The sequence below is a fragment of the Protopterus annectens genome, chromosome 8.part0 (genome assembly GCF_019279795.1).
Source record: "Protopterus annectens isolate FY-2018-M chromosome 8.part0, PAN1.0, whole genome shotgun sequence".
Classification (NCBI taxonomy): Eukaryota; Metazoa; Chordata; order Ceratodontiformes; family Protopteridae; genus Protopterus; species Protopterus annectens.
The window spans coordinates 1,934,116,889-1,934,188,977 of NC_056741.1; positions in this window are offsets into that span (position 1 = coordinate 1,934,116,889).

Consider the following 72,089-nt stretch of genomic DNA (forward strand, 5'->3'; position numbering starts at 1 on the left):
TTGTTCTGATCTTCAAAGAGAAGTTCATTCTCTTCTCAAGGGAGGAGTGATGTGGTGACTCTGGAGTACCGGGATTATTAGTGTGGCTAGTTTTGGTCTGATCACAGCTCTGTAACCCTAAAGGGATTTTCTCATAAAGTATTGATGATGGAAAAGCACAGGGCTCCAAAATAGCTAGCCACGGCTCAGAACCTATTAATACAGAAGGTAAATTTGCAAGGTAGGAGGATGTTGGTAATTGCTACAGTTTAAGAAGGAGGACTAATATTAGCATGTTTTGAGACTTAAGGTCAAAGTGGGAAAAAATGTTTTTCCTGAAAATATTGTTTTCTTCAGAAAAGTAACTACAGTAAACCTGTAAGTGTATTTTCCATTAGCAACTGATTTCATCTGATAGTTTAAAATTTGTTATAGTTCCATATCAGTAGGCCTGTTGCTATATGTAGCTGGCATTTTAAATTTACAGTATGGTAGCAAACATTAAACTGAAACTGAAGGACTGTATTTCTGTGTAGCTCTTCATGGTTAACTTGTTAAGAGAACTCACCTATCTTGAACTTTTTCTGCTATGAAAAGATTATATAATTTACTTTATTATTTAAATTTCTAAATATATATATATATATATATATATATATATATATATATGTGTGTGTGTGTGTGTGTGTGTGTGTGTGTGTGTGCATTGATCGAAAATATGATACATTTAGCCACTGTATTATAGCATGATTTTTTTTTATAGTACAATCCTTCAAATATTTGAAGTTATGGGCATACATACCCTAATCTAACGCTTCATTGCTGCCATCTACTGGCCAGTCACAAGATAACTCTGTGTAATTAATATGCAGGCTATTAGTTTAGTTTTCTTATATTTACAGAAAAAATATTGCACTTTTAATGATACAGTGTCAGTTTTGCTCATATTCTCCAAATGAAAAATCTGATCACAAATATAATCAAATGCAGACAGATTTTTAAAGCAAACAAGAAAAATGGCAATATGGATCTCTTGTGCATCCACCTTGCCAACACAAAATTTCATATCTATAAAAGGGCCATTATTTCATTAACAGATATATTTGAATAATTTTAAATGTGCAAAACTTGGCAGAAACCATTTTATTTTTTTCTGTCTTGAATGGTTCTGTGAACACAAAGATTGTATGGCAAATCAAATCTAGACCAGTGACTGTTCAGGTATAATAAGGTTCAGGACACAGTTCCTAACACAAAACATAAATCTTGTCCTAAAACAGAAACTGACAAGACAAAAAACTGCAAGTATAAATATTGAAGAATTGTCATCTTTATGTAACTGAAACTCAGAACTATGTTTTACACCACACACATTTATATATATATATATATATATATATATATATATATATATATATATATATATATACACACACACACACACACACACACACACACATATGTGTGTGTGTGTGTGTGTGTGTGTGTGTGTATGGGAGCATAACTTCTTCTCAGTCATTCTAGATATTGATCAACAAATAATAAAAACCAGGGATCTTTAGAAAAGGGTAGGAACAAATTACATAGGAGTTAATGTGTGGCAAAGATCCTCACTTAGACACTGCACAGAAGCAAAGTCCCCTGTCATACTATTTATTTTTTTATTTATTCTTTAATGCAGTTGAGTGTCTGGTTAATATGATTGGATATAACCCATTTACAGCAGAGACGTTAGGAATAAAGCTCTATCAATAAACAATTCATTAGACAACAACAACAGCAATAACAATGTAAAGTGCAACATACAGTCGAACACTACACATTACATGGAATTCAGGTCTGTCATAATTCTCTTAAATAGTCACATACATACATCCACTCATTTATTCATCTGCAACTCTCTTTTCCCCATTTTTACACATGGGGTGGGTGTCACATCAACAATGACCATCATCTACAGCCAATGTTCCTATTCCTGTGAATACCAAGGTATGTATAGCCCTCACTATATTTGAAACAGGGACCTTCCTAAGACAAACTGAGGACACACTGGGGATCTCACAGACTTATGCCTAGAGGATACTGCAACAGTTCCCAGAAATACTCTTGGCACATGAGGACTGGTGTAGCTACTTCCCAATGTCAAGTCAGAACCAAAACAGTACCATGTGCACCTTCCATGGAGTAACACACATTCTTAATGTGCTTGATGAAATTGACTGCACCCATTTTGCTATTAGGGTCTCATCTGGACCACAAGAGAAGCAGTACTGGAATAGGAAAGGCTACCATTCCATCAACAGGCAGGTAGTGTGCAATGCATTGTGGTCCATCACTAACATGTCAGACACACCCTGGCAGTACCCACAATTCTCATATTAGGCATACAGGCTCTCTGTACCATCTCTTCCTGCAAGGTAGGATTCCTCATGGTCAGCTAGTTGGTAGATGTAAACTATTATACTCTTGCTAACCATAGTCACTTCTGTAGCTATAAAGCAACCTAGGTTGCATTAAGTACTAACCTCCTCTTTTGTTATGTGTCCCCTCCCCATTTTGTTTTCCAAAACAACCTCCTGGTGGCTGTTGAGGAGCACTTCAACACCACCTTTTTTTTATAAAACAAGAAACATTTTTGCCTATGTCATAAGTGATAATTTAATAATCATGCATTTATGTAAATGAAAACAAACCATATTGACATAATTTTAGTTGCAAGCATTATATATAACTTGTAATGCATTCATTGTCAGACATTACATAGCTCATTCAAATCCTGCCTTCTTTTAAACCTCATTCCTCATCTGCATGTATCGTGCCCACAATTTCCATTTTTCCCATGTAATTTGCTCCTACCCTTTTCTAAAGATTCCATTCTCAGTTGTTTTATCTCTGTTACTATATTCACTATTTCTAGCACAGTTAGTTTAGACTTTCATTTCCATTTCCTAGTAATTACTTTTTGTCACTGTGAAGGCTGCCAGCCTGGCAAGATAGAATTTTTGTAGATAATTCTGTCATTTGTAAATATTAATGTAAGACACAGACTTATTGTCCTAAATGGAAAAAGCTGCTGTTAGATGTGGAACTGAAAAAAATGAAATAACAGTTCTCTCTGCTGACCATGTAAAACATGTTGAGACCCTTTGATCTAAAGTTGGCTCCAGCCGGTCTAGGGGAAGACATTATTTCTATTGTTTTAATCAAGAATTAAATTGCTAGATTTAAACATGCAAATATATTTTTTTGCTCTGCTTCCTGAACAGCTGCAAGATAACACAAGGAGATGTTAAGAATGTAAATGCAGTTTCTGTTAGCCTGGGTACCCAGGGAACTGTGAAGAATGATGTAATGGGAACCAGGAATGCGATTTTAAAAACAGAGAGAATCAGAGGGCATGAAGCATTTTTGTCTTGACCATCCAACTCACAGCACTGTCTTGCTCTATAAGCAAGTTTATCTTAGAGTTGTGTTTTCTCTTAGAAATAGCTAGAAACTAGAAAGATTAAACTAAGCATTTTTCTGTGATGTCAGAACTGTTCTACTAAATTATTTTAAGTAATTATCTGTGATCTCTGAACTCTTCACTAGCACTCTGTAGTAAGAAGTATTGTCTGGTGTTTTTATTATTTATTATTAAATATTTTAAAACCTCTCAACTGTGGCTGTTTTGTGTAGAGATAATTTAAGCTCTAGAGTACATTGGATATTTCTAGTGATTACTGTACCAAGTCACTCTAATAAGCCTTGACTGTTTAGTTATACTACCAATTGGATAATAATATTGCACAGTAATAATTGGACACCCTTTTAATGGCCTTTGAGTAGCTGATAAATATTAGCTGGGTGGTGGCAGTGATTTCTACCATATTGTGTGCGTAAAAGGGGCACAGCTGGATAACCTGTGCCAGCCTTCCCCAGGAGTGTCTGTGTGGTTGTATAAACTCTTATCTCAAAGTGTGCGTGTGTGTCAGCTACTTGGGCAGGGACACGAAGCACTGGTTGGACAGAGAGGGTGCTGGAGGTTTTAGCTTGCCCAGCTGGATGAGATCTGGACCCTATAGCTGTGCCAGTGGGGAGTCTTATTGGGGACGTAGAGAGCAAGGGGGCAACCAGCCCCGGACTGTGATCTGTGTGCTCTTAATTGAAATTGCACTTTACTGTGTGTATTTGTTATCCTTTCCTCCTATATGAGATGCCTCTCACTGGTGCTAGTGGTGAGGATTGAGGTTCCTTGATTGCTGGGCCAGGGCATGGCATCAATGTCACCCATCATAATTAGACTCAGCAACGCCTTATTAGGTCTAGGCAATTCTGATTCTGTATCATAGCTAAAAAAAATCTTTAGTCATACCAATTTGCTCATCCAGTATTTCTGATAGAGTAGTCTGCAGGGATGTTTTAAAGTCTGCCAACTCATTGCATTCCCAGAAAATATGTTCCAGTTATCTTTTTCTTCCCTATCATGCCTCCAGTACTTGCTATCTACCTGAGGAAAGTTTTTTGGAGTCTATTTGGGGTATAAAATACCTATGTAAACACTTCCAAGCAAAGATCCTCAATCTTCTAGACTTTGTTGCATATTTGGGAGACATACATATACCCCCCAATTGTCTCTTTGTGAATTGCTTTCTTTCCATAGTAGTTTCTTATAGTTACCATGCAATATTTTAGATGGTCTACTAAATATTCCTCTTTTAACAGCAGCTAGATTCTACTAAAGACTCTACCCATATTGTTCTTTTGCTTAAGAGCCCCCTATTTCTTTCTCTTTGCCTATACTCTGATATCAATCCTTGAAAGGGAAGGCAGTCTCTAGCCTGCAGTCCAAATAAATTCTTAGCCCTTTCCCATTATGTTTCCCTCTGTAATTATTTGCTCCCAATACCTTGGTTCTTTTGCCAGTTTCTCCAATAAATTCCAGCCCCCTTCCTCCCTATTGTATGTACCCCTGATTGCAGTTATCCCTTTTTTCCATTCCCATGTTGGCTTAGTTCCTAGAATACTTTTGCAACCCTGTGAATATAATATCCTACATGGTTATTGTTTCTCCTTAAAGATCTGCATCCAAAATCCCAGTCTGTCCTTGTTGCTTGCGATTCCCCCCATTTTGTCATCATCCCTTTCTGCTTTGAATTATTGGTTTCTGCTTGTGCTATGTATTGAAGCCTTAACTGTGTAGCTCTGAAATACCCCTTCAAATTGAGTAATCCCAGACCACCTTGTTCTATTGAAAGAATCAGCTTATCCCACTTGACTCTTGCTATCTTCCCCACCCAGATAAAGTCCTTCAGCTCTTTATTAGTTGCTATCCACAACTTTTCTCAGGTTGATAAATATATGCTTGACCTGTGTATAAAACTAAAGGGACTAAAACTGCTTGTATCTTGCTATCCATATCCATAAAACAGAGCTTCCAGTTTCTCACTTTTTGAATTATCTTTTGTTTGGCCTCTTCCCACATATCCTTAGCTGCCACATCAGAATCATTTTTAATCCATACCCCTAAGTACTTCATTTTATCATGTCCCTATAAATATGGATATTGTTGAAACCAATTCATTTGTGGGTACATAACTTACAGCTATTGCCTTTGTTTAGCTTCATTAATTTTGTATCCTGAAAATATATGAAACTGTCTCAAATGTTCCACAACACTGAAATGTCCTTTTCTGGTTTTATCAGGTGTAAACTAATATCATCTGCAAATAGAGCCAGCTTTTCTTGACTACCATACCAATTACATCCTTGAATTTCTGAGTTCCATATTTTCTTTGCTAATGGTTCTAAATATAATGCAAATAAAAAGGGGAAAGAGGATAGCACTGCCTGGTTCCTCTGCTCAAACAAATTGAGAAATTATCAGAGAGGAACTCACCCACTTGCATTTTCACCCCTGATCCCTCATATATCCTTCTAATTAACCTTATAATTTTATCAGGGAATGCAAATGCTTCCATTGCCCTGCTTATAAACTCCCAGTTTACTCTGTCAAATTATTTCTCTGCATAGGACCTACCAATAACAGTGGTATTTTCTTACATTCTGGTTTCCTCTGACTCATCAGTGTCCTGTTAATGTTGTCAAATGTTTGCCTCCCCTCTACAAAACCAAAATTATTCATATCTATAAATTTTGGCATTGCCTTTGCCAGTCTTTTAGCCATTATAGACAATCACTTTCTAATCATGGTTTAGTTGGAGCTGATGGGTCTTAACCCTCTTTAGGTATTACAGCTACCACTGCTTTCTTCCAAGATGTTGATGCTTCTACTCTTCTTAAAATACTGTTAAACAAAACCTTCTAGACGTTTATCAGTTTTTCCCTCCTAGCTTCCAGTCTTCCACAGGAATACCATCTGTTTCTGTGGACTTTCTTGTGGATTGGTTATACATCACCATTTTTATCTTATCTCCTGCTATCCTGTTACTAATTGAGCCTTATATACTTCTAACTTTAGCATATTTAATTCTTGCATAAATATTTCCATTTGTACATTTTCTTGATCTCCATATTTCTCTGCTTTATACAGACTTTTGAAAAACTTTAGAAATATTTCTAGTGCATCTACATGATCACTTGTTGTCTTTCTTGCCTTGCTAAGGCTCCCTAAGCTTAGCGACAACTCTTTCTACTTTCTGTTGCCTTAGTCATTGCCTTAGTTGTTGTGTTAAAAGTTTTTGAGCTCTGGAGGTATAAAAAAAATGGGTCTACTTTATTTAAATGAAAATGCGTTATGTCGAACACCACTCCATCAACACATATACACCGAATCCCAAAATAGTTGAACGCATGAAACCGTTAAACTAAAAATACCGAATTGTCATACTTGGACAACCCCACAGCCAGAGACATACTACCCACCCAAACAAAATAAATAAACCACAAATATACACCAACCAAAACCCTACTTCTAACCCTACACTAAACCCCACATACACCACTATCTATGCACTATCCTTAACCCCTCCCTAACCCTAAAGTCCGTAACTACCGCACACTTACCCTACGGAGCTATACCCAAGCAAAATAAATAAACCACACACATACACTAACCAAACCCCTACCTCAAACCCTACATTAAACATTAAATACATCACCCATATTACATTACCTATCTATGCACTTACCTTAACCCGCACCCTAATCCTAACCCTAATGTCCTTTACTATCGCACACATACCTTACGGATCTGTAGCTCAGACGAGCCAACCAAAACACTTCCACATTTAGAATTTCATGGTTTTGTGCATATGATTATTTTGCGGTTCGGTGTATATGTGTTGATGGAGTGGTGTTCGACGTAACGCATTTTCGTTTAAATAAAGTAGACCCAAAACAAAGTTAACAGCAATCTTTCTAAACTCATGCAAATTTTCTAAGTAATTCCTTATTTTCTATTTAGCATTCTGCAATTTCTCTTCTTCTTCTTCTTCTGTGAGATTTCCCCATTCTGCAATACTTCAACCTTTGTCAGTCCTAAATAATTCTTGTTACTTCTTAACCATATATTCCTTTCTTTTATTTCCACCTTATTTCTAAACTCCACTTTGATTTTATCCCACTCCCTAGTTATATTTTCAGAATAAATTTATATCTTCTCCAATAACTCCAGAATAATTTCTACTATCCATTCTTTAAATTCCTCTCTTTTCAACAGATAGGAGGGAAAGTGCCAGTGTCTCATTTTTATTTCATTACCCTGCATTTTTATTTTAGTTATTATTGGCACATGATATGAAATAGTTATTGGATACATGTCAAAACTTTCAATTAAATGCATATGTTCATGTGAAATATATGTTCTGTCTATTCTAAGCCAGTTTTTGTATCTTGGGGAATAATATGTAAATTCACTCAGAACTCCTACTACTGAATTCACATCTTCCGCACCAAATATTTTCATGAATGTCTTCAAAAAAATCTACCTTCCTTTGTTACACTTTCCTTTCTGGGCTCCCCAGATACATCTTCCCAGCTGCCAATCAAATTCCATATATCCCACTGATTTCCCTTGGTACATAGAAAGGTCTGCATTTTAGTGTCAATATTTCCACATCTTCAGAGCAGTATGATTGAATCAGCTTACAGTCTTTGCGCCATCTGTTATTAACATAGATGCATACACCACCACCTTCAGCTTTGCCACTCTATACTTTACATCTATCTTCTCTAAAGAGAGTTAGCCCATCTAGTTTAACAGCATTGTCACTAATGTTACTATGCAGCCATGTTTCAGAGAAAATGAACAAACAAGTGTCCCTCACCTTATTTTTTGTGAGCTCCATTCTCAGATAGTCCATCTTATTATCCAGTGGGCAAACATTTGCAAGTAACACTGAAGGTAATGCAGGCCTGTGGAGGGTTCTCTTCAGTTTAGCAGCAGTTCCACCTCTGCAGCCTCTCTAGTTCTTTCACATCTTTTTCTTTTGTTGCTGCTCCCAGGCATTCCAGAACCATCCCTGTGAAGTTTCAGAGCTCTGATGGCATTCCTGTTTAAAATGCAAAGATCCAGGATTTCTGCAAGTGAAGCAGGCCCTGAGTACTCCACAGACAACAGAGATTCAAGTCAGCAGTTTGTTCTAGTAATCCATTTAATTTCCAGTAACGTCCTTCTAGTATAAGTAATTGTGTCCACATAAAAATATCTGGAAAGTGATTTTTTTTGTGTGCAAAAGAAGCAAGAATAAGCATTTCTTCCTGATGAGCTAACAAAGCTGCAGCCTCTCTTTTTTTTTCTTGTACCATGCTATGATGCATGGTATAGCCTGTGCTTATGCTATGTGCTGTTTAGTTTTGTCTTATCTTTATTCATCTCCCAGATTGGGAAAACACTTGAATGCTTTCAGAAAACTTTATCTCCTAACCATTGAAAGAAATAAGTATTCTATTTCTATTGCTCATTATCAGATTGTCTCCATGAAGACAAGAGAACCAGAAACAGAGTTTCTTCTACAAGCACTCATTTATTTGCTATACAATTTTAATTTTTATTTATTTGCTTTCTGTTAAAACTTGTTACTAGATCAAGCCAAGGGCTTTAATCCAGTCATTCTAGGGTTGCCACCTTCCTTCACGGCTAAAACCGGAGCAAAGCCACGCCCCTCGCGTCACCAGTAACCCCGCCCACCCCAACCCCCTCTCCCGCCAACATACCTCCTATTTTGTGATGTCATGACAGCATCACTCAACGGGAACACCCTCTTTTTTCGTTCCCGCCGCCTGCTTTTGGCTGATTTACTATGCTTTTCTGTAAAAAAAGCATAGTAAATCAGCCGATTTACAAACTCCGATAGTCTGTTTCCTTTTTGAAACAGAATACCGGAGTTTGTACAGTGTTTTCTGGACTACCGGAGAATCAGTTTGATTTCCTGATAGTCCGGAAAAAAAACGGAGGGGTGGCAAGCCTAAGTCATTCCGCTATGCAAGAGTGAAAAAAGCACATCAATTATTCTTGTATCCTGATTTTTGTTTTGACCAGACTTTTCTTCTTTTTTTACATTGCAGTTCCTATATTTCTTAAAAATTAACAATGAGAAAGAAAAAGGAAAAAAATAGGGGCACCTACACTACAGCATCTAGACAACTCAGTAGCCAGTGACATTACACTCAAAATTACTCTGAGAACTTTACTTTATAGCATGCTAGTTATATCATGTATTATAAAAACACCACTAAGAACAAAAATGTGTTTTACTTTCAGTAATCTCTTTCCTTCTTCTCCCCAGAAATTCTCTTCCAAACATTAATGGCATGAAGTAATGCATATGCTTTAAAGTCCCCTACAAGTTTAACAAAGTCAAAAAAGTTCAATATTTCCAGGTTTTCTTGTTCTGTCATTTCACAAATATAATTAATGCTATGTAATCCAATATTTATTTGTCACCTGCTAGTTTTATTCCTGTTTATTTCCATCTCCTAAATCCAGTCTCTGCTTCATTTTCAGTACACTCCCAATTCTTCTAGCTGTTGTGCTTTTTTTCTGTCTCTCAAACATTTTCCATTGAAACATTGGAAAAGGTTTCACTAACACAGTCTCTCTGTGACTTTTATTATCAGAAGAACAAGAATAAGAATATCCTTCTGTTTATTTTCTCCTTAACATGCTCTGCATCAAAAAATAATGTTGTCCCTTCACAAAAAAATATTCTGAAAACAGCAGAGGTACAGCAGCTTGAATCTCACATGTGCTTCTCAACATTCCCTGATTAGTAGAATTAATGTATCCCTCTTCTGCTTGGTGTGCAGTGAATAATCATTTTCTCAAACACTCTTACTGTGTCCCTCTTTTAGTACTTTGTCCTTCTGCCACAGTTTTGTCAGGATCTATTCTTTCTGCTGGTAGGATTTCATCTTTACTATTAAAAGTATAGGTTGCTTTTTCATGGACAGGTTTGGAGCATACACACAATGTGCCCTTTCAGTTACCAACTCCTGTTATGGGATTCCAGTCCAGTTACTTGTTGGTGCTTTCATAAAATTAATACAGTCTGTTCCTTCCAGCTTCACTGGCATAGCAAAAAATCTCAGTTTTTTCCCTACATGCTTTGTCCTCTAATTCTGTTATTTTTTGAAACATGTCTTCTGCTTTCATATTCAGCCAGCCTTTTCTTCACCTCTGATGTTTGCAGTTTTCTTACCTCATCTGAATATCTTTTTAAAGCTTCCAACAGTTTTTCCAGCCTTTTGTTACTTGAGCTAAAATACCCATTCAGTGTTTCATTTATTTTAATCAGCTATGAGTACATTTCACTTATTTCTTTCCCTCTAGGTTGCTGGAAGTCATGTCTTGTACCAAAGCTGGAGCTTGCACTGCTTTTTGCTGAACAGCTGCAGAATTATTTCTAGTCAGTGTTCTTTTTTGCTGGCAGCTCAGCAGTGCACTTACTAGCCAGTTACCGAAATTTGACCAAAAATATCAGTTTACTGGCACTCTCTTCTGAGTTTCTGTTTTCACACAGGGAAAACTGAAATCAAACTGTTACTCAGTGTGCAGACATCTTGGAAGTCCCACTTCAACACCACCTTGTCCCAGACACAGGTAGTCATTCAGTCACTCCTGGCCTGCTCAAACCCTCTTCAGTATGACCCTGCTACTGGAGACAGGATGTTTACCCCCTGCTGCCTCCTACAAAACATGATCATGTGTTGGCCTGGTACACAACTGACACAGCCAATCACAGCAATGCATCTCCCTCCATTGTTTCTCCCACCATTGATGATAGTAACAGTGTTCAACTAATGGCAAACTGGCAACCCCTCTGGTAGGTTTGTGGATGGTGCACAGCTACACAGACAAAGAGGCAGCATCTAGTCCACAGCTGTGGGCCATGACATTCACTTTGCAAAAGTGCGATTTTACACATATAATATACTTAATGCATGTGGTGTTACCTGTGGGCTGTGACAAGTGGTGCATGGTCAACTTAGAGTATACCCCAGAATTTTTTCTTTAAATGATACACAAAAAATTTGTTTTCATAAGGTATTTGCAGTGTTAATAGGTCAGTGGCACACACGCTAGTTATACTGGCAGGCTTTGATTGAAGTGTAGAACAGCAAGATTTAAGAAACATGTGTAGGGCTATACAGTGATTGCTTGACTGTACTGTCAGTTACTAACTTTGATGACTTTACCTTTTCACAGAAAATGTTATTTGCATTGCCAAAATGAGATCTGTCTTGCCTTGTAAACATGAAATCTGTTTTTGATTTTTTGGGGGCTGTTATTGTCTGTTTAATGGTTTTCAAATACAGGAAAAACTGCAGCATTGGCCTTGTCTGTAAATTAACTTCTGGGTGAGTACTGCTTATGTCATTCATGCTCAATGTTTCCCTTAGATTTGGAAAATGTCATATGCAATACCCCCTAAGAATAGTGGGGGTGATGGTTTCCTTGATCGTGAGCATGTGTAGGCATGGGAGCTTGATGCTGAGTTGCTCTAATGACAGGCTATGATGGACACAGGGAAATGCTTGGTACTGACCTAACAGGTCTGCAAGACCTAGACCTTGACTGAGAGGTTCTGTCACATGCTGTGGACGTCTAGCAAGGACTGGCTGCCTTCTTCTTGGGGTGAGACACGCAAATCCTTGCAGCACTTTCTTCAGATACACATGGTGTCTGAATGACTCATCTGCAAGATATGCAGGCACAGCTTCATCCACATCCAGATGTGTCCCCAATGTGTGCATCTGGAAAGTCTTTATTGGTATACGCATGGACGCTGACATGGAAATATCATGTGTGCAATCATACTGCACTCCATGATCATTATGGCATTGCCTTTGGTCTGTACCATTCCCATGTGCTGGAAAATTTCATCACATATTCCCTGTAGTACTCTAACTATCTCTTCCTGGCTCTCAGTGGCAGCATCCTGGGCATAACTATGTCATGCCACATTTGGGTAGATAGGGCTTGTATGTCTCTGCAGCTAACTATGAAATATATCTTCACCTGACACCTTTGTGATGACAGTAGGTACTGCTACCTCTGAAAGGGTAGTGTCTTCACCAAAGGGTTCAGGCTGTGTACAAGAAGCAGCTGTTGAGCTGTATGGTGCACCCCACCTGCTGTAATGTCATTTCCTTGTTATGCTGAATGCATGAGAGCATCTGTCACTGCCTAATGAGTTATCTACATACTGTAGTATAGGAGACCCTGCCAGTACACTGTAACTATGTGCCACTGTTCTCAATCTGTGTCATGAGTATGAAAATATCATTGGTGACAGGCATTCTACTGTCAATATCAGCCTGCTGTGCTGAAGGACAGGAAGTGGTTGTTTCTGGTACTCACCCAATGAAAAAATATGTTAAGATGTGGTTAATATGACCTGTGACAGAATGATTTTCTTTTAAAGGTATGACGCCTTGATTTATTATGCAGCATCTGCAGAGTCTGTGCTACACCTAAAGTTGATGGAGTACCCGATGATTCAACATGTAAGAGTTATATGTAAGTAGGTTTCATACCAAGTACATCTAATCAGAATTTAGTAAAGCCAGCTGCAAACTAACCTTCCACAGTACTCTGGGAGTCTAAAAGTACTGACATCAGCACTTTGGATGATTCCCACAGTATCCTCATCTGCATTACTCATCACTCCTTACAGTGAGAAGGTGCTTCTCATCCCATGTTAAAGGTTGGAGTGTGGAAGCTCCACTATGGGCAGTTACATTCTACCTAGCCTTTGCCCTGGTGCACTCCAGCAGGTCATTAACACTTTTCCTATGTTGTGCCAAGGTGTGGTCCCTTCCCCTTCCAGCAGTTATGTCATCCACTACTTGATTCCACACCTAAACTATCTGTGCTGTTTTGGTCACCCTTTTCAAAAAGGCTTTTTTCAGATGTTCTCAGAGCATCTGTGAGGATGTGATTTCTCCTCAGGACTGAACTTATCTCTCCTACATAATGCTCCCTACTACAGCAACATTTTCTAACCTGCAAGTATGCAAGGCAACAATTCCACGTAGCTCAAATTTATGTAACTTTAAGTAATTCTGGGTTATATGTTTCACTGAATAATTGAAAAAAGTAGCACAAACAGTGAAGCATTAATTCAAAGTTCTGGATTTGTCTTTTCTTTGTACTAGTATCTCCATTATGCATTGCTTTGCTTCTCCTTCTTTAACTACTCAGCTTTACACCTGGGAAATCAGTCACACAGGAGTTCAAGTTTTGATACAAGCTGTATGATTAGTTCTTGTCAGCTCCATTATCTACAGATGTTTCCTACTTCCTGTGGTCATTTTTTCCAAGAGTGAAAAAATAAACTGAAACACATAAGGACTCCCTTCACATTGCCCCAAGTATTGACTGCATTTGATCAATGTTCACTCTCCCTGTTGTGTATTTTAGAAATCCTATTAATATTAAGGCCTTGTTAATGTTTAGCTAACAATATTCCTGGCATGCTCATTTTCTTGTTTCCTGCTATAGCCAGATAGTTGACTGCCTGGGTATTAGGTGTTTGGCTCTATTCCATCACTCTGCATACTTCATCTAGGAAGATAATATATTTCTTTCTGATCTCTTGCCTGTTTTCAGCCTATCTTCCATTTATTTCAACCCATTTTTCCCACCACACTAACCTACTTTCTCTGCTCCTCCCTGTAGTACATCCACCTTTCTATGCCTTCTCCCTTTTTTCTCAGTTAACACTTGATCTAATTCTCCTAATCTCCTTTTCTCTACTGTTTTTGTACACTGGTGTTACCACTTACCTGCTGCTTTGTTCTCTTTCTCCATCTGGTGGTTTCATTCTGAATCAGTCTTGCACAATGATGAGCATGTATTTCTTTACTTTCTAGCATAGTTAAAAAGGATTTATAATTATATTTATCAGTAACCTGAAACACTGACAGATTAAAAGGATGTGAATTAACATGTGCTTTCTAAAGTAGAAGAAATCTGTTAACTATAATGATTATCATTATTTACATAGTCTAATCTGCTACCATTTTTCACAAAAAGGCCAATTTTAAGTAGAACAGAGCAAGCAACATTTTGAGCCAAAATTAAGGACTTCTCTGAAAATAAGGGACAGATGAGGGATGCAGTCCCTGCAGTTATATACATACATGCATGTTTACATACAAATATTTCAAGCATGGCATTAATGCCCTTCTAGCCTGCCAATATACCGAAACACTTGTTCTCATAATAAGTGTACAGGCTGTTCTTAAAATATCTAAACTAATACTTATTTTAATGTAATTTGGTAATAACCCACCAGACTGCCAACAATTAAATATGATGTCCCCCACTTAAAATCCGAGTCAGTAATTAAGGACCCTCAATCCTCACCACTGACTCCAGTGTAGGAGCATCACAGAAAACACCAGAGCACAGAGCACACAAGAGGAGAATTTGACAGTTTCCATTAAATGCACAACAGGAACATGCTCTATTTCCTGGGACCGGACTATACACCTCTGTCCACCCCAAATAGAATCCCTTATTATGCACTTCAGAGCAATGTGTTCCAGTTTAAGACCTCTAACTCACTCACACTCCAAATAAATTTAAATCTCACACACTCAAACATTTATTGGAAGCCTGACATAAATTTCCAGGTGTGTCCCCTCCCCAATACAAATGGTAATGCTGCCACCAAAGTCAGATAGGTCTACATGCCCTTCAAAGGGTGATCAGTTATTAAAAATTAAATATCAAAATAAATGACAGCTATGACCAGAAGCAGCCAGGCATTCATGGTGACCTGGGGAGTATCAAACAGGTATAAGCACTCTTTAATCTCTAAGGAACAAACTGATTGTCCAGCCACAATGTAAAGTAATGAAAAAACATTTAATAATAAGTAAAATGGTTAAAAGAATGTAAATCAATAACTTTCAATAAACACCAGAATTCAATCACCAGAAATATAAAATTAAACAGCACGATAGAAGTCCATCATCTTAGAAAAACTCTATCTAAATAACAAAACTTTCCTAATCTGACTACATAATACTGCCCCTGATCTAACCTGAAACATAGCAGCAAGGCAAAGGCAGGCTTACAGTTTTTGGTGAGCCTTTTTCCTTGGGTATCCACTGCACAGCACTAACTGCACTTCAAATGACTTCAGCAGTCTCTTTTTATAGTCCAGGTTAACAGTCTCAACTGTCTTATTTTAAAAATGACAGTCAGCTGTTTGAAAAAGTTTTTTTCCTGTCAGTCAGCTGTTCAAATAGTCACATAGCAAACAGGAATATTCTAATGGCATCACCTACTGATCAGATGATTCTCCACAAACAGTTTGTACTTTAGAATCTCCCTCACAAACCTGCAGTTAGAAATGTACCAAAACACTGACAGATTCTTTAAACATGTTGTATAAACAGGGAAATACTCAATATTTTAAAAAGTATTTACATTTTCACAATTAGATATGATGACCGGCTAATAACCCACCAGTCTGCAAACAATTAAATGTGACATTCCCCACTTACAACCTGAGTCAGCAATTAAGGACCCTCAATCCTCACCACTGACTTCAGTGTAAGAGCATCGTGGAAAACACCAGAGCACAGAGCACACAAGAGTAAGAGCACAACAGGAAAATGTTCTGTTTCCTGGAACCGGACTATATACTTCCATCCACCCCAAATGTAATCCCTTAGTATGCACTCAGTTTAAGACCTCTGACTCACTGACACACAAAATAAATTTAAATATCACACACTCAAACACCTGTGGAAAGCCTGACAGATTTATAGCTGTATCCCCTCCCCAATACAAATTGTAATGCTGCCACGAGAGTCAGACAGGTCTACACACCCTTCAAAGGGTGATCAATTTTTAGAAATTAAATATCAAAATAAAGGATAGCTATGACCAGAATCAGCCAGGCATTCAAGGTGACTTGGGGGAGTATAAAACAGATATAAGTACTCTCTAACCTTTAAAGAACACACTGCTTGTCAAGCCATAATGTAAAGAAATGAAAAACATTTAATAATAGGTAAAATGATTAAAAGAATGTAAATCAATAACTTTCAATAAACACTAGAATTCAATCATGAGAAATATAAAATTAAACTATATAAAAGTCCATCATCTTAGAAAAACTCTATCTAAATAACTAATCTTTCTTAATCTAACTAGAGAATAATGTCCCTGATTGAATCTAAAACATAACAGCAAGGCAAAGATAGGCTTTTTGGTGAGTCATTTTTCTTGGGTATCCACAGCACAGCACTGTAATTGACTGCAACTCTAAACTAACTTCCGCTCTTAACTAACTGCCCTTCAACTGACTTCAGCAGTCTCTTTTTATAGTCCAGGTTAGCAATCTCAATGTCTTATTTTAAAAATAACAGTCAGCTGCTTGAAAAAGGTCTTTTTCCTGTAAAGCAGCTGTTCAGATAATCACATAGCAACCAGGAACATTCTAATGACATAATCTACTGATCAGCTGATTCTCCACAGGCAGTTTGTACTTTAGAATCTCCCTCATAAACATGTGCAATTAGAAATGTATCAAAACACTGACAGATTCTTTAAATATTTTGTATAAACAGGGAAATACTCAACATTTTAAAAACTTATTTACATTTTCACAATTAGACATGCTGGCATACAATACAAGTCAATCTGAGAATATTCACAAATCTCCTGCCAGACATGCTAACACAGATGACAGTGATTTCATTTTCTTCATAGTCTTTTCCATGCATCAGCTGCTCTCTCAAGAACTAATTGGTACACTTTTCATTCCTATAGAATCTTCTACATAGGTTGTCTAATGATTTTCTACTACTTTTTGATAACCCCAAACATTCCCACAGGTAGTTGTCCAAATGCCCTATATACCTGAATAAGATCTCCTTTTAGATATCTATGAGGCACTGCACAAGTTCAGATGTTTTAGTCTTCCATAATAATTTACATTTTCACATCCATGGATGCCCTTGGTATATTTCTGCTACACTCTTTCCAGTTTACTCATGCTTGTTTTCTTATAAGGTTTCCATATTTTTATTCTATCCTCAAGTTTGGGTCTACTGCAAATAACAAACAATGACTTCATCATTTCTGATTTCCTAGATTTTATAAATCTTTTTATACAAACTATAGTTCTATAACTATCATTAATCAATTGGTTGATATGATTAGAAAAAAACATAAAGCTGAATCTATCCATATATTCAGGTCCTTAAATGAATCTACATTGTCAATCACTGTGTGCTGTATTAAATATTCACCTTTCAATTTATGTCTCCTAAATCTCATATACTTAGTTTTTTGATGTATTTATTAGCATATTATTCTCCTGTGCCTAAATGGTCAATTTAGTTAAGCTGTCTGTAAAGCTGAATGCATAAGAGGTGTTAAATCAGGGAACAGAAGAGGTGTCTTCCTTGTCCTGAGACCAAGTCTCTGTTGCTGCACATATATTGTGTTGGAGTTGCAGGAGGACCTCAAGCTTAGACATCCTTTTTTATGATTTCTGGCACCAAGTACTGCCACCTTAAAATGTTCTGAGTTCTGAGTTGGAATTTGCTAAGTAGGAATATTGAGCAGGTGAACACTGCCTAAAATGGCACTGTGTTAGTAGCAAATGCTGAGACATGCAGACCATCTTTTGCAAAGTAGGTGGATCTGTCAGCCACCTTGGTGACTGCCTAGGGTGCCACTTGACAGGAGTACTTTTCTGTCTTGTTTATTTATTGTCTCCAATAAAAAAGAAATGCTGCTGCCACAGTGTCCGTCTTCAAAGTATGGCAGCAGTGCCTATACAGACAGTGCTATATGCCTCTTGGTTCTGGGGTTTCAGATCAGTTTTTGCCCCTGATTTACACAATGAATCCTGATTTGTTATGGATATCAAGAGTGGGAACCATTGTAGATACCTATTGGAATTATTTTTACCATTAATTGAATGAATATTGGAAGTCAATTAATGATTTTTTGGTTCTCTTTTTTAGATAATTTCATTTGTTTCCTAAAATATATTATTCAACACTCCCTCCTGTACCTCAAAGCAAGTTAAAAAGGTTTCCCTTGTTATTTAAAAATGTTATGACTGTGTGTGGTGCCATGGAATTGATTGAAGGAACCAGCCAAAAGCCCAGAATTTTTGAATGTTGGAGTAAATAATAATGGCTGTGGTGAAAACTGAAACAGCAGCAGGAAAAGACAGAAACATGCTACACTTGAGATGCATCTTATCCAGAACATTCAGGATGGTAGCGGATAAGTTTTTTGGGGAGGGGGGCTGGCAGGCAGCTAGATATTATGGACAGTAGACAGCTTGATCTAGCATGAATGTGCACGAAGTAAGTTGTAGTGTTGGAATACTTGATATTGCAGCTGACTACTGTGTTTTTGTGTAAAACAGAATGCAATTTGCTGTGGCCCTTTATTTGTTTGCTTGTTTGTTTGTTTATTGCAGTTAGACATCGAAAATGGGCACAATCAATAGTGTGGCAATAATTGTTGGGTATGAGGGTTGTATGCTGTGGATAAAAAGTGACTGATCCTAACATCATTTGCCACACTTAAGCTGTTGTGCAACGCAAGTTGAAATACATTAGTGTGACCTATCTCTGTCTTGAAGCAAATTGAAATATATTACTGTGGCTATTTTATCACAATTATACATTTGGGTGTATACAGTCAGAAATGTGACTATTACTGCTGGGTGCCATGGTGGTGTGGATGAATGTGGCTGACAGTACAATTTACCCATTTTAAGCAATCATTAATCTGACTCTGCAGAACTAGTGTGTACTTGGGTAAGTAAGTTAAAATTCTTTATTGTGACTGTTGTATAGCAATCTTCTTAAAATATAAATATATTGTTGTGACCATTTGTAACCATACTCAGACATATGAGGTATCCACAGTCAACAAACTAGCTATAACTGCTGGGTACATGAACAGTTTGGTCATAAAAGTAATTTACATCTACTGTTGTTTGATCACAGTAAATAGTCACTTAGATAGCTTGACAGAAAAGGTGTCACACTTTTTGATTTCCTGAAATCAGTCTAAAATGTGACTTACTTGTGCATATGTTTATGTTGAGAATGTTGCAGTGCATCTAAGATTAACTAGATGGCCATAATTTCTTTCATTTGTCCATTAAAGGCAAACTTCAGCAGTGTGCACAATAAGTGGCTATCTTTTGTGGTCTGGCCAAATGTATGTGAAAGCAACTCATCTTTGGCACAGTGATATAGCAAGCAATATTTCCATCATATAGTTTGATTCTCTGGTTAAGTTCTTGACTGTGGTTCCTTCTGTGTGATGGCTTCTGTCCCCACTATCTCTGGGTGGGTTTTATCATGGTGCTTTGTTTTCCTCTGATATCCAAAAGAACTGAATTGTGAATTGATTCTAATTTGCCTACAGGTAACTATGTAGGGTGGAACAATAGTTCACTGAGTAGCATTGTTGACTTATAGCAAGAAATTATTTGGTTCAGTTCTTCACTGAGGTAATGATTTGCAGAGTCTGCATGTCATACTTATGTTCATGTGCATTTTGTCTGGGTACCTTGGTTTCCTCCCACATCCCAAAGACATTAAGTAGATTGGCAACTGCAAAGCATCTGTAAGTTATCTATGCAGGGTGACACAGTGACACAGTGAGTAACATTGTTGCCCCACAACAATATTTTCTCTGATTCAGTTGTCTTCATTACATCCCTTTTGTGCAGAATCTGCATGTTTTCCCTGCGTTCATGTGCATGACTACTATAAATTTCTCCCACAGTCTAAAAACATGCAGTAGGTGGATTAGCAGCTCTAAATTGTCCATAGATGAGTGTGCAACATGCATGGGATACAGATGAAAGGTCTGGCAATCTACTTCCTTAATCTACTAACCAAGTAAACTCTGTAGATAGTATTGGCTGTTCATGCAGTTGCTTTAGAAATCAGAAGTGATCCAGGAACAGAAGATGGATGGATGGATAGAAGCATGAAGTGTAAGGTAAGTGAGTGAATGTGCATGTGAGACTGTGTGTGTGCACATGTGCATGAATCCTGTGATTAACCCAACTTGTCAGTGCCAGTATTAGTATGAGTGTGCATGTATGACAAAGTAATATCTCCACTTTTATCTGTTGACACATACAATAGTGAGTGACACATAAATAACATGTCTGGAAAGCAGTAAAAACAAAGACCCATTAAGGAGTAAAAATTTCCAAGAAATAAGACCCGAAATACATCACAGAACACTGAGATTCTCAGAGCTTTTGTGGGGCTGGTAGCCCTCACACCCCTGGCTATTTAAGGAAATTTTGACACAGGCTTGGTAGGGAGTTCCCATCCAGAACCTCTGACCTCGCCACCACTTAGTCTAAACGTAGCCATGCTCAGAAATACACAGAAGGTCACTATAGCTTGTGTGGGGGATGGAAACAGTGTGGTTATTATTTCTTTTACTTTTCTCACAATTAAACATTAGAAGTATGCACAGAAATTTGATATTGCTTGTATTGGGGCTGGGGAATAGTGTGGCTATTTCTTTAACTGTTCTCACAATAAAATCTTAACAGTTACACAAACAGTTGTTATATCTTGTGTGGAGGCTTGTGTGAGAGATAGGAATATTGTGGTCATTATTCCTTTATACATTTTCCTCACAATCAAACTTCAGATGAGGGCAGAGAAGGTCAACAGAGCTTGTATGTGGGATGTGAACAACATGGTAATTATTTCTTTAACTTTCTTCACAATCAAACCTCAGAAGTTTGCATAGAAGGTTGCTATAGCTTGTCCAGGGACACTGTATTGTCTAAGAGTAATAAGCTTAAATAGATTACTGTGATCTCAAACCATTAGACATGTATACTGGTGGATATCTTTTGTGGAGGTAGGAGTAAGTATGCATGCTGTCTACATACGTCTGACAGCAACAAGCTGAAATATATTAGTGACCATTGTTCTTTCACTTTTGTCCCGGTTTGACATCAGATGGTAAACAGAAGATGGCTGCACTTTCAGAGTAAGGATAAGGAGACATGTTTTGCATATATGTAATGACAAGAACAAGCTGAAATATATGTCTGAATACTTTTTACACTTTTATCCTAATCCTATACCAGAGAAGCACACGGCAGGGGGAAACAGGACTGACAAGCAAATTCAGCTCCCAGATATGATTTATTGTATATATCCTCACAAGAATTTGTTTTCTTAGTCTATTATTTGTCAGTTATTAACATTAAGCCTTGAATTTATTTCCTTGCTCATGTTTTTCATTGGATCCAAAGGTGGAGAAAAGCCCTAAACTGTATTCAACAGCATTTGGAAAGTCCTGGCTTCTGAAGGCCTAGTGGCGCCTGACTTGATTCAGCTATTTCCTTCAGAATTATAGTGAAGTCTTAGCCAGGTTAGGTGTGTTGAAAGGATGAAAAAAAGAATGGCACTGGAAGGCCAGAGGGGGGAATTGAGGATATGAGGGTGGTAAGAGCCAATGGGTGCAGGGGAAAATGGTATGCATTAAGACGGGGATATCATGGAGGGTGGAGGAAATGGTAGATATGAGGTGTGTGCTTTACAGTCTTTGTCTAGGGCTTCATTTTACCTAAGGTCAACCCTGGCCACAGAATATGTAAGAGTTGACTGTACTTCTCTATTATCCAAAGTAGAAAGTAGAAGCATGCTTAGGGGGAATGAATGCCATATGTTTTTAAATCATTTGAAGCAAGAATTAAGTCACATAGTACCAGTAATCTTTATTTGTCTTCAGGCAACACAGTGGCACACAGCTCAGCCAAAAAATTGCTGAGTCAGTGAGTCCAATATACATATTTATTTGTTGCAACATGCACATTTTCTTGGACCACCATGCATACATTGTGGTTTTATGAGTTGTTTACAATGAGACACCACTACATTTTTCTGTTAGCTTATTACAAGTATTGTTCTGCCTTGCAGTGCTTCCTATGCTCCTTAGAGTACATGCTCATATTGACTGTTTATTGCTGCAGCAGAATGGGTGATCTCATCAGATAGTGCCTTTCTCTCAACTCAATCAGTAAATAGATATGACACGACTAATACAAAGTGGCTGCTATTTACAAGGGGATGTAAATTAGTCTCTCAGTCTTGCATATTATTACGCTAGTTTTGTCCACAAATGCACAACATTGTTTCCTCCCTAGTATTCCATGCAACCTGTAATGACAGCCATAATGCTGCTTTAATTTTGACATATAGTACAAGGTTATCTGTTGGTTTTAAAACAGTGTTACCAGAAATCTATAAAATTGTAAGTGATGTGCCACACTTCATGTTCAATAATTGTCAAAACCTGAAACAGAAACTTTGCTACATGGAAATTAATCCTAAGCACAAATTTATGCAGAGAAGGAAAAAGGGAACTTTCCCTTGTTATAATTGTTCTTGTAAATTTATTCTGAAATCAACAGAATTTATACATCCAAATAGCAAGAGAATCCTACATTTTTCATGCTATGCAAATTGCAATACTGAAAATGTGGTGTATTTTGCCACTTGCACAGCGTGTTTAAATTTGTTTATGTAGGGAAGTGGAATAGAAAACCTAAAGATAGGGTACTTGAACATTTGCTGGATATAGCTAGAGGCTAAGTTACTAATTTGTTCTCTAAGCATGGTAAGGAAAAGGGCTCTGAGCAAAGTTTTAGATTTAGGGTCATTTAGATACTGATATAGAGAAAGAGGGTGGTTATCTAAAGAATCTTACTGAAGTTGCTGAAATGAATAGGATTTTACATCTCGATGCCAATAATCCACCTGGTTTGAATCTAGCCATTACCATTAAACCTGATTTAAGAAAAAAAAACAGATGAAGCTGTAACATTGTACATATATGTTGTGAAGTTTTTATGTAAATGTTTCATGTGCTTTTATCTTTATATTGTGCTCCATCTTTAAGTTTTTTTTAGTTAGTATTAATTGGCTCTATTTCCTCATTGGTGGTTTTTATCATGTGATTGGTTTAAATGATATTTTAAAGGATTCTTTGTTACTGAGATATGCTTTTACATTGAGAAATGAAGAATTCCCAAAAGCTTTGTATACGGTTGAATAAATTGTTTATTACTATAATGGCTGTGATGGCCTTCCTTTACCCTGGACCAGTAATCAAGGAGCCTCAATCCCCACAGCTGACACTGGTGGGAGATGGTCACTGAAAAGAGGAATGGATTTACACAGTATTTTAAGATTCAGCTCTCTGCATCAAGTACAATTTCCTCCAAGAGCACACAGGGAACACACTCCAGACCTGAGAGTGGACTATCTCGCTCTCCAGATCCCAAACATGACTCACTTTGAAGCACTGTGCCTCAGTTCCAAGTAGCTGGGTATTTGATTTTTACACATGTACACACTCCTAGGAAGGGGTGGTACAGATTTACTAACTGTACCCTTTCTGCCCAGACTATAAGGTAACTTTGCTGCCACCAGTCAACCACTCTCAGGCTCTTACAAGGGTATCCAATTATACTGAGTAAAATCAATACTGACATAAATAGTAGAGTGCAACCAAAACACCCAGGCTTTTCAGAGTGGCCAAGACATCAATAAAATAAGCACAAGTACTCTCAAAATGTTAAAAGCATTCTCTGAAAGACCAGCCACAATGAAAGGTATAAACATGTTTAATAATAAATAATAAAGTAGAAAACATGAGAATACTGACTATCTAAATACAATAAACACTAAAGTTTCAATCACAGGAGAAATATAAATAGCACAGTTGGACAGATTCAAACAGATGCAGAAAAACAATACTCAACTAATTTCACTGTATTTCCTGTCTAAAAAGTAACTGTTCCCTAGCTAACTTAATTAATACAGCAAGGCAAGATTAGATGCTGAGATGCTTACTTCTACAAGGCAAGCTGATGAGTTTCTAACAGAATGAATTGAATAACTGAACTAATTCAATTGAACAGACTATGATAATGGTCATAGATCTTTATATCAGTTTCCAAAGAAAACAAAACAATACAGGCTGCTGTGAGAGTTCCATCCTCTCAGTGCTGGTAAATCACATTTGATCACCTGACTCTGGTACAATACACACTCAGAGCCCCACCAAGATCTGTTGCAGTATTTGAAAATTATGGAACAATTTCAAAAACTTCTACTCTTCTTTGTTTAAATATATATATTTATCAGTTAATTTAACACTGCTGATATATTTTTAACATAAGCATCTGTACAAGTCAGTGTGATAGTCAAATGGCACAAAATTATTTACTAAAACTCCAGCCAACCATGATGTTACATGCCACACATGCACCATTCCCCCTCTCCCTGGCACAGATGGCAACACCTCACATCGTCACACTGGCGTTGAGCTCCTGTGTTCTTTTGTGAGTTGTACTAAGAATAGCCAAATTCTAGAAACTAGATCACGGCTTTAATAATTTAGTAGACCCTTCTACACTGGCTAAAGTTTACTCAACTTGTGGTAGTTTAAAACTGTTTGTCAGCACAAAGTTATACCCTCTTTAGGACCTAGGAGCCAAATAAATTTTCATTGGAGATAAGCATTTCTTGTCTATATGTCTAAATATCATAAAAAACTCACAGCAGCCCCATATTCTATGACCAGTTTGTATAAGTATATAAAAGAAATGGAAGGAAGAAGGTCTCAGGACTATATGGACTTCTAGTGGACCTGTACCAGTTTCTTCTGACCTAAGCAGTGGAATTTCTTAAAGTGTGGAATTTTCATAAGAAGGTTTCATAGATCAATGCACCTGGCTTGTGGAAGTCAGCCCCATAGGCCATGTTACCTAAATCTGTTAAAGACCTCATGGAAAGTAACCCTATAAGGCCATGTTACCTAAACCTGGTAAAGACTCCAAAGATCCTTTGGGATACAGACCTACCCTGATTTTAAATGTAAGTTAAAATATTTATATGACATAATAAGCAGCTAAATTCAAAGGTTTCATCAGTAAATTAGTTGATCTTAGTCAGGCAGGATTTACTCCCCTTAGGCATGAGATTGTATTAGGAGATAAGTAGGACTCTTTAAATGTGCAAGTAGCTGTACTATTCCTCAAACTGCTCTCAGTGTAGACACACAGAAACCTTCTGATAGGCTATCATGGAGTTATTTATTTGCTGTCTTGAAATGGTCTGGCTTTCAGTATAAATGGGTAAATTGCCTGGACATGCTATAGCAAGCTATATCAATAGGTGTCTATGCCCCTATGATCATGTTTCACAATATCTTACCTTGGCATATACTATATCAACCACAAATACTTGACACTCAATAAATAATTAAAAAAAGAAAGAAATAACATTTTATGAGGGGGAGAATTTACTTTGATGGATTGGAGTGAAAAAAAATTGTGAGGAACTTTGCGTGGGATGATTGCTCTGTAGTCAGGAATTTGAGAGAAAGCACAGTTGTGTAAATAAACTTACAATAACATGATAATGTATTCAGTAGTTTTAGCTCTATGGTTTGTATCCTGCCAAAGATATAACACCCAACAAGATTCCAAAGCTTCAGTGTACTTTCCATGAGCCAAAACTGTCTTGCAGCATGAGATGAACTGACTAAAAGAAAAGTTTGGATGCCAAGCCCTTCAGAGCTTTCCTGCCAATGGAGATATGGTAGCTAAGCCCAGAAAGGACAATGTTAGGAAGAACAAAACATAAATAACCACACCCTGGCATAATCAACACACTGAAAATCAAGTGAGATAGAGGGAACAGCTACTGCAGCAGTGATCATTCAAACATCTACTGTTATGGTAGGTTTACTTATACAACTGTAATATGTTCATCATACTAATCCCTGTTGCTTTAGCTATATATATATATATATATATATATATATATATATATATATATATATATATATATATATATATATATATATATATATATGTGTGTGTGTGTGTGTGTGTGTGTGTGTGTGTGTGTGTGTGTGTGGATTACATTAACTTATTATATTTGGGAGATAGAAAGAGAACAGTTCAAGAGCGCGTAGACAATGGTCCTTGCAAAGCCTGAACTAGACCAAGAGAAGGAGTCAAGCTTATAGTGCTTTGCAAAAGTATCTATAGACGACCAAGTTGCTGCTTCTAGAATACTTATAGAAAAGCCATAGAGGAAGCCAAGGTCCTGACAGAGTTGGCCTTGTCCCTGCCTGGAATTGTTTTATTGTGGTGAGTATAACAAAAGGGTTTAGCCTTAGACAATCATTTGGAAATAGTCTGTTTTGACACAGGTTGTCCCTTCTTTTTACTTTCACAAGAAATGAATATTTGATCCAAGGATCTGAAAGATTTAATTCTATCAAGATAGTACATGAATTGTCAGTGGACACCCTAGATACTGAGTATCTTTTCTCCTCAATTTTGGGTTCAGGAAAGAAAATGGGAAGATGGATACTTTGGCTTAAAGTAACTCACATGCCCCTTTAGTCATAAAAGAGGGATTAGTTCTCGAAACTCTGTTCCTGTGGTAAATGAGAAATAGCAGACTCACCATAAGAGCTTGCAACTCAGATATCCTTCTTGCAGAGGTCACAGCAATCAACAAAAGTGGTCTACATGTTAAGAACCTCACATCAGTCATGTTAGCTGGTTCGAATGGAGCAAGTGTTAATTTCTTTAACACAAAATTAGGATCACAAGGAGGGGCCAATAGTTTTCTTGGAGGCCTCTTATGCAAAACCCCTTTCAAAAATATGTTGATATGAAAATGCATTGAAAGAGGAGGATACATGGGCAGACATGCTGAAATGGCTGATAAATGAATCTTGATAGAGGAGTAAGAAAGGCCACATGATAGCAACTCACATAAATATTGTAAAAGCAAAGAACAACTAGCTCGGAATGGGTATTGGTTATGTTCCTGGCTCCAGCTAGAAAACTTTTTCTATTTGTAAATATATGATTTTCTAGTAGCAGGCTTTCTTGCCTCCATTAGTACCTGTTGCATGTCCTCAGTATACAGGTGCCTAAAGGGAACTGAGACCCTACCATCCAGGCAACTGAAGTTGATCGTTGTATCAAACACCCCTGTTCTTGTATGAGTAGATCCATTCTTTGGGAAAGCTTGTAGTAATTGCTTCTGACCATTTCCAAAGGAAGGGAGTGCCATGGTTACCTGAGCCAGAAGAGAATCTTCACAGTGATCTTGGAGGATTGCTTCCGAATCTTCAGAAGTGCCATAAATATTAATGCAAACGGTGGAAAATCATGCAGGAACATTCCTATCCAAAAAAGTCTTCTTGTATGGAATCTTGGAGCAGAATCTTGTCATCTGATTATTCAGAGAGAAAGCATAGAGGTCTATATGAGGAACCACCCCCACAGATGGATCAAATCTTGTAAGACCCCCTGATCTAGTTTTCATTATGAGGATCTGCCTTGTCCTGATCAGCTTGTCTGCCACACAGTTTTGCTCTGACAGAATGTCGGATGCCTGTAGAGTGAGATTGCACTGTGAATCTATATCTCATGCTAACATGGCTAGTGTGCAGAGGGGGATATGAACTAGCCACCCATGCTTGTTGATGTACCACATGACTGTGGTATTGTCTGTAACAACTTGAAGAGGTCCTGGGGGCCAAACATAATTCGGAGAGTTGAATACCATGATCAGAGCAAGCATCTCTTTTATATTGATGTGCTTGTGTCTTTCTTTGGTGTCCCATAGCCCCCACACTCTTATCCCTCCTGAAACTGTTCCCCAAGCAAAATCCAAGGCATCTGTGGTATCTGACTGCTTTGGAGCAGGGAGAGAGAAGGGGACACCTGGATTTAGGGATATCTGTTGTCTCCACCAAGTGATTTCCCTTCTGACAAACTGATATGAAAAGATAAGGGGTGTTGCTGCTGGAACCAAAGAGATTTCTGATAAGACTGTATCTTTCTCATGTGGAGTCTTGCTAGGGGTATCAAGAGAATCATAGAAGCCAACAGACCCAATATTCTGAGGTATTCCGTCACCATGACCAACGCTTGAGTGAAAACCCCTAGAAATAGATCTAGATATAAACATATTTTTCTGGTGGAAAAAAAAGTATTTTGAACTGTGATTGACATCCAGAATGAAAGACATTTGAATGTCCTCTTGGAATCCCAAATTTTATAAGAGATCTTTCACCTAAGGGAGAGATTCCTGATACTTTGAAACAGAGTCTCTAAAGATAAGCAAGTCATCTAAATATGGAAAAGTGTGGATACCCTACAGCTTGCAATATGCTATAACTAGAGCTAGACACTTTGTGAACACTCTAGATGCAGTGGATTGTCTAAAGGGTAAGGCAGAGAACTGATAATGTGATCTATATACAAAAAATGTTAAGAAACATCTTAAGTCTGGCTGAATACAAATGTTGATAAGTATTAGTCAATATTATAATAAAGTAGCTAAATTTGCCACAGGGCAGGCCCACTACTCTCACCATTGTTCTGCTCTCAAGTCCTTAAATTGTCTCAAACTACCCCACCTTCTTACCTTTAATCAACTAACATTAAGTCACAAATTACTGTACAACTCCTCATTTTCGCAAACTACATCATCACTACTCCAACACTGTATTCCATCTTGTGATTTACGCTTCTGTCACAAGTATCTACTATCTATTTACAAACCTCAAAGATCTAATGGGGTTAGTCTGTACTCTCACTGTGTTGCCAAATCATGGAATAGCATTCCAGAAGCAATCAGACTTATACCCCTCTACTATTCCTTCAAGTCTAGATTGAAATATCATCTAACAAATAATTGGATCTGCCCATGCTCCTTGCCATCTTAGTATTGTTTTCTACTCCCTTCTTCCACACTCTTAAGACTTTCTCTTGATATAGCCTACTTCCCTTCCTGCTTTACCTACTTTCTAGCCTCACCTCTCTTTAATTCCTTAACATTTTAATGCCCCTTTCTTTATATTCTTACACTAACCTTTATCCCAGAATTTGACTGAAATGTACTATCTAGTTCTCCTGCCAGAAAAAGTATATAGCTTTTACAACCTATTATTTATTCTGTTATTTATTTTTCATACATTATTACATGACATGCACATTAGGAACTCTCTTCTACCTTGTATATAATATATGTACAACTTTATTGCTTGCCTTTATATTTTTTATTTGTATTTTATTGTATTTTACACATTGTACTTCTTTGTTATCATCCTAATATTTGTAGCCATTGTTCGACTTTTTTTAATTCTGTTTACTGTGTACTGTGGAGCTTTTCTCCCCAGGCCTCCACTGAAAATGGCCTCATACCCAGTTGCACTTTACCAGTAAACAAATGTCAAATAAAAATAATTAATTTTTTTTTAATCTAATGTTGCAATGAAACTTGAATGAAGAAGAAGAGGTAACAGGTTGTGAAGTACCATCATTTTGAATTTGGGCACTATCACAAACTGTTTTAGGAAAGAAAGCTCCAGAACTGGTCTCCAGGCAGTTTATTTCTTTGTCACTAAAAACATTCTTGAATAAAACCCCTTTCCCACCTGGGAAAGGGAAACAGGTTATATCAATCCATGGGATGAAGGATAGGTGAAGCCAAAATAGTTTGATCTGGAAGATGATGAATTACCCCTGGAAAGGTGAAATTTCCTCTTATTGCCATCTGTAACACTGACAAATGGTCTTCAGAACCTGTTCGAAACTATCTGTTGCCAAAAAAAAAGTGGAGAGTCAGACTTTTTTGAAGAAAAAAAAGGACCTGTCAGGGTGTGAGGGGGAAACAAAGTCTATTAAAAATTCATTTTGATTTATAGGATCGTCCTTGATCTTGGGAATTTTTAGAATTCTTCTTGGAACCCCCTTGATATTTCTTCTGAAATTTCTGCTTACCTGTATTTTGTTAAGATTGTTTATTTTTATTTTGTTTCTTACTAAAATTAGATGAGGAGGTAGAGAAACTCTTGGAAAACTTGGAAAAGAACCAAGAAATCTTAGAGATTCCCTGTATCAGCTTATCCATTTCATCAAAATTTTTGATCACCTCTGTAGCAGAAAGGTCAAAAACTAAATCTCTCTCCAAATCAGAATTAATTTAAAATCTCATTTTTTAATATCATGTGGGAGATTCTGAGAATGCAGCCTTGCAAATATCCTCAAAACAGATCCAGTGGCTATAGCCCTTGAAGAAGTATCAACAGAGTCAAAGACACACGCACTATACAATGAGTAAAGACTTGCACTACAGAAGAAATTAAATTATTTAAAGAAGATTTTTTTTTCTCACAAGAAGGAACCACAGGTAAAAAAATTCCTCATATTTTCACAATTAGTCAGAACAAACCTTAATATATGAGCATGGCAAGTCAAAATTCTGAAAATCAAAGTTGCAGAAGCATGCACTTTTTTCCATACTTATCAATAATCTTCTCATCCTTATCAGAGAGAGAGTAGAATTGGAATAATCTAAGTATTTAGCAACAGAATGATTAACTAAAGCTATAGCTGTTGGATCAGGTTTGGGAAGAGTGTATAAAAACTTAAAAGACTGACAAACTTTATACATACTATCTGCCTTTTCAGGAGCAACTGTCTGTCAGGAAAATTGCAGGCAGTAACACACACATTCTCTAAAGCTGACAGAACTGAAAGAATAGGTGCAGGTTCTGGAAATTCCTTCTATAACAGCTAATAGTATTTTCAGAGGGAGTGAGAAAGTTTAGTGCTTCCTCTCTGAAAACATTGGCAGATTCTGGAAATAGTCTAAGAGAAAGAGAATCCCTCACAGGGAGAGTCAGAAACTAAGATCTCTTCTGAGTCTGAATCAGAAATCTGAGGAAAAATACCTGCATCTGTTCCTTCATCCTCCTGTCCAGATTCATAATCTTGAATCTCTTCAGGAAAGCAGGTAACTCTCTTTAACCACAAACTATTTTACAAGAAGGACCAATAGTCTGAATTAAACCCTGAGCCAGACCTAGTAAACCACTCCTGTAAAAGTAAATTTGAGGAGGAGTAGATACATGCTTAGTTTTCTGCTTCTTTTTTACAGGAAACATGGGACCAACAATGTTTTTAATGGTTATAGATTTTGGAAGCTAGGAGTGGAAAAACTGATAAAGATCTAAAGGTTTTGTTTAAAAGTATTTTAAGAGGAGGAAGAAAGTTGTGGTGGCTGCAATACCTAGACAGGTAAAGACCTATGCGATCCAGCTTCATATAAGCCCATTTCAATTCTAAGCTGTGATTATAAAGTGTTTATGTATATAATGGCTAAAAGAATGGCAAAGGTGATGAAAAATTGATAAATATGAATGAATATGGTTTTGTGGTGGGGAAGCAAACATTTGATAACATTAACAGAACAACGATGACAGAGGAAAACAGAATGTAAGAAAATACCACAATTTGTAGTGATTCTTGATGCACTGAAAGCATTCAAGAGAGTTATCTCAGATTGTATGAGCAGGGCAATGGAAGCATTTGCATTCCCTGATAAAATTATAAGGTTGATTAGTAGGCTATATGATGGCTTGGAGGTGAAAATGAAAGTGGGTGAGTTCCTCTCTGATAATTTCTGCTTGAGCAGAAGAACCAGGCAGGGTTGTCCTCATTCCCCTTTGTTATTTGCATTATATTTAGAACCACTGGCAAAGAAAATAAAGGACTCAGAAATTCAAGGATATAATTGGTATGGTAGTCAAGAAAAGCTGGCTTTATTTGCAGTTGATATTATTTTACACATGATAAATCTCTGAAAGGGCATCTCAGTGTTGTGGAACATTTTGAGACAGTTTCAAGTCTTTTTGGGAAATATAGTTAATGAAGGTAAAACAAAGGCAATTCCTGTAAACTATGTACCTATACACAAATTGGTTCAGCAATATCCATATTTCTGGAGACATGATAAAATTTAGTATTTAGGAGTATGGATTAAAAAGGAGTGTGTTGCGGCAGCTAAGGATATGTGGGAAGAGACTAAATAATAAGATAATACAAAATCTGAGAAATTGGAAGCTCTGTTTTATGGATATGGATAGCAAGATACAAGCAGTTAAAATGTTTTTGGTCCCTTTAGTTTTATACACAGGTCAGGCATATTTTTATCAACCAGAGGAGAAGTGGATAGCAATTAATAAAGATTTGAAGGATTTTATCTGGGAGGGAAAGATGGCAAGAGTCAAATGGGATAAGCTGATTCTACCAGTAGAACAGGGCAGATTGGGATTACCCGATTTGAAGGGGTATTTCAGACCTACACAGTTAAGGCTTCTATACAGGTCCAGGTACAGATTTACTGTAACCAGAACTCTTTGTAAGCTTCTGAGCCCCCCCCCCAAGCCTTTCTGTGTTGGAGGGTAGCCTTCTAGCTTATCAGTGGGAGTGGTAAGCATCAGGTAGCCTATCTACCACAGGAAGAGTGGGTTTTGGCCCATAAATTGTAGTTTATTGGCCGTTTAGGCAGTTTCCATCTCTTTCAACTTGCTAGCTTAAAACCCTGCATTTGCGCTTGTTCCCCACCTTTCCTGTAACTAGTCTAGTCCAGGTACAGATTTGCTGTATCCAGGACTCTTTGTAAGTTTCTGAGCCCCCCAAGCCTTTCTGCGTTGGAGGGAAGCCTTCTAGTTTATCAGTGGGAGTGGTAAGCATTAGGTAGCCTATCTACCACAAAAGGAGTGGTTCTGGCCCAGAAATTGTAGTTTATTGGCAGTTTGAGCAGTTTTTTCCATCTCTCTCAACTTTCTAGTTTTAATGCCCCTGTTTGTGCTTGATCCCCACCTTTGCCATAACTAGTCTAGTCCAGGTACAGATTTGCTCTATCTAGGACTGTTTGTAAGCTTCTGAGCCCCCCAAGCCTTTGTGTTGGAGTGCAGCCTTCTAGCTTATCAGTGGGAGTGGTAAGTACTAGGTAGCCTGTCTACCACAAGAGGAGTGGTTCTTGGCCCAGGAATTGTAGTTTATTGATCATTCGGGAAGTTGTCCATCTCTTTCAACTTTCTGGTTTAAAAGACCACATCTGCACTTGTTTACCATCTTTCCTGTAACTAACCTACTGGAAAGCACTAGAAAGCCTTAAACTGATACAAGCCTTCTAGCTTAAAAGAGAGACTTCGGAGTGATTGAGTATCAGTTTTCTGTATTTTCTTGCTGTACTTAACTGTTTTCCGCCTAAACGCTGATTTTTCCAGCACTTATTGTGATTTTAAAGCTTGTTTCTTTTCACATATTGTACTTATTTGACTGCCTACACTTTTAAAAAAAGTTGGTTTTTGTTTAAATAAATTGTTTAACTGTTGTAGGCTACACACTAAAGTGCGATAGCCTTTTCTGATCGCTTGTAGTCATTTAAAGCTGTTTTAAGTGTACTTTTTACTGTTTTTGCCTTATCCTTTCAAAACTAAATAAATAAAAAATAAAAATGTCTTGTTTCCCACCTTTCTAAGCTAGTATAGTTCAGTTTTCAGGCTAGTGCTGAATTCAGGGCTGTGTTACAAGTTTCTGAGCTGCCCATACCTTACTTGGCTAGAGAGAACTTTGAGCAGCCATTTGTCCCTGGAGGACTGGTTCCAGCCCAGAAGTTAGTAGTTTAAAAAACGTATTTGCACAGTTTTGTGCACCGGGCAGCACTGGTTAGCTAGGGTTAAATTATTCCCGGCTCCACTAAGTCTCCTCTTCAGTTTTTCACTTGAAACTAGTCTAACGCTCATCCTAAGCACTCAAAAAGCATCCTGCAGTCTAGCACTTGCTCAGACCTAATAGCAAGCACTAATATACCCCGACACTTGACTGCCCAGCAGGGCAAGGCTCTTTATTCACCCCTCACCAACCAAGCGACTAAGCAGCTCACCCTACTGTTCAGGCATGACTAAAGGGCAAATTCAGGTGTACTCTCCAGTCCAGCTGGTGAATCTGGGTATCCTGAGGCAATGTTACAACTACCTCATGTACACAGACAGCCCTCTCCTCCTACCACAAAACACTAACATATGCGAGAGATGCAATTATACAGCCAAACTGGAGAGTAAGGTCTCTCTACCCTAGACTGGAACAGATAGTCATGAGGAGAAGGTTAACACTTGCACCACACCTCCAGCCTCACATAGACCTACTAAACCAGCACTGGCAAAAAATACACATAAATACACAAACTCATACTCTGAGGCTCTAAATAAAAACCTGCAAAAGCATCGGAGAGCTCCAAAGCAGAAACCCACAAAACCTGCACCTCCCATCACAAGCCAGATAACACATAAAACACAAAATCAATGTGCCGCGCAATCACAGCCTTTAAGGTGAAATAACATACCTAACACACTAGTAATATTTGACAATAGTCAGGCACACTGACGCCCCACTCAATAGGCTGGACAAGGAGAAGGTTACTGTTAGCTGCCTATCGGGAGCCAGAATCCGCCACATAACACAAGCACTCAGGTCACTCCAGAACAAGTACAAATATGACTCTGTCATTGTTCATGTTGGTGTGAATGACCTGAAATGTACCTCCCTGGACTACATGAAAAGAGACATGGAAGAGCTCTCTGATCATGTAGCCCAGGTGGGTATGACTCTGACCCTGAGTAGCATCCTGCCCTCACCAAAAATGATACCTCAGTATAAAGAAAAAAATGATCAATTTCAACAATTGGCTAAGCTTCTGATGTCATTCAAAGGGGATCCAGTGTCTGTCAGCCTGGGATGACATGCTCGACAAGCCGCGTTGCTTTGCAAAAGACCGCTTGCACCTGTCATCCCTTGGCTTTTGAATACTGGCCAATGCTCTTGCTTCCCCCATAGTACCTTTTTTAGGCAAGGCTCAAAATTCAAACCCACCACCGTAAACAGTACAAGTAAAAAAATGAGGGTTATGCTACTCAATGCCAGGAGTTTAAATCTCAAAATGCATGCACTCGAAGCACTCCTAAGTATGGAGAACGTCAACATCTGTGCAATAACTAAAACCTGGTTCAAGGCTCCAGAGAGCACTCCAGCACTACTGGGCTACAACTCATACCACACATTTCGGCCACAGAACACGGACCGAAACACAAAAGGAGGGGGTGTATCCATATTCATCAAGGATACTCACACCTCCAGGTTAGGGGCGCAGCATGATACCTCTGAGATCATCCATGTGCAACTAACATCGGGCAAATCTGCAATGCAAATTGTGGCCTGCTACACATCACCCTCCTTGACCCAGGACCACCACTCCACCTTTCTGGAGACACTGGAAAACATGAAGGCCCTACCGAACACCCTGATATTGGGCAATTTCAATTACCCTACCATTAACTGGGAAAACTACTTGAATACAAACTCCCAGGCTCAGCGCTTCCTGGAATTTATCAACTCAAATGCCCTGGATCAGCTGGTAAACTCCCCTACCAGACGCCACAACATATTGGACCTGGTCATCACCAACATGGGCGACACATGTTCCGTACTGGAGGTCATCCCATCACTGGTTAATTCAGACCATAAACTAATCACCCTGGATGTCCACACCCCACCACCACCCCCAACCAAGGAAACCACAGTGAAAAACTTTTCTAAAGCAAACTTCACCTTACTTAAGGCAGAGGTGGTAAGTTTCACAATCTCCACGCTATAGGATAACACTGCCCAAGATGCAGAATCCTTTGCAATTGCACTCTATGAGCACCTACAAGGATTCATGGATCGTGCCATCCCTAGCAAGACCAAGACTCACTTCCCTAAGAGAAGGAAACCAGTCTGGTGGACCCCTGCCATAAATAGGTTATACAACAGTAGGAGGAAACTAGTTCAGAAAAAAAGCAAATCCCAAGAAGGAAAGACATCCCTGATCAGTATCATTAAGAAACTAAGGTCCCTCATAAAATCATCCAAGGCTAACTTCGAAAAAAAAATAGCCAAGGATTTGAAAGATAACCACAAAGCCTTCTTTAGCTATGTCAAGAATCTAAGTGGCAACTCGCAGATATGCTCTGAGTTAGTGCAAAATAGCTCAAAATATACTGAACCTACTGATATTGCCAACATCCTGGCAGATAGATTCAGTGCAAACCTCACCTCCCTCTCACCTTCAAAAGGGCCCACAACAATACTGGAAAAGTGTAGTGTCCCAGAAATCACAGAAGCACAGGTGAAAACAGCCCTTTCAAAAGCCAAAAACACAGCATCAGTGGGGCCAGATGGTGTCCCAGGCTGCGTCTTGCACGAACTACAGAACAAACTAACCCCCCACCTAAACATGCTGTTCAACCTCTGCCTCTCCACAGGCTACATGCCCATAGAATGGTGCATAGCAATGGTTATTCCACTCCACAAAGGAGGGGCCACAACTGACCCTGGTAACTATCGCCCCATAAGCCTGACTAGCCTGGTCTGCAAGGCTATGGAGCGCATCATCATGGAACTCATTAACAAAGACATTGGGAACCTCAAAACACTTGACCCAACCCATTTCAGCTTTGTTAAGGGCAGATCATGCCTACTAAACCTGGTTGACTTCTTCGAGACAGTCACCAAGGCCATAGACGAGGGAAAGGTGGTTCACACAGCCTACCTTGACCTTGCCAAGGTGTTCGACACCATTCCTCACTCGGGTATTATAGAAAAACTCACCAGCCTGAACATAAACCCCTACATCACAAAATGGGTTGCCAACTGGCTTACAGACAGAACTCACACTGTAAGACTAGCTGGCTCCAAGTCTGACTCTAAACCAGTCACAAGTGGTGCCCCAAAAGGCTCGGTTCTGGGACCCCTACTGTTCGGCATATATTTCTCAGAAGTACAGCAAACACAGGAGGACTATGGCTAACCAAGTTCGCCGATGACTGCAAACTGGGAGCCATAATTGACTCTTCGGCTGACATGGATATCCTTCAAAAAGGCCTTACTGAGACAGACACCTAGTGTCAAAGTCATGGCCTCAAGCTAAATGCCAAAAAATGCATAGTAATCCCGTTTGGGAAAAACAAAACACCCACAAATTACCACATAGACGGCAGCCCCCTTAATGCAGAAGAGGTAATAAGAGATCTGGGGACCCAGGTAGATAGTAATCTCTCGTTTGACAATCATATTGCCAAAGTAGTTAGGAAATCCTTCTATATGGTCCATCTAATTACTAAGGGGTTTGCATCTAAAAATAAAGAGGTTATATTGCCCCTCTACTCATCATTCATCAGACCCATCATAGAGTACAATGCCCCATTTGGGATGTACCTCACAAGACACTTCCAACAGCTGGAAAGACCACAAAAGCACCTCACCAAGGGGATTACTGGCCTCAAACATATGTCCGATGCAGCCCGACTGAAAAAACACCAGCTGTACTCAGTGACATATCGCTTAATCAGAGGTGATCTCTGCCTGACTTACAAAGCCATGTCCGACTCAGAATTGATGGACATGCTCCACCTAAAGAAATCCAAGTCACTGTGAGTCACACGCTCTAGTAAGCTAAACCTTACCACAGCAATAAATAGAACATGCTGGAGGGATAGATTCCTGTCACAGAGACTCCCCATGCTTTGGAACAAAATTCCTAACTACATTAGGCAGAGCCCCTCACTAACACTCTTCAAGAGAAACCTTGACGAGTGGATGGGTAACAGAAAATACACCCCTGGGATAACTTCATTGGCTCTGCTTGACAGATGCCCAGTTAATTAATCAATGGGGCGGCAAAAGCAGACACACTCTGGCTAGGCTTAAAAATGCCCTCGGACAGATAGCCTAGTACCTACCTATGAACCTATGAACCTATACATAGCATAAGCAGAAAATTGTAATTCAAAGTGGAAAGGGATGATGATGAAACAGGAGAGGAAGCTGAAGAAGCAATGATAAACTGGGATTTTGGATGCAGGCCTTTAAGGAGAATAACAATAATCATACAGAATATTATATTCATAAAGTAGCAGAACATATTCTAAGAATTAAGCCATCACGGGAATGGAGAAAGGAAATTCTGCTGATAGGGATGACTGCAGTTAGAGATATAGTCAATAGGCGAGAGGGGGCTGAAATTTATTGGAGAAAACTGGCAAAGGAACCAAGGTATTGGGTACAAATAAGTAGTGAGGGAATAATGATAGAATGGGAAGACACCAAGAATTTATTTGGATTGCAGGTTAGAGATTGCCTTCCCTATCAAGGACTGATATACAAGTATAGGCAAAGAGAAAGATATATGGGGCTCCTAAGTGAAAGACCAGCACTGGTAGAGTTTTCAGTAGACTCTAGAACATAAGCTGCTGTTAAAAAAGGGGTAATTAGCAGAACATATAAAATATCACATGATAGCTATAAGAATCAATCAGATGAGGTTAGAAAGGACTGGGAAGAGACTGGATAAGCAATCCACAAAAAACAAAGGGAGGCTATATGTATGTCTCCCAAATATGCAACAAAGTCTAGAAGATTTAGGATCTTTGCTTGGAAGTGCTTATATAGGTATTTTTATACCAAGAACCAAACTGAAGTGAAAAGAGAATGCTGACAGTCCAAGTTCCACAAAATTTTATTTTAATAACTTAAAACACACACACAAAAATAAAAACATTAAGCACTTTTGTCCCACTTAGTGGACTTCATCAGAATGCCCTCATCTATCCCATCACACAATTTATACTCAAATTGACTATTAATTAGCCCAGTGTATGTAACATAGTACACAATGCATCAAATTTAAAGAGACATACTTTAAAATACAGTTATATCTATTATAAACACAAAGAATACCACACAGATTGTCACAGGAAAAGTACAGATGTATAAAAATTCACCAAATGTTCTAAAATCATCCCTGAAATGTTTAATAATTTACATTGCAGATACAATTGATTCATAGTTCATTTTGCCAAATCACTTAGTTAAAAAATGCATATACTTAAAAGACATTGCTTGCAGTATTAACAAGTATAACGTATTAGCTTACAACTAGCACTTCATCTTAAGGTATTAGCTTACAACGAGCACTTCAACTTAAAGTATTAGCTTACAACACGCACTTCAACTAAGAGCTATGGTAAAATCAAGCATGAACTTAATGATAATACTCGTCACATTAAATCTGTGAGTTTTAGGTACAAGGTTACGTTATACTTGTTATTACTACTTATTCCATCTTGCTTTGTGATTTATTGATCTTTACTGTTAAAAAGAAGTGTGACTGCGAGCAATAGTGAGGTATAAAGGAATTGCAGCTTTTGTCTGCCTTTCAGGACTTGTACAATCAGAACAGCTTTACTGTACTTACTGTAGTATTTACATATATATATATATATATATATATATATATATATATATATATATTTTCTTTTTTTTTTTTGCTTGTGTGATTTTTCTCATAGAAGTTGATTTAAGTTCTCCTTGTATTCTGTGGTTACTGATTTTGATTATTTTCTTTTATAATTTTTTTTATTTGAAGCTGAATATGGATTCATTAAATTAGTATGCTATTAATGATTTCCTAAAGCACAAATATCTTGTACAGTGTAATGCATGCTATGCATATTTAAAGGTAACATCTGATGGAACTGGTGATCTGTGTTCCTCATGTCAAAAGTTGGATTATTTGCTTACCAATGTTAGAAGTAAACAATTGCACACTTACCTGAATCCGACCAGTAACTTTCCACCATAACACTGAAAATACCGAAGCAACAGAAACGGACAACCGAATTCTTTCCCTAGGAAAAAAATTGAGTTTCTGCTGCTTCGATATTTTGCAGTTTCGCAAAAATAAGTTCGATCAATCAGCGTTCGCTTTTTTAAGCGTTCGAGGATATAATATAGACCCGTTACATATATTAATGACTGGACTGATGAGATAAATAATGTTAGGCAAAGAGCAAATAGAATTCATTTACGAAATGATGCATCTATTGTCTGTAAAGACCATTCAAACTGTATGAAACAAGACAATTTCCCTGACAACTTTGGAATTCTGGGTGCAAGTATTCAGTAATCTGCAGATTCAGAGTGCTTAGAAGGAAACAAAAAAGAAAGAAAGTAAGAAGTTCACAACAAATAACAAGGAAGAAAAAGAAACTGATAAATGTCTGTAAAGACTACAGGGAATGATAAAATTTTTCTATGAGAAAACACTCCATCTACAGAAAAAGGCATCATTTTTCCAAAAGAGAAAGTAGAAAAAGGAAAAGAAAAAGACATTACAATGGTGTAGTCAAACACAAAGTCCAATGAGGTAAAAAAGGACTTTATTGCAGAACCTGTAACACAACTGGCTTAACGCTAAGCCAGTTGTGTTACGGGTTCTGCAATAAAGTCCTTTTTTACCTCATTGGACTATTTTCATGTTTGACTACACCATTGTAACGTCTTTTTTTTTTGTTTGTTTGGTTTTTGGTTCCGTTACTTGCTTATTTTGAGTGGTAAGGTAGAAAAAAGTGGCAAGGGGCAGGTGAAAAGGAAGAAATCAAAATTTAATGTGGAAGGATGGAAGAATATTACTGTAACAAAAAAAGAAGAGAAAGACGGATGTTGACTACATGGCTCAAGCTGTGAATGTAGAAAGACAGTTGGATGAGAATTGTATGCTTGCAAATTTAATACGCAATGAAAACAGTCAGATTAATAAGACTAATGGTGATAAAGATCATTCCTTTATAACAACTGATAAGAGCAGATATTACTATATTAGAAGTTGAAGATCCCTCATATCTGATCAGAAAAGATATTGTAATTGGAGAGTCAATTCTTAGAGGAACTGATACTCACATTTGCAGAGAAGATAATGAACATCGAATAGTGTTATGCTTGCCAGGAACAAAAATAGAAGATGTGAGATAAGCCTTGGAATGCCTTAATGTAAGGGAGCATGGATCTGTTTTTATTTATGTCAGTACAAATGATCTCATCCGCAAGGACTGTCTGCCTGTTAGTTTGGTGATTACAGCCCTCTTAGATAGTAGAGCTTGTACGGGTCTACTTCATAAGATTGAAATTTCATAATGTTGAATTTCATAACATTGAGACCAAAACATCTAAATCCCAAAACACTGAAAACCCAAAGCATTGAAAACTCAGAACATTGAAAGTGTGCTTCATAACATTAAAAACTACAATGCATATGTAAATAACATCATCTCCATCTATAACAACATCTAACCAACAAACACACTTTCTACTATGTTTCTGCAGGGGGCAAGCCCCCCATGCACCCCTCACACACCCCCATAAATTAAAGATCTCACTATAGTGGGAAAAAGTTAATTTTCTAACCTGAGAGGTTAGGAAATTAACTTTTTTTCACTGTAGTGTGATCTTGGAGTTGGTATATTTAATTTAAGGAGGTGTGGGGCAGACCCCCCCACATGGGGGTGCAGGGGGGAAAACATAGTAGAAAGTGTATTTGTTAGATGTTGTAGGTGGACGGGATCTTATTTACTTATGCAATGTAGATTCAATGTTATGAAGCACACTTTCAGTGTTCTGAGTTTTCAGTGTTTTGGGTTTTCAGTGTTTTGAATTTTCAATGTTATGGTCTCAGTGTTATGAAATTCAACATTATGAAATTTCAATGTTATGAAGTAGACCCGCTTGTACAGGTATTAGGACATATTTTTCACAAATCACATATAGAAACGATAGTCAGGTCACTGTGAAGAAAAGTATTTTGGGGTAAATTATATACACGGAAAAAATGTCCTGTTTAAAAAATAGAAATATGTAGGGCATCCAAGCCTAGTTTTGGGCATATATGTGTTTAGAAAGGATGGTGTACATTTGTCAAGATCAGGGAAGAGAATTTTTGCAGCAGATATTTTAGAGTATTTGACAAACACTAGGCAGGATTTCTGCCAGGACGAAAATTTAACAGTTCACAGATAGCAGCATTTGAGGCATCTCTGATGGTTGTTAATGCTAGGAGCATTAATAATAAAGTTTTTTTATTGGAAAATTTGTTATGTTCCCACAAGATTAATGTTGTTATTGTTTGTGAAATATGGTTAAAGAACAATGGTTGGAAAACAGTTCTGTCAGGGTATAAATGTTTTTACTGTTACAGATATTCTAACAAAAATCAGGTGAGGGTGTTATGATAGGGATTAAAGATAGTTATGAGATTTGTGATTATTACATGTTCAATGATAACACCAATACTATAAACTGTGTAACTGTGACAATAAAGACAATCCTGGCACATATAACAATTGTTGGAGTGTATAGACCACCAAAGTCAAGTGCTGAAAGGTCAAACTACAACTTTGAAAACTGAAATAAGCATGCTGGACAAACAAATTAAGCATAGTGTGAGACAAGATCAAGAACAATTTGAAGAAAATTTATATAAAGATATTGAGCATAATAGGAAGCCTTTTTATAGATACATAAGATGTGGAAGGAGTAAAGACATACAAACTGATAAACTGTGTGCAGATTCAAAAATTTATTCTCAGACATAACAGATTGTATATTTATAAATTGGGTCTATATAAAAATTCCGAACACAGAAAACACCGAATGTCAAAACGTCGAACCCAAACCATCAAATGTTGAAAATAGCGAAGCCCCGGAACATCAAAATCTTACCTAGGGCAAGATTTCGGTGGGCCATTCCGTGGCTTCGCTATTTCCTCCACTGTGGTACGAGAGTTACGGACCTTAGGGTTAGGGTGCTGGTTAAGGTAAGTGGATAGTTAGTAATGTATGTATGGTGTAGTGTAGGGTTGTGTTTTGTTAACTGTATGTACGTATATTTATTGCTTTGTTTGTGTATAGTTTCGTGGGGTATGTGTGTGATAGTTACAGACCTTAGGGTTAGGGTGTGGGTTAAGGTAAGTGGATAGTTAATAATGTATGTGTGGTTTAATGTGGGGTTGGGTTTTGTTAGCTGTATGTGTGTGGTTTATATATTTTGGTATGTTTGTGTTGTGTATGTTTCTCAGAACAGCAAATTTTTTCCCTGGGAAAAAATTAGCTATTCTGAGCGTTCGATGTTGTCAATATTCGAAATTCCAAGTTTGTACATATGGTGTTCGACAACTTGGATTTTCGAATATATGATATAGACCCTATAAATCTTATGCAAAACAGTTTGGCTCCACAAAGTGAGTGATAAGTCATCCTAGTGACATCCAGGTAACCTCAGATACTGGACATTAGATTATATTAAAAAAAAACTTTGCAAACTGATCCCAAACAAAGCACGGGGAGAAGACAGAATTAGTAATAATGACTTTAGAACACTTCAACAAGAACTTACAGTACCATTAGTAAGTATCAAATGGAGAAAACTATAAGCAATTAAGACAAGAAGTGTCATTGTTAGAAGAGTATAGAAGAGGGAACAGATCAACAAAAATACTTAGAAAGATAGACATGATAAAAGCAATATGCATTATTAGAACAGATCAGGACTTATCATGCACTATTGCAAATAACAAAGTAAAAATCTCAGCACAGGTGGAAAAACTTAAAAGATACACAGATAAATTTAAAGCAAAAATGCAAAATAAGCTATTTATTGATGACCCCAAAAAAGTTTTATAGAGAATTGGGAAACAAGGTAAAAGGAATTGAAAGACCACCAAAAAAGAAGAAATAGATAAATTTTGGAGAAGCATTTATGAAGATCCTGTGGAACATAACAAAGATGGTAAATGGACAGAAGTAAAAGAAAGAATAAGAAGTTTAAAGGTACAGGATATGAAATGGGGTGAAGTAACAGCCAGAGAGATTGAAACAAAGTTAAGAAAAGCCTCTAACTGGAAAACCCCAGGCCCACATGCGGTACCTAACTTCTGGTTTAAAGAATTAACATCTTTGCAGGAAGATTTATCCACGAGTAAGAACTACTTATATGCGCACCCCAAACAGACACCAACCTGGCTAACAACAGGAAAAACAATGTTCCTACTTAAGAGTGAACCTGCAAGCTACCCTAAAAATTATAGACCAATAACCTACCTTCTGACGACATATAAACTATACACAGGAGTTGATGCCGACAGTGTCTATAGTCATTTAGAAGAAAACTCAATTATGACAATAGAACAAAACGGCAATAAAAGAAAGTCATATGGAACAAAGGATCATTTGCTGTTAAATAAAGTCATAGTGGAGAACTGTAAAAAGGGGAAGAATTTAAGTATGGCATGGATTGACTACAAAAGTGCATTTGATAGTATCTCACATTCATGGAAAAATAGTGCTTAAAAATGTATAAGATACACCCTACACTGATCAACTACATTACAGTGACCATGAAACAGTGGCAGACCAGTTTGCAATTAAGCCATGATAAAGGACAAATTCTTATTCTAGGGATAAAAATTCAAAGGAGGATATTCCAGGGTGACTGTCACCGCTGCTATTCTGCCTTGCCTTTAACCCATTAAGCTGTCTACTTAACAGCTTAGGTCATGGTTATAATTTGGCTCCTAGAAAACAACAAAGTGTAAAGACTTCTCATCTTCTCTTTGTCAATGATTTGAAACTGTATAGCTCATCAGATGAGGAACTGAAAGCACAACTGCAAGTTGTCAAAACTTTTTCAGATGATATAAGGATGTCTTTTGGTCTTGATAAATGTGCAAAAGCAACCTTTAAAGCTGGAAGACTGCAGCACCAAGAAAACATCAGTTTGGGACAAGAATGTGATATAAAAGAACTTGAGCAAGAGGGAGTGTATAAATATTTGGGAATTGATGAAGGATCAACAATAAAACATGAACAAATGCTAATAAAACTAAGTAAGGAGTACTTTAGAAGACTTCAATTAATCCTGAAATCAGCATTGGCATCTAGGAACAAACCCCAAGATATAAAAAATAATTTGCTCTTCCTGTCCTAACTTACAGTTTTGGAGTGATTGACTGGCCCCAAAACATGTTGGATAGATTAGATAGGAAAACAAGAAGGATGATTCATGCTCACCAAAAGATTTACAAAAATCAGTGCATACCAAGATTATATGGTCCCCATTCTGAAGGAGAGATGGGCCTCCTTGAAACTGATTACATGTACAGATCTACAGTCATGGGACTCCACACATATCTGCTGATCTCACAAGACCCAAACGTAGTAAAAGTTTTGAAACATGAGGAGAATAAATCCAAGATGACTTCCCTGCTTAAGCTAGCAGAAGCATATCGGTGTCAAGCAGGAATGGAAATCAAACCACAAGTGGATAAAAACCAGGCAGCAACTGAAGGTGCCAAAAAACAAAAGAAAGAATATAAGGTGAAGGACCAGATGAGAAAGCAAGAAATGTGGAAAATGCATAAATATAGTCGGAGGTATAGAAAACTTCTGGAAGAACCTCATATTGATCAGGAATGAATGCAGGAATGGTTAAGGCGAGGTGAATTCAAACCAAGAGATGAAAGGTTAAAATTGGTGGCATAAGACAGTGGGCTACATACACATTTTTTTACAAAGTCCATTGAACATGTGGGAGAAACAGACAAATGTAGGTTTTGTAAAACAGAATTGGAAACAATTGCACACCTTGTTTCAGGTTGTGACATACTAATGGCAGAAGGACTGTATACTGAAAGGCATAATAATGTGGCGAGACTGTTGCACTGGGGATTGTGCAAACATTATGGTATTGAAGTGGCTGAAAAAACACTGGAAACATGAGCCACAAAGCATCATGGAAAATTATGAAGTCTACACCACATGGGATCATACATTACCAACAGTTCAAAAGATAGATGCTAGAAAACTGGATATAGTGGTCCAAAAAAAAGACAAAAGTAGCATTGATCATTGAATTTGCCACATCCAGTGACTACAGTGTTCTGCGTACAGAGAGACATAAAATCATAAAATGTCAGGATTTGCAAGCAGAAATGAGAGCAATGTGGAAGAAAGATACCCAGATAGCTCCAATAGTAGTAGGAGCAATAGGTCTTATAAAAGAGTCTACAGTCCTATTTAGATATGCTACCAATACATGTAACTCCATGTGAATTGCAGGAGTCATTACTGGGCACATTGCGTGTGCTGCAAAGAGCACTTTTGGCTGATATCAAAGAGTGAAACAATACTAATTTCATGAACTTTAATCATACTTTGACTTAGGTATAGGGTACATTCCCATCATGGTATTAGAAACCCAAAAGATTTGGAGAAATTTAAAAAAAGATACCATTATATCTATTATTTACAAAGTCATATAAATATAGGGAGATTCCTCAAGATTGGAAACATGCTCTTATTAAAACTGTCTTTAAAGGAAAGGGCAGTAGGACAAACCAAGAGTCATACACACCCTTAAGTCTACTTTCATGTTCTGGAAAAATAATGGAGAAGGTAATATTGGGTAAGTTATTGTCAAAATTGAATAGGTTGGGACTTGAAACCATATATCAGCATGCATTTGTTGAAAATAGATCTATTGCCACCTGTTACATGATGTTCTATAACAATATAATAACAGCTATGAATGAAAACATGTGTTGTGATGTACTTTATATAGATTTAACTTTAGCATTTGACAGGGTCATACACAAAACACTGATCAATAAATTAGAACAACTAGGTATTAATGTACACTTGATAAGATGGATAGCTGCATGGCTTACAAATAGGACATGGCAAGTATCATGCAGCAGCTAGACTTGTGAAATTCTTGGTTACAGTCAGGGTGTCCCACAAGGCTCTGTCCTAGATCCTTACTTGTATAGATTGTATATTTCAGACCAAACTTTTTCATCTGAGGTGTTCGACATTCTATAAGCAGATGACCTGAAATTGAGTAAACTAATTACATGTGTTACAGATAAGGCATGTCTGCAAAAGAAATTGACCATTTCAGCACAGGAGAATAATATGCTAATAAATACATAAAAAACTAAGCATATGAGATTTGGAAGACATATACTGAAAGGTGAATATTTTATACAGCATACAGCGATTTAAACTGTAGACTCATTTAAGGACCTGGGTATATGGGTAGATTCAACTATGAGTTTTTCTAATCATATCAACCAATTTGTTAATGATAGTTACAGAACTCTAGGTTACAGAAAAAGATTTATAAAGTCTAGGAAATCAGAAATGATGAAGTCATTGTTTGTTAGTTACAGTAAACCCAAACTTCTCTAGGGAATAACAATTCGGAAACCTTATAAGAAAGCAAGTTTGAGTAAACTGGAAAGAGTACAGAAGAAATATACCATGGGCATCCATGGATATGAAAATTTAACTTATTATGAAAGAGTAAATGTATAGTATATCTTATAGATATCTAAGAGGACATCTTATTCATGTATATAGGGCAGTTAAAGACTACCTCTGGGAATGTTTGGGGTTATCAAAACGTAGTAGAGAATCATCAGATAACCTATCTTGAACATTCTATAGGAATAAGAAGTGTACTAATTATTTCGCTGAGAGAGAAGCTGATGCATGGAACAGACTACCAACATTTAGATATTTTTAAGAGCAGCCTTGACCCTTATTATGGGAAAAATTGGTTTGGTATATTGGCAAGCTAGTAGGGCATTAATGCCAGTGCTTGAAATATTTGTATGTATATGTGTATGTATTTTACATACATTGGGTTAATTAATGGTCACCTTGGGTATAAATTGTGTCATGGGACAGATGGGGCATTCTAAAGAAGTCCCCCAAGTGGGACAAAAGCCCTTAATCATTTTATTTTATTTTATTTTTGTGTGTGTGTTTTAAGTTATTAAAATAATATTTTGTGGACCTTGGACTGTCAGCTTTCTCTTCTCGTTCTAGTTTGGTTCTTCTAGTGTGTTTATGGAGTGAATTACCCTTCCAGGAGGTATAGGTATGGGAATTGTAGGAACTATATATGCAGAATAACATTTTAGAGGTAGAATGACATTTAAAAGAAGACATGATTTGATTGAGCTATGTAATGTTTGACTACAGGCAGTCCTTGGGTTAAGGACGAGATCCATTTTTTAGTCTGTCCTTAAGTCAAATTTGTATGTAAGTCGAAACACGTACATATGGTTCTTATTAAATGTTACTTAGTCAAATGTTTGCCTCAGTCTAGTATTTATTTCACTTTTCTTTGCATATAAAACACTTTAGAAACACTTCCAAAGAAAAAAAAATCTTAAATATAATACTAAATACTGTAGCTAAGCTTCCTTACTTCCTATGTGCTATGCTTCCTTACTTCCTATCAACAAAGCTGTTTTTTAAGACTTTGTGTTATTAAATGCAGTGTTTATGAGGACTTTCACATATGCACACACACGCACACACACACACACACACACACACACACACACACACACACACACACACACACACACACACACACACACACACACACACACAAATTATATTCCTCTCAACTGTACAGATTTTCACAGAATGTCCAGACTTTTGCCTCATATTTTTGGCCCATTTTTCATAAAATTGTGGTTGTTTGGCAAAAGTCTCTTAAATGTACAGATTTTCGGCTCATATTTTTTGCCTGTTCCTCATACAAAATCTGTGTTTTGGGATGATCTGAGGACTGAAGTCACTAAATAATGACATTCATTAGAGTTTCAGACTTCATTTCCTACAGATAATGTATGTTAAAACAAATTCTGTTACTCTAGCAACTTTCTAAGCTTAAAAGAGTAATATTTAAACTATGTCCCTATTTTTGGGCCTTTGTCCACCCATTTTGTCAGTCTTTCTCCAGATTTCTTGCACTGACAGGTTGATAGGTATGTTAAAGACTGAAGTTAGAAAGTAATGACAGATATTTGAGTTTCAGAATTCATACCCTTCAGAAAATTCATGCCAATGCAAAACCTGCTATTCTATCAACTTTCTAAGTTTGTAAGAGCAATATTTATTAAAATTGTCCCTATTTTTGGGCATTTGTCCGACTTTTATTTATGGCTTTGTCCAGATTTCTTGCTCTAAGAGTTATTACAAGCACACACGCACAAACGCACACAAACACACACACACAGACACACACACACACACACACACACACACACACACACACACAACCACACACTTCCTCATTCATAGCTGCATTCCCTCACACATCGCTCTCACTCTCCCGATCTCACACACACACACACAACACGCACTCCTCATTCATACCTGCATTCATTCACACATCGCTCTCACTCTCCCGATCTCACACACACACACACACACACACACACACACACACACACACACACCCGTGCGCGCACACATATTCACTTCTTCCTTCATACCTGCATTCACTCACACATCAGTCTCACTCTTCCAATCTCTCTCTCTCTCTCTCACACACACATACATACACACACACACACACACACACACACACACACACACACACATACAGATTTGGGCAGTTTTAACAATTTTTATTTTTTTATGTTCTTTCCGACATTGCAGTAGCCCGTTCGTATCTATGGGTTGTCAGCATGCCGGATGTCTGTAACCTGGGGGCTACCTGTATCAATGACTGGATAGATTATATGTGATCATATATAATATTTGAAAATAAAAATATGTCAATATGGTTTGTTTTCATTTATATAAATGTATGATTGCATGTGTCGTAAGTGATAATTTAATAAAGGTGTTTCTTGTTTAGAAAAAACAAACAATGTTATTATTGGCAGCAGCAGAGGATGTGGCTATCCCATGGTCTATAGTGGTTGTAGGTGCCACACCAGAGGGATCCTGGATAAAGGCTGAGTGGTCTGATGTACAACTAATGGACACTGAGAAATCATACACCTGCAGCTGAGGCAAATTGCTAGTCTGCTATGATGGCAAAGGCTGTTTGCTTAACTTTTTCTTTTTGTGGCTAGAAGAAAGAAAGACCATGGGGCAGACAGATTTTTCCATGGTCAAGCCGAAAATGGTTCCTCTCTCCTGGAAAAAACATGCATCAAATGCAGGTAAAAATCCAAACATCTTTAAAAGTCATGTTTTTCTAAGACAAACACAGTAAAAAGCATTTTAAAACACCACAAAGTAAAATAAACACATTTTCTCCACAGAAAAAAAATGTTTTCAATCACTTTAGACAATGTTTAAAATGACAGGGAAAACAGTGCTCTTGTTTAAGAGTATAGTACAGTCTTGTGACAGTCCATTAAAACACAAATCCCTAGCTTTAAAATAACTTTCCTGAAGAGGAAAGTATTAATAATTAACCAAAAATATTGAATGGAAGACTTTTTCCCCAAAGGGAACCTATCTGCCCAGCAAAGAAATACCTCAAGCTGGCAGTCAATCCTCAAAAGCCTCAGAGGAGGATATTCTTTGATGGCAGTAAAGATCATCTCAAGCTCCCAGACAGTTTGGCCACATGAAAGGTGTCCTGAAGCTTTGAAAGCTGGCCAGCCATTATACCCTTAGCTGAATATAGCATATATAGCTAAGACTACTGCAGCAGTGATCAATATGATGAACAATCTTTGCTTCTGCTTTAATGCACTAGGTGTGCCTTTTAGGTTGCTGACCAAACTCATAACACAGTATTCAAAAATGTATTTAGTGAGTGACCAATCTCAATTCTTTTACTAATATATGAAGAGCTTTTTGAATGGCATTTGTCACTGATTTAAAGTATAAAGTAAATATCAGATGAGTACTGGATATACTTATGTAGTACATCTATTTACCTATATCGCCTTAGTGATGTTTCTGATACTTTTAACTTTTTTTAAGTAGGTCAACAGGCCTGCGGATATAGTGTATCTAAATTCCAGTAAAGCCTTTAGTGTGATGCCTTGAAGGGAACTGGTGAAGGAATTAATTAACCAGCGAAGAAATTAATTGACAAGATGTGGAGTCCAACTTGGTGATTTACATAACAGGCTGGGTAAATGACCAGAGGCAAGAAACATAAATAAGATGAGAAAAGTCAGTAACTTGTGAGGTATTGCAGAATTTCCTGCTGACACTGAAACTGCTTAATGTAGTTGTGTTGTGGAATTCATTTGAGTTAGAAAGCAAGATTATTCTGTTTGTTTATAAGAAGAGGGGTACACTGGTCACCAGTATGGATCCAGACTGCAAGATGGGTGAATAAGGGGAAACTAGGGTAATGTAAAAATGTGTAAACACTTTAGGCAAAGAAATCCGCAGAAAACCTTCAGGATATTCAGGGAAGGGCAGAGAAAGACGATGCCACCATCGCCCCTAAGCTGTATCATGTGACACAGTATGAAATCAGAATGCTTTAGGCCAACAGAATGCTGTTGTGCTTAGCAAGGAAGTGGAGTCTTGAGAGAGGCAAAAGTCATCCAGCCATTGTATGGGATCCTACACCACACATTGCTAGTTTGAGCAATGCTGACAGTTATTCAGAGTAAGATTGCTTATGCTGGTGGACGAAAATGCAATGAGCACTCACTAAAATGGCACATAATTTAACACATGGTCTGCAATACATTTAAATATCTCTAAAGACACATACCAAAATCTTTTCTTCTGTTTCGACCTTCGTAATAAGTTTTACTCTTTTCATAAATACGATTTCCTTTGGTTCTAGAAGTCTCAGAATACCTTCTGCAAAAAAGAAATATTTTCCATCAAAATATGTTGCTATACTATGCACTTCCTTGAGCGTTTTGCACATACATTACAGATTACAAGCACATTTTAATACCAGCAATGTCAGTCCTGTCTCTGTATGAGTGAACATATATTTAATAGGCAGTTACAATAAAACAGCAAGGAATATGTAACATTTCACACTTGCTCACATCATTTGATGAAACTTTGTGAACTGGAACAGTCTGAAAACACCTTACTATTTTAGGTACACATAACTGCTTAATAAATCAATACAAATAATTCATTCAGAAATTGCAATGGTATCACCATGTACAATGCAACAATGAAGCCAACAACTCACATTCTAGGTAACTAGTTTTGGAATTAAAATGATATGTGAAATATCTTGAAATAGCAGCCTAGCATTGCCTTTTATGTCTGAGATACCTAAATTGGCTGTAGGTGGGAATGTGCATGTGTATGTGTTGTATGGAAGAACAACCACGGCAGGGCTACTCCCCCCAGGTACTGTGAATACTGGCTGTAGATGATTGTCAATGTTGAAATGACATCCCAATCCAATCTAATCTGCAAAAACATCTGAAAAAGGTGGTGTGGATGGATGATGGATGGATACCTTCTCATTTATCTTCCTTTGCTTAGAATATTGCTTGTTAGATATTGTTATCATGTGGGGCAATGGTTTGGTATAATGGAAACTTACTCAGGAATAGAAGATACAGGGTTTGATTCTGATCTTTGATTGTTGGCTAGGCTTGTAATAGCCAGCAGATTTATAGCCTAGAATTCACCTATGAACCTAAACCTAGGTGAAGATTGCTATTCAAACTAGGACATAATGTATGCACATTTATAATTCCCATGAGCAAAATAACTGCTAGGTATCCAGTAAAATAAAAGTCACTCACTTCAGATTATTATCATTACTAATGGCTGCTAATTTACACAAATATAGCCAGGGCTAAACTTTACTGCAACAGTGAATGGTTCAGTGATTTCAAACAAGGGTTCAGACAGACACATACCACCCACTTAAAATTATTTATTTTTTGCAGTGATATGCACTAGAGGGTAAACTAAAAAGTATTGCTGTATTTATTATGATTTATGATCATGTACCCTAAACCTTTTTTTTTCAGAATGCCGGGTTTTGCAGTATTCAAAAGGTGTGCTGTCCAGGAACATTCACTATTCAGACTGGAGGTGGAGGCTACCCTTTTGCTGAGGGAGGATACATTCTGGAAACTTGTGTACAATACCAAACATCCTCACCATGCCCCACATGTTGCTTAAAAGATGTTTTCCATTATTTATATATATATATATATATATATATATATATATATATATATATATATATATATATAAATAATAGATTATTATTTTTGTACCAGTAACAACACATCAAACAGATAGAACCCCGTGAATGTCAGCCTTTCTGTTTGATTTTGCTGTAACTAAGTTCATCTGCTTCATTCGAGGAGGCTGGTATGTAAAGCAGCAAGCAAAGTCCTTACTAAAGAAAAAAACTCTCTCTCTCTCTCTCTCTCTCTCTCTCTCTCTCTCTCGTGCTTCTAATAGTAAAAGCAAAGGCACAGCAACTGCATAAGCTCCAATCAAACTGCACAGTCATCAGATGTATTAATCTATTAAAATGGTACACTACCCTTTCACTCTGGTTATATGCAATTCCATAGAATTAAGGAAAAGGGAATCCTTGAGAGAAGAAGCACAGCTCCCTACTTTCACAGCAGATGAAAGGGAGGACCAACCATAGGCTTACAAGTAGATTGCCTACCCGAATAATCAAAGCCATCAGAAAAATTATGTTTCATTTTTGCAAAGATTCAAAATTTGCAACTTATCCCCATAATGATACGATGGAATCAGCCAGAGAATTGTGACTAAGAAACAAAAATCACCCCCTTCCCCCTTTGTTGCTATTGTGTGGTTCCTGGAAATATGAGAAAACATATGTCTGAATAGTAACAGTCTTAGTCTTTTTTTTTTTAAGTTGCAATATGCAAAAAAAGAAACCACAATCCCAAACACCCATCCTGAGACAAAAATAGGCAACAGGGAATAGCATCATGAAAGAAGCAAAGCAAAGATAGTACTTTATATGACGAAAGGGCAACATGTTGACCAAGAAGTGACCAAAACCACACCACTGCAATGGCATTTCAGCAAAGTAATAGAAGCCCAAAAGTCTATCTGTCCTAACCATATGACTGCATGATGCTATAGGAAGATCATGCATAGTTCCCCATTAGTAACCCCAAAATACACATACATTTTCTCTGGGGATTCAGAAAAAATCTCCATTGTCCTTTCTATAGGAGGGTAACCCAAAATGTAAAGGAATAAAGAGAAACTTCTTTTTTCTTGTTAGTAGCAACTACTGCATAGATAGAAACTGCAGAAAAGATACTACACTTTATTTTCAAAGTCTTTATCTTCAGTTCCCTAACTAAAATTAGGAAAATAGAACATAAATAAGCAACTATAAATGTCCATGTAATTCCAGAAAACAAAAAAAAATGGATTTTCACTGCTTACATGTGGGGTTTATTTGAACTGCAAAAACTATCTTAATTATACCAAACAAATTAAAAAAAAAGACAGAGTGAGAGATAGAGAAAGAGTGAGAGATTTAATACTGCCAGGAAATATAAACCCATGCACAAATAATCTGAAGAAAGCACTGAGAAGTTCAGAAAGGGTTCCTTTCCTTGTAGTCTAGCTAGACTCAGCCCTTCAGGAGGAAGGATAGCATTCCCATATACCTTAAAGGTGGACACGAGGGGTATTTCTGGGAAAAGGTTTGGTTTGCTTGAATGAGAGAAAAAAGGGGAATAAGCCTATGGTTGTAACCAAGCACATCCCATGTAAACAGCATCAAATCAAATTAATCTTTATAATACCAAATGACCAAACTTCCAAAACATAAATGAACCTTAAGGAATGCAAACGAGCTAGCAAAGGAAATTAGATTCAGAGTTATAGATGTTTGCTCTCTTATTTGCGAATTTAAAGTGTCTGATATTATAAGGCCAGTACTTATTTAATTCAGTATTTAGGGCATTTATGTCAGAAAAAAGGCATGTATGTACGATTCCACCATAATTTGCTGTGCTCAATCTCTCCCCAAACTCATGCAACTAACACAAGACACCTTCTCTTGTATTGAGTCTTGGATGCTGAAAAAATCACCTTGCACTCAATCCATCCAAAACCAAAATCATGATCTTTACCCCATCTAAAAACACCTCTATCAATAAAAATTCCTTCTCCATAGTTAGTCAGAATAAGATTCCTATTGAAATAGTTTCCCATACAAAAGTTCTAGGTGTTATCATTGATGAATATTTAAAGTTTGACATTCGTATACAAACTAGTATTAAGAAAACACACCAAATGTTCAGAATGCTGTATCATCACAGCCGTTATCTCACTCCCTCTTCCGAACATATACTGTCTATTTCCTACCACATCCCCTCTCTCTTGTATGGAGCCCCTTTCCTCACCAACTTTCAGTCCTTCCTAAAGTCAGAACTGTCATCCTGCTACAATAAAATCTCTAAGTTTGCTACTGGGACCAAATCCTCCTCCCACCACTATGATGCACTCCACTCCTTGAACTGGCTGAAACTCCCCCACTAGCTCTCTTACATTCAACTGTTAACTGCTCACAAACTCATTTTCAGATCCTCTAACTGCCCTTCCCTCTCCTCCATACTCACCTTGCATCATCCTGACAGACTACTCAGGTCCAGTAACCAGAACCTCCTCAAAGTGTACAAATCCTTACGTGCCACCTGGGCAATCTCTCCTGTCTTTCTCCCTCGCTTGCCTATGGAATTCACTTCCCCCCACATTTGAATCACAAAACCACTCCACCTTCAAGACCATGCTCCATTCCCATCTCTCTTCTCACAGGGAATGCTTATCCTCTCACCCCACCTGACTCCCTCTATATCATTTCTGCTCCCCCATCCTTTTTCTCCTTTCTCATAACCAGGCCTAGTGACCCCCTTCATTTCATTTCCACTCCCTCTCCCTTTTTCCTTTCTCATAACACACCCTAGTGACTCCCTTCATTTCATTTCCACTCCCTTTTCTCCTTCCTCATAACTCACCCTAGTGACTCCCTTCATTTCATTTCCAGTCCCTCTCCCTTTTTCCTTTCTCATAACTCACCCTAGTGACTCCCTTCATTTCATTTCAACTCCTACTCCCCTTTTTCCTTTCTCATAACTCACCCTAGTGACTCCCTTCATTTCATTTCCACTCCCTCTCCCTTTTTCCTTTCTCATAACTCACCCTAGTGACTCCCTTCATTTCATTTCCACTCCCTCTCCCTTTTTCCTTTCTCATAACTCACCCTAGTGACTCCCTTCATTTCATTTCCACTCCCACTCCCTTTTCCTTTCTCATAACTCACCCTAGTGACTCCCTTCATTTCATTTCCACTCCATCTCCCTTTTCCTTTCTCATAACTCACCCTAGTGACTCCATTCATTTCATTTCCACTCCTCCCTTTTCCCTTTTCTCATACCTCACCCTAGTGACTCCTTCATTTCATTTCCAGATCCTCTACCCTTTTCATTTCTCATAACTCACCCTAGTGACTCCTTCATTTCATTTCCACTCCTCTCCCTTTTCGCTTTCTCATAACTCACCCTAGTGACTCCCTTCATTTCATTTCCACTCCCTCACCTTTTTCCTTTCTCATAACTCACCCTAGTGACTCCTTCATTTCATTTCCACTCCTCTCCCTTTTTCCTTTCTCATAACTCACCCTAGTGACCCTTTCTCATAACTCACCCTAGTGACTCCCTTCATTTCATTTCCTTCTCCCTGATTTTCCTTTCTCATAACTCACCCTAGTGGCTCCCTTCATTTCATTTCCACTCCCTCTCCTTTTCCTTTCTCATAACTCACCCTAGTGACTCCCTTCATTTCATTTCCACTCCCTCTCCTGTTTTCCTTTCTCATAACTCATCCTAATGACTCCCTTCATTTCATTCCCGCTCCATCTCCCTTTTTCCTTTCTCATAACTCACCCTAGTGACTCCTTTCATTTCATTTCCACTCCTCTCTTTTTTCCTTTCTCATAACTCACCCTAGTGACTCCCTTCATTTCATTTCCACTCCCTCTCCCTTTTTCCTTTCTCATAACTCACCCTAGTGACTCCCTTCATTTCATTTCCACTCCATCTCCCTTTTCCTTTCTCATAACTCACCCTAGTGACTCCCTTCATTTCATTTCCACTCCATCTCCTTTTTTTCCTTTCTCATAACTCACCCTAGTGGCTCCCTTCATTTCATTTCCACTTCCTCTCCCTTTTCTCCTTTCTCATAACTCACCCTAGTGACTCCCTTCATTTCATTTCCACTCCATCTCCTTTTTCCTTTCTCATAACTCACCCTAGTGACTCCCTTCATTTCATTTCCACTCCCTCTCCCTTTTTTCCTTTCTCATAACTCACCCTAGTGACTCCCTTCATTTCATTTCCACTCCATCTCCCTTTTCCTTTCTCATAACTCACCCTAGTGACTCCCTTCATTTCATTCCCACTCCATCTCCCTTTTTCCTTTCTCATAACTCACCCTAGTGACTCCCTTCATTTCATTTCCACTCCCTTTTTTTCCTTTCTCATAACTCACCCTAGTGGCTCCCTTCATTTCATTTCCACTTCCTCTCCCTTTTTCCTTTCTCATAACTCACCCTAGTGACCTCCTTCATTTAATTTCCACTTCCTCTCCCTTTTTCCTTTCTCATAACTCACCCTAGTGACCCCTTCATTTCATTTCCACTTCCTCTCCTTTTTCCTTTCTCATAACTCACCCTAGTGACTCCCTTCATTTCATTTCCACTCCCTCTCCCTTTTTCCTTTCTCATAACTCACCCTAGTGACTCCCTTCATTTAATTTCTACTCCATCTCCCTTTTCCTTTCTCATAACTCACCCTAGTGACTCCCTTCATTTCATTCCCACTCCATCTCCCTTTTCCTTTCTCATAACTCACCCTAGTGACTCCCTTCATTTCATTCCCACTCCATCTCCCTTTTCCTTTCTCATAACTCACCCTAGTGGCTCCCTTCATTTCATTTCCACTTCCTCTCCCTTTTTCCTTTCTCATAACTCACCCTAGTGACTCCCTTCATTTCATTTCCACTCCCTCTCCATTTTTCCTTTCTCATAACTCACCCTAGTGACTCACTTAATTTCATTTCCACTCCCTCTCCCTTTTTCCTTTCTCATAACTCACCCTAGTGATTCCCTTCATTTCATTTCCACTCCCTCTCCCTTTTCTCCTTTCTCATAACTCACCCTAGTGACTCCCTTCATTTCATTCCCACTCCATCTCCCTTTTTCCTTTCTCATAACTCACCCTAGTGACTCCCTTCATTTCATTTCCACTCCCTCTCCCTTTTTCCTTTCTCATAACTCACCCTAGTGACTCCCTTCATTTAATTTCTACTCCATCTCCCTTTTCCTTTCTCATAACTCACCCTAGTGACTCCCTTCATTTCATTCCCACTCCATCTCCCTTTTCCTTTCTCATAACTCACCCTAGTGGCTCCCTTCATTTAATTTCCACTTCCTCTCCCTTTTTCCTTTCTCATATCCCACCCTAGTGGCTCCCTTCATTTCATTTCCACTTCCTCTCCCTTTTTCCTTTCTCATAACTCACCCTAGTGACTCCCTTCATTTCATTTCTACTCCCTCTCCCTTTTTCCTTTCTCATAACTCACCCTAGTGACGCCCTTCATTTCATTTCCACTTCCTCTCCCTTTTTTCCTTTCTCATAACTCACCCTAGTGACTCCCTTCATTTCATTTCCACTCCCTCTCCCTTTTTCCTTTCTCATAACTCACCCTAGTGACTCCCTTCATTTAATTTCTACTCCCTCTCCCTTTTCCTTTCTCATAACTCACCCTAGTGACTCCCTTCATTTCATTTCCACTCCCTCTCCCTTTCCTCCTTTCTCATAATTCACCTCTCACTGTTCTACTCTCTTGCTCTAATTCTTCCTACCTCTCACCTCATGAAATTTTGAGTACATAAAGGCCTGCAGTCCGAATTATACTTTTGTACTCCAAAATACTTATGTTTTAATTTCATTCAATGCCTTGTTACAGCACCTTGCTTCAAGTGTTATTATTCTGTCTTCTATATTATTGTGTTTTTAGTAGGTTTGAAAATTGTATTGTACTTAACTTTGTTGATATTAGCGTTGTAATAATTGTATATGGAGCTTTTCTCCCCGGGCCTCCATTGAAAACGGGCTCATTTTGGCCCAGTGGACTTTCCCGGTTAACAAACTGCAAATAAATAAATGTTAGGAGAAGTAAAAGCACAGAAGTGTGGTCTACAAATGAGACAATTCTGATTACTTTCCTGTATATACCCATAAGTTACCTTTCCAAAGAGACAGAAGTGAAGGGAGTAGCGTTGTGCATTAGTAGCTGATTTTAATATTCTGCAGCTTGTTGATCATATAGCATTCCATGGCACATCTGCATGATTCTAACATTTCAAGTTTTCCTATTGCACAGCACCCATATTAGCATTTAGATCAGAAAGTCTTCATTCTGGGCCTTGCTGAGTCTAATTATGGTAGCTGCCAAAAACACAATTACTAGAAAATAGAAATCAAAGTCTAAACCACCTTTACTAGACGTAGTGAATATAGTAATAGTGATAAAACAACTTGAATTGGGATCTTTAAAAAGGGGTAGGAGCGAATTGCATAGGAAAAAAATGGAACTGTGGAAACAATACACGCAGAGGAGGAACAAGGTTTAAAAGAAAGCAAGATTTGAATGAGCTATGTAATGTTTGACTGACAATGACTGGATAGATTAATAAATGATGTACAATGTAACTCCAATTATGTCAATATGGTTTGTGATGTATGTTTGCAACTAAAATTATGTCAGTATGGTTTGCTTTCATTTATATACCTGTAAATGTATGATTGCCTATGTCATAAGTGATAATTTAATGAAAATATTTCTTGTTTAAAAAAAAGAAAAAGAAAGTCTTCATTCTGTAGCCATGACTCCAAAATGCCATTTTCCCATTGGTTTACAATTTACAGCCAGAATCTTTATTCTAGATCTCCACTACCATAATATTTGCCGTCACTGACCCTGCACGCTATGTACCCAATAGTTGTAGTGTTTGGATTGCTATTCTGCTACATCCATAAGAATGTATATTTTTCCTATTTTGACAGAGTGTAACACCACAGGAGTAATGCAAAAATCTAAGAAATACTTCTAAGTAGAGTTTCAGAAATATTATATAGATAGTAGCTTGTGTGCCAATATCCAGATCTTACATATTAAATAGCTTTTAAAACTTATATGGGATATTCTAAGCTTCTCTGAGGCATTTTTATTTCAAAGGTACATGTTGAAGATCACGCAGGCCATGCAAGGTGGGGGTTCAAAAATAACAGCTTCATTCCAAGCTCTTGTTTTTTGACAGAGACCCCTGTGACTCACATGTCACTAAAAGTAAAACAAAAGTACGCACACAAAAATGGAAATAATAATAATCACATACGGAAACACACAATTCCCCCAAAATGCTACAAATGTAAATATGCACTCAAAATATAACATAAACTGTTCCTTAAATACTACACTAAACAAACAAACAAAACATGCTGCTTAAATATTAAAAAATATGAGGTATTGTAGGGGATTGTGGCTCCCTGTACATCTATTAAAAAATATTATCATCTCAAAGGTTGCAAGACCATTGGCCAAAAGAAACAATAAAACATCCTAAACACACAGTCTCTGTGCAATATATCAGTCCTTAACAGCATTTATAGGTTCATAGGTTCATACTAGGCTATCTGCCCTAGGGCATTTATAAGCCTAGCCAGAGTGTGTTTGGCTTTCGCCACCCATTTTAAATTAATTTTGCTATGCCCTTTTTTGAGGTTAGTATACTGTGCCTCTGTCTAACAGTGACATAGAAGTGATACCCAGGGTAAACCTACAATCTCCCATCCACTCATCAAGATTCCTCTTGAAGAGAGTCAATGAGGGACTCTGCCTAACCTGGACTGGGATTTTATTCCAGAGTGAAGGGAGCCTCTGGGTTATGAAACTGTCCCTCCAGCATGTCCTATTTATTTCAGTGCTGAGGTTCAAGTCTCTCGAGCACGTAGCTCAATGGGATTTGGATTTTCTGAGGTGCAGCATGTCCATTAACTCCGGGTTGGACATGGCTTTATACATCAGGCACAGATCGCCTCTGAGTAGGTGGTATGCCACTGAGTAGAGCTGGAGTTTCTTTAACCGGGTAGCATATGGCATCTGTTTGAGCCCTTTGATCCTCTTGGTGAGGTACTTTTGGGGTCTTTCCAGTTGCTGCATGTGTCTGGTAAGGTACAACCCAAAAGGGGCATTGTACTCAATTATGGGCCTGATGAGGGATGAGTAAAGAGGCACGATGACCTCCCCTGATCTAGATGTGAATCCCTTCATGATTAGGTGGGCTATATAAAATGTTTTTCTAACCACTTTGGCCACGTGGTTGTCAAATGAGAGATTGCTATCAACTTGGGTCCCCAGGTCCCTAATTACTTCTTCCGTACTTAATGGATTACCACCTATGTGGTAATTTGTGGGCACTTTGTTTTGCCTAAAGGGATGACTATACACTTTTTGGCATTTAGCTTGAGGCCATGGCTCTGGCACCAATTGTCTGTTTCTATGAGGCCCTTTTGGAGGATGCTTGTGTCGGCTAGAGAGTCGATTATGGTGCCCTGTTTGCAGTCATCTGCGAACTTGGTCAGCCACAGTCCTTCCATGTTGGCCTGTACCTCCGAGAAATATATACCGAACAAGAGAGGTCCCAGGACTGAGCCTTGTGGGACGCCACTTGTAACTGGTTTGGAGTCTGACATGGCTCCAGCAATTCTAACCATGTGGGTTCTGTTCTTGAGCCAGTTTGCAACCCATCTAGTGACATAGGGGTTTATGTTTAAGCTGGTTAGCTTATCTATAATGCCCGAGTGGGGTACTGTATCGAAGGCTTTTGCAAGGTCCAGGTAGGCTGTGTGGACCACCTTCCCCTCGTCAATGGCCTTGGTGACTGTTTCAAAGAAATCGGCCAGGTTTAAGAGGCAGGATCTGCCCTTAACAAAGCCAAACTGGGTAGGATCCAGTGTCTGTAGGTCCCCAATATCTTTATTTATGAGGTCCATGATGATCTTTTCCATAGCTTTGCAGACCAAGCTAGTCAGGCTTATGGGGCAATAGTTTCCAGGATCTGTTGAGGCACCACCTTTGTTGCTGTACACCACTCTTTGGGTACATATCCTGTAGTAAGGCTGAGATTGAACAGTAGTTTTATGTTTGGGTTTAGCTCTTCTTGGAGTTCATGTAGGATGCAGCCCGGGACACTGTCTGGTCCCATTGATGCTATGTTTTTTGCTTTGGAGAGGGCGGCTCTTACCTGAGCATCTGAGATGTCAGGGGGGCAGCACTCTGCTGGGATAGATATTTGCCCTTTTGGTGGTGGGGGGGGTTTGTGCTGAACCTGTCAGCTAGGATGTTGGCAATGTCTGTGGGTTTGGTGTATTTTTTGTCATTTTGGACTAATTCTGAGCATATCTGGGAATTCCCACCCAGGTTCCTAACATAACTAAAGAAAGCCTTGTGATTATCCTTAGTGTCCTGTGCAATTTTTCTCCCTAAGCTGGCCTTAGACGATTTTATGAGTGCCCATAGTTTTTTGCTAATACTGATCAGAGATGCCTTCCCTTTTTGGGATTTTGCTCTGTCATGTAGTAGCTTCCTCCTTCTATTGTATAGTTTGTTTATGGCTGGGGTCCACTAGACAGGATGTCTGCCTTTGGAGGATTGGGTCTTGGTTTTATTTGGGATTGCATGATCCATGCATTCCTGAAGGTGTTCATAGAATGCATTTATAAAGGATTCTGCGGACTGGGCCATATTTTCCACAGGCCCGGGGGCTTTGAAGGATTCCACCTCAGTTTTGAGGAGTGTGAAATTTGCTTTAGAGAAGTTTTTCACTGTGGTTTTCTGGGCAGGGGGTGGGGTCAGGATGTGAATATCCAGTGAAATTAGTTTATGGTCTGATCTTACCAGTGAGGGATACACTTCTGGTCTGGAGCATAGAGAACCCATGTTGGTGATGATCAGGCCCAGTATGTTTTCCCCTCTTGTGGGAGTGGTAACAAGTTGTTCCATAGCATTTGAGTTTATAAATTCTAGGAACCTTTGGGCTAGGGTGTTGGAGCTAGAGTAATGCTCCCAGTCTATGTTTTGGTAGTTGAAGTCGCCCAATATAATAGTGTTTGGAGAGACCTTCATATTTTCAAGTGTTCTCAGGAAGGCCGAGTGGGGTTCCTGGGTTTGGGAGGGTAGTCTGTAGCAGGCTATAAACTGGAAGGCAGTTTTACCCACTGTTAGTTGCACATGAATAGTCTCTGATGCTTCGTGCTGTGCCACCAACCTGGAGGTGTGGGTATCTTTGATGAATATTGATACTCCCCCTTCTTTTGTGGTTCAGTCCAAGTTTTGGGGCCAAAAAGCATGGTATGAGGTATAACCTGGTAGTGCTGGGGTGCTCTCAGGAGCCTTGAACCAGGTTTCTGTTACTGCACAGATATCGATGTTCTCCATACTAAGGAGAGTTTTGAGTGCATGCATCTTGTGGTTTAGACTTCCGGCGTTGAGTAGCATTACTCTTAGTTTCTTATCCCTTGTGATACCTATGGAGGTGGGTTTGTCTTTTGAGCCTTGCCTAAAAAAGGCACTATGTGGGTAGCAAGAGCCTTTGCCAATATCCGAAAGCCCAGGGGTGACAGGTGCAAGCCATCCCTACCGAAGCATCGTGGCTTGTCGAGCATGTCATCCCAGGCTGACAGGCATTGGATCCCCTTTGAATGACACCAATACTTAAGCCAGTTGTTGAAATTGATCATCTTGTCTTCATATTGTGACATCATTCTTGGTGAGGGTAAGATGCTACTCAAGGTCAGGGTCATACCGGCCTGGGCTACATGCTCAGAGAGCTCCTCTGTGTCTCTTTTCATGTAGTCCAGGGAGGTACATCTCAGGTCATTCACACCAGCATGGACAATGACTGAGTCATATTTGTACTTGCCTTGGAGTGACCTGAGTGCTTGTGTTATGTGGCGGATCATAGCGCCTGACAGGCAGCTCACTGTGACCTTCTCCTTGTTCAGCCTGGTGAGCAGGACGTCAGTGTGCCTGACGATAGAGTCACCTATTACAAGTATATCGGGTGTGTTGTTTAGCCTTAAGGGCTGTGACTGTTCGGCACACTGGCTTTGTGAGCTATGTGTTGTACGTGTTTTGTTTTGGGGTAGCGGTTGCTTGGGTGTCTGCTTTGGAGGTCTCTGCTGCTTAGGCAGATTTGTATTTAGAGCCTCTGAGTATGTTTTTGTGTGTTTATGTGTTTGGTTTGCTGTCGTGGTAGGTCTGTGTGAGATTGGAATTGTAGTGAGTGTGGTTTCCTTCTCCTCCTGACTGGTTACGCCAGTACTGAGTTGAAAGAGCTTAGCCTCCAGTTTGGCTATATGGTTGCATCTCTCACATGTGTTGGAATTTGTTGGGAGGAGAAGAGGGTTGTCTGTGTACATGAGGCAGTTGTAACATTGCGTCAAGATTCCCAGATTCACCAGCTGGACCGGAGAGGAGATTGACAACTGACCTTTGGACATGCTAGAATAGTATTGGGAATTCCTTTATAATTGAAAAAAAGGGCCAATGGGGAACAAGGTACTCAAGGTGAGTTTGTGAGGGTGTAGTTCTTTTAATTTTTTAGTGCTGACTTATATAAGTGCTTTAGTGAGCATGTGCCAGGTAACTTAAATGCAATGTGTTACAGGTAATTTAAATGCAAAAATGACAAACAGTAACTTTCTTTCAAGTGAAACAAGGAAATAAGTACAGTAAGCAATGCAGATATCACTAGGGATCCACAGAAGCACTGAAAAGCCGCGTTTTAGGTGGAATTAGCGTTTCAGGGAAATAACAAGCAAACAACAACAAGCATACAAACAAAGCTAGATTCAGCAGGCCTGGATCTAGTCTATGCTACAGCAAACAAGGTGTACCAATTTCAGTAAGAAACAGTTCAAAGATGCAGGCACTATAAGCCTTTAACCAGAAATTCCCAGCTCAGAAGGGCAGAGTCCAGCCTCTCCTCCCACAAGAGTGCAGTCCATGAACCTTCTTAATGTAAAATAACTGGCCTGAAGCCCAAGTGCTTAAACCAGAACTAATACACTTTTAGAATAACAGACACTGAGCCCTCAATCAGCAGTTCCCAACTTAGAAGGATGTAAGCTACCTGTCCTGCTACCACAGTGCAGGCCACAAACCTTCCTAATGTAAAACAACTGGTCTGAAGCCCAAGTGCTTAATCCAAAAGACTTAGAATGATAGCTACACTTTAATCAAGTTACTACCAAGCAGTAATAAATACAATTGAATACTTTAAAGAATGCCTGGATTAGTGCTCAAGTTATACAAACAAAGCTAGATTCAGCAGGCCTGGATCTAGTCTATGCTACAGCAAACAAGGTGTACCAATTTCAGTAAGAAGAAGTTCAAATATGCAGGCACTATAAGCCTTTAACCAGAAATTCCCAGCTCAGAAGGGCAGAGTCCAGCCTCTCCTCCCACAAGAGTGTAGACCACGGACCCTCTTAATGTAAAATAACTGGCCTGAAGCCCAAGTGCTTAAACCAGAATTAATACACTTTTAGAATAACAGACACTGAGCCCTCAATCAGCAGTTCCCAACTTAGAAGGATGTAAGCTACCTGTTCTGCCACTACAGTGCAGACCACAAACATTCTTAATGTAAAACAACTGGTCTGAAGCCCAAGTGCTTAAACTAAAAGGCTTAGAATGAGTTACACCAAGCAGTAATAAATACAATTGAGTACTTTTAAGATGACGCAAAAGCAAAATAAAGTAGGAAGAAACACAAATACAGTAAAAGCAGATACATTTTTTTTTTTGAATGAGCAAATGAGATGGGCCCAGGAGGAGTATCCAAATGCAAATTTACAAGAGGGGCAGGCAGTTTCAAAGCCACCAAGATTAACACTAAAACAAAAACAGGGAGGGTAGGTGGGGACCTACTGAAAAAACAGAGTCACAACTTCCAGCTAGATATTGCTCAATGCAACACAAACAAATTAATTTAAATTGTGTATTATTTGAAAAAAGTGCAGATCAAAATTTACTTAACTTCACTTATGCATTCAGTTGATTGCATGCAGGTTTTAGCTGGCCAAAGCTCACAGTTTAAACAGAAAATAATTCACTGTATCACTTGTATAAGACAGAAACTGAATAATAATGAAGTAAACTACCCCCACTTATCACTCAGTTGATTGCATGCAGGTCTTAACAGTTTAAACAGAAAATAATTCACTGTACCACTTGTATAAGAACTCCAGTTTCACTCATGGCTTTTACTCAGTAACAAAACTCAACAAAACTCTCTCCCTCACCAGCCCAGCATTAAAATGTGTGCACATCTTCATACTCATTCTGCAAATGGAACACTTAAATCCAGTTTTCTCACGCTATTTAATTTTTTACTGTTACTCTACAGTAATTTTCATTTATCAGTTCTCTACACATTGCCTCATGTACCTAACTTTCCAATAAATTAGAGTTGGCAAAATTCTGAATTTGGTGAACTGTCGTCTGCAAATCTCTGAATTCAAAGTAGTCCTGGTTTCATGAAAATATACGTGCATAGATATATAGTGTTTAGACATTACACATTACAGCTTTTAGTGCTGAGTGTTGAGTTTTGTTACTGAGTAAAATAAGTCAGTAGGTAAGCTACTCTACAAACACTCTGTGGCCCAAGCCTGGAACAAACTACCCCTTGACATTCACTCAATCTCTCACACCCCACTATTTAAAAGAAAACTAAAGACTCATTTACTCAATTCCAGAATTTGTCCCTGCTATGACCCTACATAATTCTCTCCTCCCCCCACATTGGAATCACTCCATCTATCCTTGTCATACTTCTGAACTCTATCCCCACTAGTACAGTTACATAGCATCAAAAAAAAAAACTTGTGCTGTCATTTAACTATTGTTAATGTTGTTTTGTTTATTGTTTTACTACTGTAGTGACTAGTCTAGTTTTATTTATATTGTTTGCTGTGCTTGTATACTACTGTAGTGTTTTTTATTGTACTATCTGGAGCTTTCCACCTCGGGTCTCCACTGAAAATGGGACAAAATCCCAGTTGGACTAACCCGGTCAACAAATGTCAATAAATAAATAAATAAAATAAATTTTGCACTACTGCTTGTGAATAAATTGTCATAAAAGTGGTAAAGCTGTACATTGCATACATAAGTATATACACGTATGTCTGGTACATAACATTGGGACGCCACATAAGCAGTTAACATAGCACTTTACTTGGGAAGGGGGATTTATTCATCTTTCTTGTCTGCTTTAAAATATGCTATACTTATGAAAGAAAATGTGCAAACATGATTTTTATCCCATTCTTTGAAAATGAATCTCATTTTGTGGCTAGCTAGGAGATGAATAGCACGTGCATTTACACCATCGTGACTTATGTTTAAGAATTATTTAAATTTGTTTTTCATAAATAAGGAAAATTTTTAATATATTTCACATGCAGAAACATTACAGGTTACATCCATAGAACAGCACTTAGGTAGATAATTTTATGACAACCAGCATTTACTTTTTGTAATTGTATACCTTGCTGTTATCCTTTGTTTTAAAGGAATCAGTTTTGTCAAGTAATACAGAAAATTTACTTTTTTAAATTGATATATATATATATATATATATATATATATATATATATATATATGTGTGTGTGTGTGTGTGTGTGTGTGTGTGTGTGTGTGTGTGTGTTTATGCAGAGGCATAATTATTAACTGAGTACAGTACAAATCGCACTGCAAAACATTGCAAACAAAAGGTCTAAGGCAAACAAAAAAATCCAAGCAATGAAGTTCACAACACATAACTTCACACATTTATGAAAAAAAAAAAAATTGTAGGGGACAGTGCCCCTTCACCACCCCAGTGGGGGGGGGTCAGCCTTGCATCACTGATCTCTAAACATACTACCTCTGTGATCATATCAACCCACAGAAAAGGAAACACAATAAAAAAACACACTACTTTCCTTCTCTGAGAGTTGTATGACCTTGGAAAACCGATTGCACAGCATTTAGGAAGATAAGAGTTTGACATACTAAGGCGTGGATAGCATAACAAATAATCATTTATGTGTTGATAATGCAACAGCTGGCAAACCATAGGGAAACCATATACACAAGAAAATTGTAATACTCATTATTTTCTTTCTATCCATCCATCCATACTCAAAAGTCCCATCCATCTCCTACAGCGACCCTGTGAACGGCATCTGCCATTCAAGGAGTTTACTAGGAGTGTAGGGAATTGAAGTAGATTGCCAGGCCTTTCTTGAGTATCACACACACAAACACCATATGCATATCAAGAGAGAATTTACAGTTGCCAGTCAGCCTACTACATGGCTTTGGGAGGTGGGAAGAAACTAGACTACTTAGAGAAAATCCACAGAAACACAAAAAGGGCATGCAGACTCCACACAGAAGGCACTCATGCTGAGGTTTGAACCAAAGAACCTCTTAATTTGGTGCAACAATGTTACCCATGCTGTGCTACCCACTCATTATTTTGTATTTATTCACATTTGCTTGTTAAAATCATTTGAATATCTTTCTTCTCTTGTTTAAAAAAACATCTAATAGACATAAAAGATTTATAAGAAAGCATGTGTTTTGCATATTGTTGTACAGAAAAGTAAAAGTGCTTGCAGTACAGTTGCATCGGTTTTAGATTTTTAAGTTACTGAACCTTGAATGTTGTCATAACTGCTGTTTATAGCCGATAATAAATGATTGCTTAGAATGGATGATATTGACTACATGAGGATGTATCACTGTACTTTGTGCTAGTCTACATATCAGTTTTAATCTGTGTGTGTGTGTGTGTGTGTGTGTGTGTGTGTGTGTGTGTGTGTGTGTGTGTGTGTGTGTGTGTGTGTGTGTGTGTGTGTGTATGTGGACAAATATACTGCCAACTGCCTCCCACAGTCAGTTCTCACTCCACAGGGAACAAATGGACAGATTGTGATGAATTATGCAAAAAATATACAGACACGTTATAATTAATGATGTAAAGATTTTTACAGAGATGATTATACATTGGGGAAATTCACTGCTTACTTTATCTTTGAGGGCGTTTTAGCCAGGATGTTAGCCTCCATTCTTTCTGTTAATAAATGTGGTACTCTGAATAATGAATTAATCTGTGTATATGTTAAATAAACAGACACATTAGGCAAATATAGTTTTCCCAGTGAGTGTATCTGCATTTTTCAATAAGTAATATTTCAATATGTAACATATTTACATATAAAAAGCATACATTCTTCAGACAAGTCCAAACAAAAAAAAGCAGCAAGAAAAACAAGCGGTCTATATAATAGTGCTATAAAAAACAGCAGTATAACTATGACAAGAAAACAAATAACGACCAAAGCAAGGCAGGTAAAATACACAAAATTTGTCCATAATAATGACCAAAGCAAGGCAGGTAAAATACACAAAATTAGTCCATAATAACGACCAAAGCAAGGCAGGTAAAATACACAAAAATAGTCCATAATAATGACCAAAGCAAGGTAGGTAAAATACACAAAATTAGTCCATATACTCCAAGTAAGAAGCCAACAAAACGTGTGTGATAAGAAATTTCACATTTTATTGAAACTGCTTCATCAGACAACATTACAATGCAACTACACTCTATTTAAATTAACATTGCCCAATAAAAATCCTGAAACAATCATTCAATTAAAAATGACATCACTTACTTATGCTAAAGCTTACTAAAAATATATGTAAAAAGTACTATAAACATTACAATGAGAAGTATTATTCTATAATATATACATAAAATATACACTAGTGTGTATAAATTATCTTATGTGTAAAATCAAATAATAAAATCACTTAGGCAATGGCCTGTTTTTAAGTGCTGGTTTAATACAGATTTTATCATTCAGCCCTTTTCTTTATGTGCTCTCATCCTGATAATCCCGTTAAGCTCATAGGTCTCTACTCTATTCTTTAAATCACCCCCACGATGGTCCTGAGTGATAACCTCTATAGCCATAAACTTAAATATATGTGTATTATCATGGATGGAAACATGTCTGGCCAAAGCATTTGTACTTATTAAGTTATTAATACTATATATATGCTCTCTAACACAATCTTGTAATCTCCTAACTTCCCTATATAAAAAGAAGAACAATGTTGACAAATAGCTAAATAAACTAAATGACATGTATTACAACTAGCTGTAAGTTTAAATTCAAAATGCCTCCCTGTATCAGGATGTGTAAACGTCCCCGTACTGTCAAGATACTCACACCAATTATAATTCGAACAAGGGTGGGTACCATACACTACCCCTCCATGCATGAAACTCTTAACAGATTTGGGATAGCAAAGCATCCTTTTTAAATTCTTTTTGTTCTTATATACAAATCTAGGTTTAGATCCTACTATAAAATTAACATCAGGGTCTGTAGTCAAGACTCGCCAGTCCTTCCTCACAACTTTCTCAATTTCCTTGCTATTACTAGAATATGTTAATGGTACTCAAAGTTGAGTAGATGTCTTGCTATAAGGAACTGTCCAAGGGCCATCTGAAAAGTAAGGTCTACCATTAGTACCCCTCTTTTTGACCACTTCCTTCAGTATATTCTCAACTTCATTTTTATTATACCCTCTCTCCTCAAATTTTACTTTCAGACTCTCAGTTTCTATCTTAAAGTCTATATCAGTTGCATTTAGTCTCGAGGCCCTCAGACCTTGGCCTTTGGCGATAATAGTAAAAATATGAGGGGGATGCATACTGCTTCTATGTATGTGTTTCTATAACACTCTTTACGATAGGTCTTAGTCAAAAAGGTCCCATTATTCATCTTAATCACTGTAACATCAATAAAATCAAGTTTATCTATAGAACTACTCATCGTGAAATTCAAAAAGGATGTGGTCCCATTGATATAGTGATAAAAAAATCATTCAAGGAATTCTCATTACCTTTCCATATGAGGAAGAGGTCATCAACGAACCTCCTGAAGAGCACAACACCATTTGGTTGTCCCATGATGTGCTCTTCCCACCTAGCTAGGACCATATTGGCGTAGCTATTGGCACAGGATGTTCCCGTAGCTACACCATCTTTTGAAGGTAGAATGTATCACCAAACATAAAGACAATATTTTCTAATACTAGCTCCATGAACAGACAAAGCAGCACAGAGAAAGTCCTGCTATATTCACTGTGCTGAATCAAATAATCTTTCAACATGTTAATCCCAATAGAATTGGGTATACATGTGAATAACAATTGAACATCACGAGTTACAAGAATATAGTCATCACTGAATGACCTTCCAGATGTAAACATAAAAAGGTTATTCAAAAAATGCTTCGTATCACTCAAAATGTACATATTTTTATCAAGTAGTGGCCTTAAATGCTTCTCAAGAAGTATAGAAATGCTTTCAGTACACCATTCCCTTCCAGATACAATTGGCCTGAGGGGAGGTCTCTGATCGTCTTTATATATCTTCTGCAGGCCTTGTATAATGGAAATAACTGCATTCTCACATATCAAGTATTTATACAATTCTAGTGAGTTATCTCTGCCCAATAAATAATCAGTCAGCGTGTTGTTAACACTCCTAACCATAGAGTCTATTTCATGTTTAGTTATTTTAATATAAGTTTCAGTAACATTAAGCATCTCATGCACAGAGTTGTTATAAAAGTCAGAATTCATTATAACAACAGGGCCCCCTTTATCCGCAGGCCTGATAGAAATATTTGTATCTTTATGCAAGTTTTTCAATGCAATCTGCTCATCTCTAGTCAGATTATTAAACTCTCTACCACGCCCTTTCTGGGAAAACAGTTCATATTTGTCATCTTCACATAACTTTTCAAAAACTTCTAAAGTGGCATTATTAGTTGGAATATACATACTTGGTTTCTTAAAATCAATGACAGAATTAGAACTGCCTTC